Source organism: Stenella coeruleoalba, assembly GCF_951394435.1.
Source record: "Stenella coeruleoalba genome assembly, contig: scaffold_75, whole genome shotgun sequence".
NCBI classification, from domain to species: Eukaryota; Metazoa; Chordata; class Mammalia; order Artiodactyla; family Delphinidae; genus Stenella; species Stenella coeruleoalba.
Window position 1 is genome coordinate 493,337 of NW_027646298.1, and position 72,089 is coordinate 565,425.

General features: G+C 42.0%; 1 protein-coding gene and 1 long non-coding RNA gene across 3 annotated transcripts; both read right to left on the bottom strand.

Annotated features, from left to right (window-relative positions):
* Nucleotides 1-10,326: 10,326 nt before the first annotated feature.
* Nucleotides 10,327-37,692, bottom strand: LOC307181187. 2 transcript variants are annotated; one of them, XR_013826087.1, is made up of 3 exons: nucleotides 37,529-37,692; nucleotides 17,337-17,473; nucleotides 10,327-11,193 (listed from the first exon to the last, which is right to left on the bottom strand). It is a non-coding gene; the product is annotated as an uncharacterized lncRNA (long non-coding RNA). The 2 variants fall into 2 exon arrangements; XR_013826088.1 differs by lacking the exon at nucleotides 10,327-11,193 and adding an exon at nucleotides 15,792-16,681.
* Nucleotides 14,240-15,223, bottom strand: LOC307181195 (NOP protein chaperone 1-like; the record flags this gene model as incomplete). Its single annotated transcript, XM_079946609.1, has 2 exons — nucleotides 14,240-14,986; nucleotides 15,218-15,223. 2 exons carry the CDS (start codon nucleotides 15,221-15,223, stop codon nucleotides 14,408-14,410), a joined length of 585 nt encoding a protein of 194 aa, XP_079802735.1. The 3' UTR covers nucleotides 14,240-14,407.
* Nucleotides 37,693-72,089: the final 34,397 nt, after the last annotated feature.

The window sequence follows — 72,089 nt, forward strand, 5'->3', positions numbered from 1 at the left end:
TTCAGACCTAAGACTCATGAACCCATAAATCTTTACCTGGCAGTGAACAACCACCTCACCTACAAATGTGAACTGGCCTATGAGAAAAGAGGAGTAATCTTGTTTCCCACGGTCAAACTAAGAAGGCTTTGGCTACTGCTTCTCATAAGGGAAATATTAGTTCCCCAAATTTATTTATTAGGAAATAAAAATCAAAGAGTTTTTAAAGGTAATTAACCCATGATATTCCAAGTTATTAGTCAGTTTCCTCCCTCGCCCCACATGCTAGGAGAACCTCCAGTGCACTGACCCCACTCTCCTAACATGTGTGCCAACTGTCTTCATTTTTATTCCAAATTAATCAAATCAAGTAATTTCAACATATAGTTATGAAGACCAACAATTTCCATATTCCTCTTTCCATATTCCTTCCAAATTCATCACATTTGCTGGTCAAGATTCCAATCTTGGAGGGCTCCAAGTACCTGCTTCTTCCATGACTGAATCTAACTAGGATATTAAACCTGGTAGGGTTCACAAATCTCCCAACATCTTTCAAATATCGCTGGCCATTGTACTATATCTAGATGATTAAGTCTTATTCTATGCCTCACAAATATTTCAGACATTCTCCATATCTTTTGACTTTTAATCGTTCTCAGTACTTTCGCCACTTTCCACAAAAGGGACCACCTTCTACTAGACACATTAATCAGATAATTTGAGGAAATTCTTCAGCTCACTGTCACAAAATCTACAAATATTCCTCACGGTTTATTCCCAAGCCCATAGTAAAAATTGAAGAATCATCTCTTCCTTGGTCAAGCTCAATTTCTCCAATTGTATTTTTTTCTCTCCTGCCTCCCTGGAAACTTCATGTAATTGATTATAATTTAATTATTATTTACCTTGGTATTAAAATACAAATGCTATAAAACCCTAAAAATATCTTCCTTGAATGTTTGATATCATCAAACAACACCAGTCCTTATATAAAGCCACACAAAACCCACAGCCTGATGGGCTGTTTGTAGGTTAAACATATTTATATAAAGACTAATCCTCCAGCTGCAATTCTCTTCCCAGAACTGGCCACAATTCACAAAACAGTGAGACCTCCGGCCAAGGCATCAAGACTGCTTTTGGAGGTTTTTAGAATATTAGCAAATTAAAGGAATCTCTTATACTTTCCTTACATGTATCTAAGTGGTTAACGTGTCGAGAAGGAAAAGTTTGTGTTAGGGAAGTTGTTCCTTGATTAGATTTATCCTGATTGGCGTCCAGATTAAAGAGTTCTTTATGATTATAAAATATATGAGGTTATCAGATCTATTAACAGGAGCCCACAGACAATTCCCTGCCTGATTCTATAGAAAGAGACTAAAACTTTGAACTCAGGAGTGTGGTTGTTGCATACTTAAGTAAAGACACAAACACAGTTTTCCCACACATTTTGTTTCTGGTGATTACTAAATAAAATTTTCTCCAGGAGGAATCAAAGTCATTTATTATTCAAAGAATTATTAATTTAAAGATAGTTATTTAATTTGATTAAAGAACATTGGTCACAGGCCATCTGAGAGTAGATTAGGTTACTGTGTACATGGAATTTCTGTGCATTTACAATCCTTATGTAATAGTCAAGAGAAACTTGCTTTATGACTCTACGGTTTACTTTTCTGCAATTGGTGCAGAGAGGAAAACAGGAAAAAAAGAAAAGAAAAAATAAAGATGAGTAGAGATATCGCGAAATATTACGTGTGTTCCCTGTAGGTTCTATTCAAGACAACAGAGAGAGGAGAGTTACTTAGCTAGTAATTTAAAGAAGGAATCTCTGAGGCACTGACATTTAACCTGAAAGTGAAGCAGTATAAGTGTAGCTGGAACTATATATGTGTATATCAGGGAGGAGATGAACAGAGACAAGAGCGCTCATTGTAGAGATAAAATCGATGCTTGGTTCTCTTTGTGTGGTTCTGAGACGTTGTGTCAATGACTGAGCCCCAAATAATTAGTGGAGCCGCTATCTGAAACTGCAGAAGAGAGGAGTAATAGTTTCTATTTAGGGAGGAAGTTCCTGGCTTCTGTGTGATATACATTTCATTGTAGGTGTCTGCTTCCCATGCAATTATGGATGAGACCTCATAAATGAAATCTAGCATTCGTTTTTACGCATTATTATCATAGTGGTAACAGCCATAGACTGAAAAATTATAACAGTTTTCGAAGATGGTGTATATAGTAAAAAGAGAGAAGAGGGCTACAATGGAGTCTTGAGATGTTGAAATAGTATTGTTTGAGGAGAACCGTGCACAGTACACTGGCAGGAACTGACTAGTTTAAAGGCAGTGGGGAGTTTGTGATGTCAGAGGACCTTGGAAATATAAATTTCCTGACGGAGGTCATAGTCCAATTCTGCTTGGGTTCAAGTAAAATACTGAGAAACATTCATTGGATTTAATCACGGAGAGATAACTATAATGTTATAAAGGTTTATGTATACGCAAGTCAACAGTAACAGGGAGATCAACCCTAGTAAATCAAACTGTGGGAGGGGCGCCCAGAGATTGTCACTAATCCTGCACTGCTCTTTCAGTTTACTTTGGAAAGAGGAAATTCATTGGGTAGGAAGTAGAGATAAATTGGTTCAGAGATTTTATTTCAAGAATGAAGAAACTGAGGGGCTTCCCTGGTGGCTCAGTGGTTGAGAGTCCGCCTGCTGATGCAGGGGACACATGTTCGTGCCCCGGTCCGGGAAGATCCCACATGCCGCGGAGCGGCTGGACCCGTGAGCCATGGCCGCTGAGCCTGCGCATCCGGAGCCTGTGCTCCGCAACGGGAGAGGCCACAGCAGTTAGAGGCCCGCGTACCGCAAAAAAAAAAAAAAAAAAAAAGAATGAAGAAACTGAAAAAGATGAAAGGGAATGGACTGGGAAGAGATGGGTGTTAGCTGGTAGAAGAGCTTCAGTTTACAATTAATAATAAAATGTCCTCCAGAGAGCAGGAGGGAAGGGGATACATTTGAGAAAAATGGGCTTATCCAGGAGTAGAAATGACTTTCAGTTTAAACAGGAGCGGCATCGCCAATGGGTGAAGATTCAGGAATAGGTGTTGACTTCATGACAGTGAGCTGACACATTTCTTCGATATTCTACTTCATCTGCATGGTAGGAGGTGAGCACACTGTTGAAAGTGAGGGAAGGTGAGAATTTCAGGGATTCAAAAAAACAAGGGGAACATTCGAAGTGCGTGCAAAGCATGGGAGAATGGTTTATGATCACGTCCTGGTAGGATGCAGATATTTATAAAACTCATTGGGAGATACGTCTGATAGATGCAGCCATAGGAAGCGGAGTCTTTTTGTCATCTCTGATTGGGGTCTTGATCATCAGCTGTGCTGAGAGGTCAGAGGGACCTGAGAATTGTTCCATAAAACTCAGGAGACATGGGAATGATCGGGAGGCTGGGTCAATGCACTGGAGGATTCCTGTGTTGGGAGAACCTAAGCACGGTAGTCATTGTGTGAACAGACTGGAGGGGAAGTGTTATGATAACAGGGAGGATTCCAACCACTGATTTGATAGGTGACATATCCAGGTGAAACTTGAATCTGGGATCCACACCTCAACACCAGCATATTTAGGAATTTGAGATTCAGAAACAGCCTGAGCTACGTTTGAATTCTAGCTCTGTCATCTTCTAGCTGCATGATCTTCTCACATAAGCAAAATTTCAGAACCTAGCTTATGTTACTTGTTAAAAGGTAACTAATCTATAAGTAACAGGGTTGTACTAAAGATAAATGAGCAAACGTAGGTAAATCTCAATCACAGGGTCTCAAAAGGAATGTTTTCTCTTTTCAGGGTCTCAGGATCAAAGGGCTGTGATCCACCCCTCTTCCTGACACATTATCAGTATTTGTCTATGCAGTAGTTAATGATTAACATTGACTTAGGTAGCACTTGACAGTTGACACATACTTTCCTATAGAAATATTATGAAGTGAAGAATGTTTCTCCCCATGACATTTAGTAGGACAGAACTCCACCTACTCTTTCACTAATGTATCTGAAGGTGTCGACTAAATTTCACCCCAAATTAAACTTCACTCTATATTTGATGAGCGTGTCTGCTCTGTGTGGATTGTGGTACCCAACAGTGGGCTTCTGATGTGCGTACTCCTGCTGCTTTCCTGTGCAAGGGGTTTTTAGTCCTGATTTGTGTGACAAGACCTTCCAACAAGACATGAGTCCCTGGATTGTTTTCCCCACCATGAAGTAGATCCAAAGTGGCCTGGCCACATGGTCCAAGGCCATGTAGGGCAGCAATAGTGTTGAGGCTCTCATGTTGCCTGATTCCCACATGGGGAGGAACCAAGGTGACTAAGGGCAAGGGCATCCGGGATGTGGGGAGAGGGCACAGCAGGGAGGGTGGGGCCTCTGAAGCACTGGGGCGGGTGTTGGAGAAAAAATCCTGGTGCGTTTGATCAAGAATTATTTCATGAAACATTTGAGAGTGGTGTTCTTTCTGTGGAGTCAACATTCCCCAACTGATCATTTTGCGGGTTTCCTGCAGTTTGGTGTAACTCCTAGGAAATGAACATTAATGAAATAACTTTGAAAAAGTAGCTCTAATAAAAGTACAACACCCAAGAATTTTCATGTTTTATGTGTAAATGAAAATATTACTGTCTTGATTATGTGCAGTAGCCTACACTGCCTTATTGTTGACCCTGGAGAGAGGGAGGTTCACCATATCTACACATGCCTGGGGGTTAGGTGGTAGAGCTCATTCCCAGGTGAGTGGCTGGGGATTCATGCTTGGAATGCCTAACAATGCTTTAAATGCCTGGATTCTCTTGGTTGCTTTCCCTTTCCTCATCTTTACCTGCTCAGTTTTTCATCTGACTCTGCATAAGTATGCAGAGGCGGACAAGTGTTGGCTGAGTTCCTTACAATGAAACAACAGGTGAGAAGAGACTTATTTTTATTCTTGAATTGGTCCGTCTTTTGCCAAATGGTCAGGTTTCTCCTTTTGGCCTGGATCTTCTAAGTACACCCATGAAATACTAATGCCAGTTATGTTCACCACCCTGTTAGGGAGACTGATGTGGAAATAATCTCCTTCCGTCATTCACACCCACTTGTTCCAGACTCCATTAATGCTGTGACTTCACAGAACACATGGGAGAGATTTTCACTAAAAACAATAAATACAGCCCTTAGCCTCAGTAAAGAAAAATTCCCTAATTACCATGTGAATGACAACAGTCTTAGGTGTGTGGTGAACACAGGTGATAGTAATGAGAGAAACAAGTTTGCAGACCTGGGGTGGGGGTGGGGGAGTGGGGGGTGGAGCAGATATGAAAGGTGCTGGGGTGGAGGTGGATGCTGGACAATAAAGAGTAATGAGGAATTGTTTACTATTTCTAATTTTTTAAATATTAAGCTTTTTATAGACTATATTTGAACATTTTTAAGTCTACGAAAGAAGATAAATAAAATTTCCTTCCTTCACAATAACTCAATTATCCTATGTGTACTTTTCTTTTTAAAAAGTTTCCTATTTATTTATTTTTTATTTTTGGCTGTGTTGGGTCTTTGTTGCTGAGCACGGGCTTTCTCTACTTGCAGTGAGTGGGGGCTACTCTTCTTTGAGGGGCACAGATTCCTCATTGCCGTGTCTTCTCTTATTGCTGAACACGGGCTCCAGGCGCGCATGCTCAGTAGTTGTGGCTCACGGGCTTGGCCGTTCCGCGGCACGTGGGATCCTCCCAGACCAGAGATCAAACCCATGTTTCCTGCATTGGCAGGTGGACTCTCAACCACTGTGCCACCAGGGAGGTCACTCCCTATGTGTTCTTCACCTTTGCTCAAACTTGAAAATTGAATGTAACATATGCAGATTATTTTCTTAATTGTAAGTGTGTATTGAGGAGAAAGTGTATGATAGACAGAATGAAATGTAGGTCACTGGACAGCAAATGACAGATTAGGGAGCTCGAAGCCCTCACTCCCCGCCAGTAACATCAATACAGCCACCAGGGTTTGTCAGCACAGGGGACCCAAGAAGTGGCAACAATGATTTCTTTTCTGCTCCCACCACTCTCTGACCTGGCAGGAGTACAGATTACCTGCTGATATGTGTGTGTGCGTGTGCGTTTCTTTTTTCTTGGTGCCACAGCTGGACTTGCTGATTGAGCCTGCGTGTTTTTAGAAAGCAATGGCCATGTTGCGCTAACAATACAGTGGACCCTCCGTCGCTCTTGTGTCTTTGGGAGTTGAGTGCACACAAAATTTGTATGATGGATCCAGGCGCGAACTTCCAGTTGTCCTCTTGGCTCATACCTGCTATGTCAGGGGAATGTCCTTCCCTTGGGAAATCAGCTCAAAGCTTTTGGAGAGAAAGGCTGCACAGGTGTAGGTTGGGACCAGCAACCCTTGGCATGGACGACTGGGCAAACCAAGTGAATTACTAAGATTCCTGATATGAGGAAAGAGACTGAGGACATAGGGAGGCCAGGCCTGCAGAGTGAAAGTTCTTCTTGCCTGTAGGTAGCTCTGGGTGTGGGTGGAGGAGAGACATTGAGGGGCTGAGATGCCAGCTGCCTGTCCCAGGACTGCAGAAGGAGGGGGCAGAAAAGCAGGAAGTGTGGCTCATGTTTGTTTCTGACACACTCATCCTTCTGGTTCTTGACTCCAGGCTGTAAGGAGGAATTTACTCTTGTTTTGCAAAGTTGCTTTACCTATTCCAATCCTCTACTTTTCCATTTACTCTTTTCAAAAGATATATATAAACTCGCTATTTTCATTAAACAGCTTGTCATCAACATTTTTTCCAAGTCAATACCTATACAACTAGCTCATTTTAAAAAAAAATCAATAAACCAAAGCACAAAGTGATATTACTGTATTGTCTGAATATACTTGAAATTTACTTACCTGGTCCCGCTCATTGGCTGTTTTCTAAATGTTCTGTTCTTAAGTAATACTGATATCAATATTCTTAGTACACATGTATTTGCACAAATGTTCTCACCTACCCACTTCTTGTCATTTGACTGTGCTTGTGGAATATGTAAAGATCAATTAGGTGGTCAAGTTATCAATCGTTTCCTTTATGGTTTCTGGGCCCTGGTTTTTATGTTTTAGTAACATCTCCACTCTGCAATTACAGAATAAAATGTCCGTGTTTTCTATTGGTACGTTCATGGTTTCAGCTTACAGTTCACGCAGTCCATCCCCCTGCAGAATTTTCCTTGTTTACAGCGGCCGGCGGCCCAGGAATAGCGTGAGGAGCGCGTCTCCTTCGCGGCAGCCTCCCGGCACCATCCTCCCAGCTCCTCGTCTCCCGTCTGCTGCCGGGGTCGCGCCGTGTCGTGCCGACCCGGGCACTAGCTCCGAGGCGGACTCCCGGAGACGAGCTCGGGCGTTTGGGCGGCCGGCACTGCACCCTCGCCGTTCGGCGATCGGGATCCGGCCCGGGGACGTTCGAGCCGGTGGTCGGGCGCCACCTGGCGGCCGCTTTTATATCGTCCCTTGTCTCCGGAGCTTCGGCGATCTTCGCGAGGGCTGACATTCGGACGCCGGGCGCGAGGCAGCGTTCCGGGAGCCCGGCTATGCGTGTGGCGACTGTCCCGGTGGTCCCGGGGCATGGGCTCCTCCTGCGTTCGCTGGAGATTGGGTGTGTAGGTATGCGAGGGTGTGATCGTTTTCTCGCTCCCTAGTGAGCTGTGAGGGTTGCCTAGCTTGGTCGACCAGCAACCGCCCGTGCCCCTCCAGCCACGGGAACTGAGCGGACTCGACTCTACCTGTGCCGCCCGCCGCGTTGTGTAGGGAGAGGTCTTGCGAGCCCTCCGTAGCGCCTGAGTCTTGATGGTCCGTCCTTCTCAGTCACTTTAGGGGCGTTCATTTTCTACCACTTCGGTCCACGAGCGTCCCACTACGGACGTGGTGAACGCACCGGGCACGGGCGCTGAGGCTGCTGGAGGGCCCGAGGAGCATGTTGGATGGAGCGCTTGGGTCCCGGTCTCCGGCGCATGGGCGCTTGCTGCTCTCGCGGGATTTGGACGGGCAGACATTCGTAGTGTGAGGACGGCGCTGTGCTCCCTAGAAGTTCTTGAGTGGTGGGTCTGGGCGGTTCGACCGGCACTCCCTTGTGTCCCTTGCGCGTGAAACGCCCACATTGAAGCACGTGGTCAAGAGGGGGTATCCATCCCCGGAGTCGTCCGTGTGGCCCGGTGGTCGTACTTCCGCTTTCAAAGTGTCGCCTGAGAGTGGTTCTAAGTCTCCTACGGACGTGGACGCCGCCAAGTTTCCCCCGGCCTTCTCTCTTGATCCCGTTCGCCCTTTTTCCCAAATATGTTTTTCTCCGCAGTGTGTAGGGCCCGAGTGGCGTAAGGAGGAGGCACTGGAAGTGCGACCTCGGCCTTCACGTCCTCCTTCACACGGGACCGCCACGCCCCGTCCAATAGGACGCCCGGTGCTGCTTCTTGGCCGCCTTGCGAAAACGGTGCGTCCCGGTGCCGTCGCCGTGGTGGAGCTCCTCCCCTGCGGCCACTTTCTCCGAAAACCGCAAGAAGCGGTCATGCGGCTCCGCAGACGGTATTACCCTGCAAGCCGAACTGCGTCTACGGGGGAGCGCCCGGCGTCCCCACTTCTGTTGGCCTCGTCGGCGAAGCGCTTGTGTGCATCAGGTGCTCTCACCACAGGTGAAAGCAAGGACAGTCGCGGCGAGAGGGGAGGGCGCTCCAGGCGCAGCCACGGTTCCGCCTGTGGCTTCGTGGTTGGAGAAGCCTAACAAATGGGGAAATGGGAAGGTGCCTGGGGCGTCTGGTGATGGTCGTGAGGAGGCATGAGGCGATGCGCGGTCCTGCGTGGGCGCGGTTGTCAGAGGCTCCTCGTGAGAATCTCGTACCGGAATTGCCTCTGAATGCGCGTGTGGACAAGGAGACAACCCGGGGAGAGAAATGGGACCTGTGGTGGGCCAGAGGGGATGAGTTCGGACGGGTGGAGGCGCATCTTCTCTTCCGTGCCATCCAGATCTATCCCGGTGGTTTTTCCTCCATTTGGTTGTTACCTGGCGTCTGCTGCTGCAAGGACGACTAGATGACCATACAGCGTTGTCGTGGCAAGAAACAATTTCAGTGACTTGAGAATTTGTTTTGAGATCCACTAGTGTAGACACTGGTGAAGTGAAATTCCGAGATCTACAGAACTGAAAATTACTATTGTTACTCAACAGCATTGTAATTACCATTGTTTGTAATTAGTGATAAAACAGTTGAGTCACACAGAAGCTGTCTAATTGGGGATGATCAAAGAGGGGTTTTCAGTATTTCTAAATCCTGCTAAATGGGCAGAGAGCAAGGTGGAGACAGCAGGTATGTGCCAGGTAAGGTTGTAACGTGTGTGAGAATAAAAAGAGGTGCTGAGCAGATTATGGAGGGTTTCTGAATGGTACAAGAGGCTGGAAAGCATTCTTAAAGATATGTGGGGGGATCTGATAAGTTGCAGTTTACAGAAAGAGAAAGGCTCATTGCTAGTCTCCACAGAAGGATTCAGCAACAGAGTATCTTATCAAATGCTCTGTTAAAAACACTGCAGTTTATAAATCCTTTAGAAACATACCTTACACATTTGCTAGCAGCAGAGTTATGCATTGCTGCATTGTTTGTAATATAAACAGATTATTGAATATCAGCGTGCATCCCAACGTGGATTGGCAAAGTGCATTATAGTACGTCATCCATTCAGTGCACTGTCGTGCAGGAAACGATGTCTTGATAGAGGACAATTTGCAAGATACTGTCAAATGAATAAAAGCAAGCCATAACAGCACCGTGCCTAGCGTTCTACTATTTGTCTTTTTAATTAGGGTGCCAAGGAGAAATGTATATTCATATTTGCTTGTATGCACATAAAGACACTCTGGAAGTTTGCAGTGGGAAACCAGATGCATGGCTACCTGTGGAGGGCAGGGGCTCCTGGGCAAAGAGGGGGAGGCGGTGCAGGGCACAATGTAATGCAATTTTCAGGACCTTCAACCATGTACATGGATTACAACCTCTCTAGAAAGCCAAGAAATTGAATTTTTTAAACCTCCAAGGATTAAAATGCATTTACTATTTCTACCAACTGAGTACATGTCAAGTTTGTTTCACCATGGAGCTATGCCTTCTCTAAAGTGTCTAGTCAAGCCTTCCATGGTGATTTTGACTATTTTCCCTTACTTTGGAAGCAGACAAAGAAAACCAGGGGAATTAACGGATGTGTAGTTCATCAGCCCGTGCAGTGGCTCCCCTGCGTTTTTCTTTCAAATAGTTTATACACTGTGTTTTTTGGTGCTATTTTCATAAGTTTTATTTGCAAGATAGAGGAGAAATAAAGCTGTATTAGGGTTTTGCTAGGGTTGCCAGAACAAGATAGTGCAGACTGGGAGGCTTAATTTTCTCACAGCTCTGGAGGCTTTGAGTTCAAGATCAAGGTGTCTACAGGTTCAGTTTCTTCTGAGGCCTCTCTCCCTTGCTCGCAGGTGGCTGCATTCTTGCTGCATCCTCAGATGGACTTAACTCTATGAGCTGAGTGTGCATGGCTGTGTCTTAATCTTCTCATAGGGGCACAGCTCTGGGTTAGGGCTCACCCTTGTGACCCATTTTAACTTCATCTCTCCTAAGGCCCTATTCCCAAATGCAGTCACATTCTGAGATACAAGAGTCTGGACTTCAATATGTGAACTTATAGGGTTTCAGTTCAGACCTTAAGGGAAGCTGCTCACCGTTGGTTGAAGCAGAAATCTCAGAGGAGAGAGGAGTCTTCCCACATGGCCTAGAACTTCTTGACACAGCCAAGTCATGACCCATAAGCCTGATTCCGTGGTTTTGCATGTCTCTGTGACAGAGAGTGGAGGTCAGGGAATGAATAAGGAATTATGTCCTCAGTACATTGTCACTAAATATTTCTGCCTTTTGGAGGCCAGATGTTCACAAAAGTAAAGAAGTTATGTTCTGCTCAGCAAATTTCGGCCTTGGAAGTACACAACACACTGAGGAATCAGCCTAAGTGTCTCCCATATCCTGATCAGGCCACGGACACAGGAGCAGGAGACAGCCATTAGAGGCCACAGCCTTGCTGGGAAGCAGGTGCATCACCAGTTTAGCTCAATCAGATCTGTGTTCTAGGTGCTGAGCTTGAGGAAGGTGTCAGTCCTGGGACACTGGGGACACGATGCAGAAAAATTACCTTAAACCCTGAGTCATACTTAAATAGAAAAACTGTGAGATATTAATTCTTATTGCCTCCACTGAGCTATAAACTTGGTGAAGGTGGTTATGTTTTACGTTTCACCTCTTAGTCTCCAGAAAATTCCACATGCTGGAATCCTGGAGACTCTCAATAAATATTTGTTACTTTAATGAGTGGTGTGTGAGAGAGCTACCTGCTTTTTCTTGAAGACTCTTGTCCTATGATAATTTATAAAATCCAGAACACTTGGGAGATATGTTCTCCCTTAAGTATCTGATGGATACTGTGGACCCTCCACCTAGTAATGCACATGCACAGACACAAACACATTGCTGCAGTCGGCCTCAAGTGTTCTATTTTCCTCTTTTCAAGCTCATAGGCCAAACCTTTAGCATTCTATATATATGGGCTTTATACTCGTTTTGTGTGTGTGGGTGTGTGCGTACATCAAGAAAGAAAAAGTTAATGGATTTGAAGGGAGAGAACACATCATGTAACTCCTGCCCTCTCTCAAGCCAATCCGACAGCAGATAAACTTAGGACATAGGCATTCTCCATGGGGACCATCTCTTTTCCCCAGGTCTTTATTTTTATTTTTAACATCTTTATTGGAGTATTATTGCTTTACACTGGTGTGTTAATTTCTGCTTTTATAACAAAGTGAATCAGCTCTATAGCCTGTTCCTTATTGATCAGCACGATTCTCATTGGAGGAAGAATGGAACTCGGGAGGGGGCCAAGTCCCTCTGACTTCCCTGGCTCAGGGTGCAGAGGGTGGGAGGGGTGCCCCAGCCCCTTCCCCTGCTCCCTGCCTCTGGTTACTCCCTGAAATGTAGGGGCCACATCCTCAGCTGCAGAAGCAGAAAAGCCACTCCTCTTTTTGCTTAGTGTTCTCATGCAATATCTCTTCCAATATTTTCACTTTCAGCATATGAATGTCCTTACTTCTGAGTGAGGCTCTTGTAGACAACATATAGTTGGACCCTTTATATGTCTATCTTGTCCATCTTTGTTTTTTTAATGTTATTAAATATTCACCTATATTTTAGTATGAAACTTATAATTTTATTTCTTTATATTTAAATCTTTAAGACCTACATAACTTATCTTAGTATCCAAATTGGTTTAAAAACAGCCACCCCTGACTCTGTATATTAAATAATTCAACCATTTTACACTTAAAACGACATCCCTATCACATATTAAATTTTTGTTTTTCCTTTTCCTCCTATGTCATAAGAATGTCCAGAGGAACTGAATTTAGTTGACTTCTTTAACTGTATAGACTACCTAGGCGTATTATATGAGAAGGCCATAGCAGGAGAGAAATATAATTCTACACACTAGTATGTATTCTAGACTGACTAGTCTCTTTCACTGACCATCAGACTATTTCTACTTGGCTTTGTATTTCCAGTGAAGTGACACTTTCATATCTGCATGGATACCATGGCTTAAAATGCCCTGTACATCCTCAATATACCTGTAAATTCATTTATCGACATTATTCAGTGCCTACTGTGTACCATGCACCAAGCTAAGGAGTGAACCAGACAAATACAACTCTTCCCACAATGGGGCATGAATATTATCTGGTAGAAGACAATCCTTAAATATTCACACCAGTAATCCATCACAGCTGTGTTTGGTGCTACAAAGTATACCCTTTGCAGCTGAGAAGTCTCGTTTCCAGATCTGTTCACTTCTGCATACTTTGAGTGCACAGCCGATTTCCAATTCCCAATGAAAAATACCAGAAGGAACTTGGAGAATTATCTTCAGCGTATTTACAAGATGTTATAAGCTAATGAGAGGAGTAGGAAAAAATAATTAAAACAAACCCCTAAAATATTAGGCAACAAAGTCTCATGAGCTCAATGCACTTGGAGACAGTCCTTTAAATTCTCAGGTCTATATCCTGAGCAAAGCCAGGCCCATGGCAGATGAGGTCCCAAACAAGTTAAATAAGATCAAGAATGTGGCAGAAAGGCAACTCCAATGCAGGATCATTTTTCCTTTTGAAAGGGAAAACCTGTTACTACCTCTTTATGTACTGTGCCCTATTTTCCTGGGGTGTTCCTATTCTCTACAATTAATAGGTTTCAAAACTGTGGGCAACTGGAAGGAATAATTTTATTAGTTGAAACAAACAAAAAATTCCTTTATGAGAAAAAGAAAAAAACCCAAAAAAACCACAAAATTTTCCAACCAGCAAATTTTACATGCATTGAGAGGCTACAGAGTCACTGACAGTGATTAAACCACAGAGCACCAGTTTTCCAGCTCAAACTGGAAAGGATTTGTTTTTTTTAATTAAAGTAGATATGTCTGAGGGCATCTAAATATAATTCTTTTCTTTGTAAAAAAGTTTTTCCTCGGGTTGGGATAGGGAGGGTGGAAGGGAGACGCAAGAGGGAGGGGACATGGGCACACATGTATACATATAGCTGATTCACTCTGTTACAGACCAGAAACCAACACAACATTGTGAAGAAACTATACTCCAATAAAGATGTTTAAAAAAAAAAAAAAGTTCTCCCTCAATGAACCCATTTTGATGGTAAAAAATAAATATGACTTTATAATAACCTAAAAAGAAACCCAACCTAAGTTTTTGTTTTGTTTTGTTTTTTCATTACGCGGACCTCTCACTGCTGTGGCCTCTCCCGTTGCGGAGCACAGGCTCCGGATGCGCAGGCTCAGCGGCCATGGCTCACGGGCTGAGCCGCTCCGTGCATATGGGATCCTCCTGGACCGGAGCATGAACCCATCTCCCCTGCATTGGCAGGCGGACTCTCAACCACTGCACCACCAGGGAAGCCCCAAGAGGCCAATTTAAAACAAAAACAAATGGGTAACTTGTATTTTTACTTTAAAATAAGTTTGAGATTTCTGAAGTCTATGCTGATGAAAGAGGATGCCAACAAATTCACTCATCACCATACATAAAGTTAAGCTTTCTAAACTAAACCTCTTTAGCATGAGATCAAAAACAGTCTGCTCTTCGAAGAGTCCCCAAATGCTATCTCTTCCAATTCTTTAAAAGCTAGCTTCTGTTTCTCCAAGAAGCAAAATACATTCATTTTTGCAAACAAACACCATAGGTATCCGAAATGCAAAATAACCAGCAAGCCACATTCTTTTCCACAGAATTAGCGGGAACTATCACCTGTTTCTCAGATTGTTTATGTCCCTGTTTTCTTTTTTTCACTGGCAGGACGGTCCAGAACCTCTATTTTGCCTTTTCCATCTTCTGAATGAGGAAGCTTAATTGTATCGATGGTGATTTCACCTTCAGAAGAGGTGCTATCATCTTCATCCTCAAATTCTGAACTGTCCTCTGAACTGTCTTGTGAATTCTCTTGTGAACTGTCATCTTCTTTTGAATCAGACTGATTCATCTCAAACAAGATCATATCCATTTGCATAACTTTTCCGAGAGTGTCAATATTTTCAATATTGAAATGACCAGGTGGTGCAGTTGATATTCCTTTCCTTAGCTTTTTGTTTGCCTGAGCCATCTGTGGGAGAAAGCTCTGTACCTGGTCCAATAGGGGACTCCTCTCTATCCGAACTGTTTGAAGAGTGGAATTCTTTCTGGAATTACGCTTGGAGTTGATGAGCAACCTGTCCCATATACCTCTGCGGCCGCCCCTGCCCTCCATCAGCAGCTCTCTAGACACCAAGACCCTGGAGCTGTCCCGGGAAAATGACGAACAGCTCACATCGGGTTGAGATTTGCCGTGGGCCTCCCTGCTGCTCGCCTGTCTTCAGAGCAGCCCCTCCAGGCCCAGATGCCAGAAAAAGGCTGGGGACATCTTTGTTTTTTAACTGATGAGTTTAAGACATATATATATATATATATATATATATATATATATATATATATATATATATATATATATATATAAATTACTGATATGGAATGACATTTAATTGCCAATTTGTTTTCTGTAATGTCATATAGCTTTTCTGTCCCACATTTTCTCACATACTGACATCCTTTATTCTTACTTTTTGTACTCATTTTCAAAATTAATTTCTTTGGCTGTGCCACGTCTTAGTTGTGGCATGGGGGGACCTTTGATCTTCTTTGCAGCATGCAAACTCTTAGTTGTGGCATGTGGGATCTAGTTCCCTGACCAGGGATTGAGCCCAGGCCCTCTGCATTGACAGGGCGGAGTCTTCGCCACTGGACCACCAGGGAAGTCCACTGACTTGACTTACTTTTAATTTCCTTCTGTGTATATTCTATAGAGAATCAATTTGTGGATACCATGGAGGTTACATATAAAATCCTATCAAACTAGCTTAAACTGATATCAACATAATTTTAATCACACGCAAAATCTCTATTACATCTCCAATTACATTACACATTAATTACATGTTATTAATGTCACAAGTCACATATGTATACATTGTTTTCTGTTAATGTAGATGTACGAATTCGTTATTTGGGGATGCTATAACAAAATGCCACAGATTGGATAGCTTATAAACAGAAGTTTATTTCTCACGGTTCTGGAGGCTGAAGTGTGAGATCAAGGTGGTTAGGTAAAGGTCTTTTTCTGAGTCATAGACTTTTCATTATATCATCACCTGGAGGAAGGGGCTAGAGAGCTCTCTGGAGTCTCTTTTAAAAGCACACAAGAGACTTCCCTGATAGGCCAGTGGTTAAGAATCCATCTTCCAATGCAGGGGACATGAGTTCGAACTTTGGTCAGAGAACTAAGATCACACATGCCAAAGGGCAACTAAGCCCATGCACCACAACTATTGAGCCTGTATGCTGGCTCTACAGCCTGTCTGCCACAACTAGAGAGCCTGTGTGTTGCAACTACCGAGCCCCCATATCACAGCTAGATATGAAGCCTGTGCGTCACAACAAAGATCCCACATGCTGCAACTAAGAGCGAATGTAGCCAAATAAGTAAATACATACATATTTTAAAATAAAAGCACACACATTATATTCATGGTGGCTCTGCCCTCATAACCTAAGCACCCCCCAAAGGCCCTACATCCTAATACCACCACATTTGGAGGTTGTATTTTTAACATATGAATTTTGGGTGAAACAATCATGCAATAGCAATAAATTTATAATTATTTTAATATTTTGGTTTAAAAAATATCCTAGAATAATAAAAAGTATAGCCAAAAGTCAAAATTATAGTGTTTTCTCTATTTGTCCATTTATTTACCTTTATCACAGACATATATATTTTCATATGGCCTCAAGTTACTGGTGTCCTTTCATTTGAACTTGAAGTACTCACTTTAGCATTTCTTGAAAGATCGGTATTATGGTACTGAACTCCTTCAGCTTTTGTCTGAGACTGTCTCTCATTTTCCTCATTTTTGAAGAATAATATTGTAAGATATAGAATTGTTGGTAGGTAGTTTCTGCCATGCTTTAAGCATATCATTTCACTCTCTTCTGGCCTGCAAAATTTCTGATGAGAAAGCAACTGATAATCTTACTGACAATCACAATTAAGTGGATCATAATAATTGTCACATATAACTTTGTTTATATATATTTCTTAATGCTAACCTATTTACAAAAGTACTTATTGTTACAAAATTTTGTATTTATCATTCTACGATTACTTAACAAATCTATATTTTTATTCTACTTATTTATAAAATAAGAGGTTATTAGCCAAAATTATGAATTTATAGCTGAAATGTGTGGTAAAACATTCTTGATAAGCATTTTTCCATGTCTGAGAATTTTGATATGAACTCAGGTTTTCAGTTTGATTTTAGCATTGATAGATCCAGTGTGAGAATTCAATGTTGACTAAGGAATTAAAAATCCCTCAGGGCTCTCCTTCATTCATTACAGTAAAAGTGTGTTCTATGCTGTGAAAACTCATGTGTATGTAAGTCTATTCAATGATAGTCTCCAGTTAAAATGATCTCCATGTCAGTTACATACACATAGTATGTAAATCTTCTGCATGGACATCCCCCCTTTGTAGCATTTCTACTAGCTATCATCAAAATTCAGTCTAATTTAGTCCATAAAGTGAACACTTTATGCTGGTCTGGTGTTTACACTGCACTGTAACTGAGTTCTATGAGTCTGCTGAATTCCTAACTTACCTCATTCCCAGGTTTCACATGTGGATGACCAGGGTTCACACCTGAAGAAATTTACTATTTTCTTACAGCTACATTGTTCCACCAGGAAAATAACTTGCCTGGATATCATTTCTTGCTTTTCATGGTCACAGTTTTTGCTTGAAATAAGACAAAAATAATAATTAAATTAAATAAATTAATAAGAAACGACACATGTGACATTTGGGGATTAAATTGTTGAAAAGTACATTACATGGGGAAAGAACATGAATTTGAGGAATACACCAGTGAATAGAAACATGGTTTAGAAAAATGTTAATAGACGTTCAGTGTTTAGGTAAAAGAAAAATAAAATAAATTCAGATGCTACAGGGAATATGAGAGGAAACATTATTAAAGAGACCGTGGCAAAGACAAAAACATGAAATTTTAACTCCCACGTGGACAGGAATTTTGCTTCTCTGAGGTGAAAAGTACAGGGGGAAACGTGAAGAGAAATTGATGTGTGATGCATAATGACAGAATCTGGATAATTTGACTCAATGGCTTCACATACATTTCTAAAAATATCCTTTAGTCGAGCCAACCTCCAGTTGACATTCCAAGTGTCCTGCTCCCTCCCCACACAGAGCACATGTGTCTGGAGCTGACTTGGACCCCAGCCTGGGGAAACCCTCCTCTTCCCTCCACACCTACTCTTCTTGCTCCAACTGGGAAATTACATCTGGTTTGCAGAGCGGATGCCCTGGTACGTGTGGGAAATGCTAGATGGATTTAAAGTTCTGTGCTGAGAACAGTGCATGCAATGCAAGCGCAGGACAACATGCCAAGGCTCAAGTGTGAGGGCATCAATGGCAGCCCAGGTTCGAGCACCCTGAAGGGGGGAAACACTGAAGGTTGTCACCCGACACTTCACTCAAAGACAGTAAAAGTCTCTGGCTGCTGCTGTTCTTGCCCAAGAGGGAAAACAGTCTGCAGGCTGCCTAGACGTCTCAGCCAAGAAGGAAGCAACGTTTTCATAATATGGTTAACACTGCTTTCTAACAGAATCCAATAAACATAAAACCCATGAGATTATTACTTGGAGTTCATGTAGAAAGGGGGATACAAGCTGTTATGTGTTTTTTGCTGTGTTCAAACCTCATAGTAGTTCCCCGAGCAGAAGAATTACTTAGCAACATAAAGTCACTTGTCTGTTAGATAAAATAGCCCATATCTGTGTCCAGCATTATTCTGCGTGTTGGTGGCAGACTAGTAAGGAGTACGTGCGATTGTGGTAATGGAGACTGTATCTCCATGCAGGGACAAATGTGCTGTGATAAGTAAAGGAACACATTCGTTCCAGGTTGCTCTAAGTGCTACAGAAGCATGAGTCAGGGCCAAGAGTGCAGCAGTATATGTGGAAGCTGCAGCGCCTATCTCAATAAGACATGCATAAAGAAGTAAATAAATATTGAGAGACGCACCCAGAAGATGAGACAACGGGCGTCCTCCAGCATCACATCTGTGTACATCTTTCTCTGCAATATGTCCAGCAGGTCCTACTCTTTATGAGTGAGTTCTACAAACACGTCCTCAAACGTCACTGATCTCTAAAGCCCCGTCAATGGCTTCTCTGGGCTGATATGACATGTGCCTTTCATACATATTCAGAAATATATATACTGTGAACAAATGTTACTAAAGGAAACGTATGAGGTGTTGTGTAAAATAACCTATCAATTTCCCAAGATAGTGGTAATCCAACTTCCAGATATGTTATTATAAAAATTTTATGTGCAAATTCATAAGTAATATTCTCCTCCCAATTCCAAGTAAGTCTGTAGGTTCATCAAAAGGCAATCAATAGCCCTGATCTGCCACTTTGTCAACTGACAGGCAGTGGGAGTAGAGATAGAGCTGAAGCTCCATGTAAATTTTACCTGTTTTTTTCACGTATTGAACGTGTACCTGGAGTCCTGCTTTTCTTTCCCGGGTTAGAGCTGCAGACACCAGTCGTCAGAACTCATGAGATTTGCTGGCTCCATGTGTCAGGAAAGCCCAGGATCATCTTTTCTCTTCTACATAGTTCTCTCCTCTGGGCTTGGAATATGAGACTTAAGTCAGCCCACGCCCTCCCATGGATTTCTTTTACCTGCTGCTGTTTAGTTTTGCTCTATTTATACCTTCGCTATGCAAACCTACAACTTTGGCTGCTAACCTAGGACTCTGACTCCAAAATACCCCAGGAAACTTGTCATTCAATTAGGGAAGTCTATAATCCTTCAGCCCTTAAGTTTATTAGTATTATGATTGGTAGTAGTACAACTAATATCTTTATGATTGTAATCACTATTGATATTATTATTTATCACTATTGTTGTTATTGCATTTCTTAAGTTTCTCTGCTCATGAATGTATCCAATTTACTGAAGAGTATTGTGGAGGGTTTTCAACAGACTTACATACACATGGTGCTTCTTGGTTCCTGCTGTACTTATGGGTACTTGTGGGTCAGAGAGCCTCCTGACATATTCAGACATACCCAGTGGAGGAAGAGACAGCTGTTACTGGTAAGTGAACCCCAGGGAGGACACTCTTGACTTTATTGAGCCTCTAGAACAATGTTTAAGTCCTCTTAAGTGACCAGAAAGTGGTGCCAGTGCAAGAGCCCTGGAAAACACCCTTGTCCTGCCAGACTCAGCACAGAATTTTCCACCTCAACTCTGTGCCAGGAACGACTATCATGTCTCCTGGGAAGGCTGGAGAGGGTGTCGCTCCTGGAGTCCAGTCCTCCAAATTAGAAAAGTCAGCAAAGGGGCTGACATTGTAACAAGTGAGGAGTAAGTGGAGTATCCTTGGCATGCCTGAACCTGGGGACATGTTCTAAATTCACTCAGGGGTCCAGGAAAAGCTGGTGCAGCACTGGCAGACATAGAGATGGTGACGTGCCTGCTCAAGTAACCATTTCTTTTTCTAAGTCCCCCAGGGAGCCCCTGCACTGTTTGTGCCAATATATCATCCTCCCTGCTGACCCAGGATCACCTGCTTGTTTTCTCCTCTCAGAACAAATTTCTTTGTGCAAACCTAGCATTCTGACTCTACAATATCCCAGAGGACATCTGATATAGGTACCCTGAAATTTACTTAGAGGAGTCTGTACGCAAATCTGCAATCTTTCTATGTTTACTTTTCTCTTTAACAGTAGTAATGGTAATATCATCATAATTCTCACTATTATTGTTTTTAGTCCATTTTATTACCTTTATTAATATGCATTATCTTGTGGTTGTTTCTACATAACATTGAGTAGACCTGCTCTATGCTAAAGATTGTCTGATTTACTGTAGATCACTATGGAGGGTTTCCCAACATACAAAATACATACACCTAGTTACTCCTGAGCTCCCAGAGCACTTAGCTGGGTGCCCTCGACACAAGGTCTCTATGAAGCTGAGGCTGAGGTCTCAGCTGTCGCTCTACAGGGGAGGATTTGCTCCAGACTCACTGAGATGGGTACTGGCAGGATGCAGTCTGAGCTGAGAGCCTAGTGCCTCTGCCTGGAGGCCTGGGACTTCCCTGTGTTCTCTCCTATGTGGGTCTCTCCATATGGCAGATAGTAACACCCATGCAGGCTTCCCCAGGTCCAGGGATAAGAGAGAGAGACAGACAGAAACAGAGAGAGAACACAGGATGCAGCAAGTGAGATGTAAGTGACAGAGGTTCTGTCAATGAATCTTAACACTGACCTCCCCTGATTTGCTATATTCTGTTGGTCAGAAGCCAGTCACTAGCTACTTAGTACTTGCACAAAGAGTGGAGTTTCCTCGCTGCATGTGGATCACAGTCTGTGGCTGGGAACACCCAGGAAGGCATGTTCAGTGGTCTCCCCCAGAACTGGGAAAAGTGGCTGCATTCTGGAAATAACTGAAAGTGATGAAAGTCCAGCCTCACTCATCAGAAGATAAGTGAAAAGAAGCCAATGGGTTACGTGTCATTTCTCATCCACTAAAGCAGCAAAACAAAAGCTCCCCAAACTCCTGAAGCTTGAACACTTGGTGTGAATGAGACACAGAACCACTCATTCCTCACTGGTAGGAGGGGCACCGACTCTTCCTGGAGGATGATGGCTGCCTCATCCCCAGATGCCACCCACTTGATTAAGGAGGTTACTTCTAGAAAGCAAAGGTGCAGTGGTCAGTGGTGTGTATGAAGAGTCCACGTAGGTGGTGTTGTCTGTCTTGTTTCTAAGAGCCCTGCATGGACACCTGCTTCCAGAGGGGAGCTGGTTCCACTGACAGTGAGAACAGGCTGCAGCTGTTTAAAATGACAGTGTCCATACTACCCAAAGCAGTCTACAGGTTTAATGTGATCACTATCAAATTACACATGACATTTTTTCACAGAACTAGAACAAATAAACCTAAAATGTATATGGAACCATAAAAGACCCAGAATTGCCAAAGCAATCCTGAGGAAAAAGCACAAAGCAGGAGGCATAACCTTCCCAGACTTCAGACAATGCTACAATGCTAATCAAAACAGCCTGGTATTGGAACAAAAACAGACATATGGGTCAATGGAACAGAATAGAGAGCCCAGAAATAAACCCACAGACCCGTGGTCAATTCATCTCTGATGAAGAATAGACAATGGGGGAAAAGACAGTCTCTTCAGCAAGAGGTGTTGGAAAAGTTGGTTCATGCAAATCAATAAAGTTAGAACACTCTCCCACCATACACAAAAATAAACTCAAAATGGCTTAAAGGCTTAAATATAACACATAACACCATAAAACTCCTAAAAGGGAACATAGGCAAAACATTCTCTGACATAAGTTGTACCAGTGCTTTCTTAGGTCACTCTCCCAAGGCAATAGAAATAAAAGCAAAAATGAACAAATGGGACCCACTCAAACTTATAAGTTTTCTTACAGCAAAAGAAACCATAAACAAAATGAAAAGACAACATACCAACTAGGAGAAAATATTTCCAAATGATGCGACCAACAAGGGCTTAATTTCCAAAATATACAAACAGCTCATACAACTCAATAACAAAAAACCGAACAAACCAATCAAAAAATGGGCAGAAGACTGAAACAGACATTTCTCCCAAGAAGGCATACAGATGGCCAATAGGCACACGAAAGGTTGCCCATCATCACTAAATATTAGAGAAACGCAAATTAAAACTACAATGAAGTACCACCTCACACCAGTCAGAATGGCTATCATCAAAACTGCAAATAACAAACGCAGGAGGGAGTGTGGAGAAAAGGGAACCCTCCTACACTGTTGGTGGGAATATAAAATGACACAGCCACTATGGAGAACAGTATGGAGGTTCCTAAAAATAGAGTTGCCATATGATCCTGCAATCCCACTCCTGGGCATATATCCAGAGAGAACCATAATTCGAAAAGATACATGCACCCCAATGTTCATAGAAACACTGTTTCTAATAGCTAAGACATGGAAGCAACTTAAATGTCCATCAACAGATGAATGGATACAGAAGATGTGGTACATATATACAATGGAATATTACTCAGCCATAAAAGAATGAAATAATGCCATTTGCAGCAACATGGATGCAACTAGAGATTAGCATACTAAGTGAAGTAAGCCATAAAGAGAAAGACAAATGCTATATGGTATTACTTATATGTGAAATCTAAAATATGACACAAATGAACTTATCTAAGAAACAAAACAAGACTCACAGACATAGAGAACAGACTTGTGGTTACCAAGTGGGAGGGGGCTGGGGAAGGATGCACTGAGAGTTTGGGGATAGTAGCTGCAAACTATTGCATATAGAATGGATAAAAATCAATGTCCTACTGTATAGCACAGGGAACAGGATATTCAATATCCTGAGATCAACCATAATGGAAAAGAATATAAAACAGATGTATATATGTGTATAACTGAGACACTTTGCTACACAGCAAAAATTAATACAACATTGTAACTCAACTATATTTCAATTAAACAAAAAAAATCAATTGATGTGAACAACACTAAAGGCCAATTATAAGAGTCATATACAGAGCATTCTATCCAACATAGGCTGAATACACAGTCTTCTCAAGTGCAGAAAAAATATTTTCTAGAAAAGATCACATGATCGACCACATATCAAATCTTAGTAAACTCAGGAAGACTTAAATTATACCAAGTATGTTGTCTGAGCATATTATTAAACTAGAAATCAATAACAGAATGAAAACTGGAACACTAATGAATACAAAAAAATTGATCAACACTCTCCTGACCAACTAATTTATCAAAGAATAAATTTAAGAAGAAATAAGACAGTATTTTGAGACAAACTGAAATAGAAACACAGTATACTAAAAGCTATGGGATGCAGGTAAAGGAGCGTTAAGAGAGAGGTTTATTGCAACAAATGCCTACCTTACGAATTAAGAAATATCTCGAATCAAAAACCTAACTCTTCTGTTCAAGGACCTGGACAAAGAACAAACTGAGCCCAAAATTAGCGAAGCAAGAAAATTATAAAGATTACAGCAGAAATCAATGTCATAGAGAAGAGGAAAACAACAGAAAAGATAAGTGATACTAAGAGTTGGTTCATTAAAAGATAAAATTTTGAACCTTTTGCTAGACTAACCAAGGAAAAGAAGAGAAGACCCAAATCAACAAAATTTTAAATAAAAGAGAAGACATTACAACTCTACTACAGCGATAAGAAGGATAACATGTTACTTTGAACAACTACATGCTAACAAACTGGGAAACCTAGATAAATGGGAAAAAATCTTAAAAACATACAACCTACCAAAAGTGAATTAGGAAGAAAGAGAAAATCTAAATGAAGCAATTAGTAGTATGGAAATTAAATCAGTAATCAAAACTCTTCAAATGAAGAAAAACTCAAGATCAAATGGCTTCACTGGTAAATTTTACCAAATATTTAATGCATTAATGCCAATCCTAAAAGTCTTCAAAAAAGAAAGAAAAAAAATGGATGAGGAGGGAAATCTCCCAAACGCATTTTACGAGGCCAACATTACTTTGATATAATAATCTGAAATGGACACTGCCAATTACAGGTCAATAACACTGATGAATATAGGTTTAAAAATTCTGAATAAATACTAGCAAATCAAATAAATGGGATGCATCATATTAATAGAACAAAGGGAAAATATAATATCAATAGGCACAGAAAAAGCATTTGTTAAGATAGGTATACAATGAATGTAACTCAACATAATAAAGGCTAAATATCGGGACTTCCCTGGTGGTGCAGTGGTTAAGAATCTGCCAGGAAATGCAGGGGACATGGGTTCAATCCCTGGTCCGGGAAGATCCCACATGCCTAGGAGCAACTAAGCCCATGCACCACAACTACTAAGCCTGTGCTCTAGAGCCCGTGAGCCACAACTACTGAGGCTGTTTGCCACAACTACTGAAGCCCATATGCCTAGAGCGCATGCTCTGCAACAAGAGAAGCCACTGCAATGAGAAACCCACGCACCACAACGAAGAGTAGCCACCACCTACTGCAACTAGAGAAAGCCTGCATGCAGCAACAAAGACCCAATGCAGCCAAAAGTAAATAATTTTTTTAAAAGGCCAAATATGACAAGGTCACAGTTCAAAGCACACTCAAGAGTGAAAGTGTGAAACTTTTTCTCTAATATCAGAAACGAGACAAGGGAGTCCACTCTCACCACTCATTCAGCATAGAAATGGAAGTCCTAGCCAGGGCAATCAGTCAAGGAAGAGAAATAAAAGGCATCAAAATTGGAAATTAAGAGGTAAAAATGTGTTTATATTAAGATAACATGATTTTATATATAGAAACTCTGAAAAACTTCACCAAAATCCTGTTAAAACTAATCAACATAATGAGTAAAGTTGCAGAATAAAAACTTAAAATGCAAAAATCAGTCATATTTCTATATACTAACAATGATCTGAAAAAAGAAAACCATTCTATTTATAAGAGCATCCAAACTAATAAAACAATAAGGAATAAATTTATCTAAGGAGATGAAAGATATGTACAATACAAGCTACAATACACTGATGAAAAAATTTGGAAAAGACAGAAATAAACGTAAAGTTATCCCTTGTTCATGATTGGAAGAATTAATATTTTTAAAATGTCCACACCACCCAAAGCCATCTATGGATATAATGCAATTCCTATCAAAATCCAATGGCATTTTTTAAAGTAGAATAAAACAACAGAGAAATGTATGAGGAATCACAAAAGAACTTGCATATGCAATGTGACCATGAAAAAGAACAGCAAACCTGGAGGTATCACATTGCATGATATCAAACTGTATTATAAAGCTATAGTAATGTAAATAGTATGGTACTGTCATGTAGAAAGGCATACAAAACAATGGAATAGAACTGAGAATCCAGATATAAACCCATGCATATAAGGTCAACTAATATTTGATAAGACAGTCAGCAACACTCGGTGGAGAGACAGTCTCTTCATTAAACAGTGCTTGGAAAACTGCACAGTTATATGCAAAAGAATAAAACTAGACTCCTGTCTAACACCACTCATGACAATTAAATAGAAATAAGATAAGGTAAAGACAACTGTAAGATGGGAGGCTTTTCTTCCTGGAGAAAAATCTTTTTAACACAGGTCTCTAATATTATTTTTGATGATACCTTAAGCACAAGCAACAATTTAAAAAACTAACACGTGGAACAATATCAAATTAAAAATCTGCTACAAAACAAGATAAAATAAATAAATAACGAAAAGAGCCTATGTAATCAAAAATAATATTTGCAAACCTTACACCAAATAAGGGGTTGATATCCAAAATACATCATAGAACTCAGTAGCACAAAATAAATTAAGCCAATTAAAACCTGTTGCAAAGACCCCAACGGACATTTTTTCAAAGAAGATATGTGAATGTACAACAAATACATGAAAATGTGTTCAACGTCATTACACATCAGGGAAATTAAATCTAAACCACAATGAGATATCACCTCAGGATTGTTAGAATGGAATTCATCAAAGAGACAAGATATCCGCTAGCAAATGCTAGCAAAGATGTGGAGAAAATGGATGATTTGTGTGCTTTTGGTTGTCTTATAAATTGGTTCAGCCTCTATGGAAAACACTAGAGGAGGCCCTCAAAATTTAATATGACTACCATATGGTCCAGCATTTTCATCTATAGGAATATATTGAAAGAATTAAAAACACTATGTTGAAGAGATATCTGCACTTCCATGTTCATAGCAACAGTGTTTACAATAGCCAAGACATTGGAAAAACGTGTGTCTATCAACAAATGAGTGGATATAAAACCTTGTGGTATATTTAGAAAATGGAGTAACATTCAGCCATAAGAAAGAAGGAAATCTTGCCATTGGTGACAATATGGATGGACCTTGAGGGCGTTACACTAAGTGAGAGAAGTCAGACCAAGCTTATATGTGAAACACACACACACACACACACACACAAAACTCATAGAAAAAGGTCAGATTTTTGGTTACCAGAGGAGGGAGGTGAGAAGAGGCAGAATTTGATGAAGTCCAAAAGTACCAACTTGCAGCTATAGGATAAATAAGTATTGAGAATATTATATACAACATGATGAATAGAGTTAACACTGCCATATGGTATATTTGAAAGCTGTTAAGCAAGTAGATCTTAACAGTTCTCATCACAGGAAAATATATTTTCCTTATTTTTCTTTTTTTGCATCTATATAAGATGATGTATGTTAACTAATCTTACTGCAATAACAATTTCACAATATATGGAAGTGAAATCATTATAATGTGCATTTTCAACTTAAATAGTACTGTGTTCAATTATATCTCAATAAAACTGGAGGGAAAATTACAACAGCTTTACGATAATGTCTTTGAAATTTAAAAACAATCTTAAAAGGAAATTGAAACACAACTTGCTAAAACCTATGGGCTGCAAGAAAAACAGTAATAAGAGAGTTTATTGAAACAAATGCCTACAATAAGAAAAAGAAAGATCACAAGTAAACAACCTTACTTCTCATGGGACTAGCAAACAAAGGAAAAACCACTAAGCTCACAAGTAGCAGAGCAATGAAATAATATGAGAACAGAAATAAAACAGAGACCATGCAAACAATAGAAAACATCAATGCAAGAGGTGGTTTTTGAAATGAAAACAAAATTAACCTTTTAGCTATACTAATGAAGAATAAAAGAGAATACTCAAATAAAATCAGAAATGAAAAGGAGACATTACAACTGATGCAACAAAAATACCACAGCTCATGAGAGGTGACCATCAACACATATATACCGTCAAGTTTGATACCTTAGAAGAAATGAATTCCTAGCAACATAAAAAATACCAAAACTGAATCATGAGGAAATAGACAAACCAAACAGACCAATGATGAGTGAAAAGATTGTATCAGTAATAAAAGATTTACAAAAGACAAACAAACAAACAAACAAAAAACAGGCTAGGACCAGATGGAAATTTTCCAATTTCCATTGGGAAATTCAACCAAACATTTAACTCGAATTAAAACAACTCCATGTCAAAGTTTTCTAAAAAAACTTTGAGGTACATTCCCAAACTCGTTTGATGAGTCCAGCATTATCCTGATACCAAAGCTAGATAAGAACATTACAAGAAAAAAAAACTGTCAAGTATTACTAATATAGATGCAAAAATTCTCAGTGAAATACTAGCAAACAAAATTCAACAGTATATTGAAAGGATCATACATCATAATCAAGTGGAATTTATCCCTAGAATGCAAGGGTAATTCAACCTATGTAATTCAAACATGTGATGCACCACATTGAGAATGAAATATGAAAATCATATGGTTATCTCAATAGATACAGAAAGAGAATGTGAAATAATTAAAGAACCTTCCATGATAAAAAATACTCAACAAATTGCTATACGTAGAATGTACCTCAACACAATAAAAGTCATATTGAACAAATTCACAGCAGACATTAAAATCAATGGTGAAAGCTTGAAAGGTTTTCTGCTAAAAATATAAACAAAATAAGTTTTGTGCACTCTCACTACTCCTTTTCAGCATAATACTGGAAGTCATAGCCAGAGCGGTTAGGCAAGAAAACTAAATAAAAGAAATACAAATTGAAAAGGATGAAGTAAAGCTATTTCTGTTTGCATTTAATATAATCTTATATAGAGAAAAATCCCAAAGATTCCAAAAAAATGTATTACTAATTATAGACAAATTCAGTCAAGTTGCAAGATACAAAATCAACATGTGAAGAGCAATTGTACTTCTATATACTAACAACAATTTGAAAAAGAAATGTAAAAAGCAATCATATTTAAAATGGCTTCAGAAATAAATAAAACATTTAGGAATAAATTAAACCAAGTAAGTAAAATATCCATACACTGAAAATGACAAAACACTGATGAAAAAACTGAAGATACAAATAAATGAAGAACATTTCCATGGTTATGAAACAGAAGAATATTGTAAAAATATCTATACTACCCAAAGCTGTCTATACATTCAGTGCAATCTCTATCAATATTCCAATGATATTTTCACAGAAAGAGAAAACAACCCTAAAATTTGTATGGAACCACAAAACACCACTAATAGCCAAATCAACCTGGTCAAAGAAGAACAAATCTAATGGCATCACAATTCCTAACTTCAAACTTTATTACAAAGCTATAGTAAGCAAAACAATAGATTCTGGCAAAAAATAGAGACTTAATCCAATGAAACAGAATCAAGAGCACTGAAATAAAACCAGTCATTTACTGTTAACAAATATTTGACAAGGGAGCCAAGGAGATGCAGTAGGGGAAATACAGTCTCTTCGATAAATGGTGTTGGAAATAAACTGGATAACAACCTACAGAAGAATACAATTGTACCCCTTTCTTGTACCACTCACAAAAATTAACTCAAATTGGACTGAAGGCTTAAATATAAGATCTAAAGCTGTAAAACTACTTGAAGAAAGCATAAAGAACAAGTTCCTCAATATAGTTTTGGCAAATATTTTTCGGATATAATACCAAATATGGGAGCCACAAAAGCAAAAAAAAAAAAAAAAAAAAAAGTGGAACAGCAAACAAACAAACGAAAAACTTTGCATAGCAAAATGAACAATCAGCAAACTAAAAAGCATCTATAGAACTGGAGAACATATGTGCAAACCATTTTTTTGATAAGGGGCTAATATTCAAAATATATAAGAAGTAACATAAAATAATAGCAGCCAAAAATTAAATAAAAAATGGACTAAAGGACTTGAAAAGACATTTCCCCCTAAAAAAGACATACAGATGGCCAACAGGTACATGAACAGATGCTCAACATCAATAATCATCAAAACCACAATGATACATCAGCTCACACCTGTTAGAATGGCTATTCTAAAAATGAGAAGAAAAAACAAATGTTTGTGAGAATGTGAAGAAAAGGCAACTGGTGTGTATATTTGGTGGAAATGTAAACTGGTACAGTCTAATGAATGTAAAAGAATTCAATTGGACCCCTATCTCACACTACTCACAAAAATTAACTCAAAAGAGATTAAAGACAAACATGTATGACTTGAAACCATAAAACACCTAAAAAAATCCTGGGGGAAAATCTCCTTGACCTTAGTCTTGGGAATAGTGATTTTTTGGTTATGACCCCAAAGGACAGGCAACAAAGCAAAAGCAAAAATAGACTGGGACTAAGAAAACCTAAAAAACCTTCTGCACAGAAAAAAATAAAACCACACACAAAAGCAAAACAAAACAAAAAACAACTGGTTAAAAATGGAGAAAGGATCTGAATAGATATATTTTCCAAAGAAGACATACAAATGTCCAACAGATATATGAAAAAGTGTTCAATGTCTTTAATCATCAGGGAAATGAAAATCAAAATCACGAGATCATCTCACTCTTGTTAGAATGGCTACAGCCAAAACACAACAGATTACAAGTGTTTGAAAGAACATGGAGGAAAGAAAATCCTTGTGCATTGTTGGTAGAGATGTAAATTAATACAGCCACTATGAAAAACAGTATGGAGGTTCCCCCCAAAATTATAAGTAGTATCCAGTTTTCCCAGTACCATTTGTTGAAGAGACTATCCTGCCCAGTGGGTGTGCTTTATTCTCATCTCAAATATTAGTAACTTATACACTGGGGTTTACTTCTGGGCTCTCTATTCTGTTCCTTTAGTCTATGTGTGTATTTTAGTGCCAATATCATAGTGTCGTGTAACTACAGGATTTTAATATTGTTTCTTTTTGTTTAAAATAAATTTACTTATTTATTCACTTATTTTTGGTTGTGCTGGGTCTTTGCTGTTGCGCGCGGGCTTTCTCTAGTTTCAGCGAGTGGGGACTACTCTTCAGTGTGGTGTATGGGCTTCTCATTGTGGTGACTTCTCTTGTTGCAGAGCATGGGGTCTAGGCACGCGGGCTTCAGTAGTTGTGGCACGTGGGTTAAGTAGTTGTGGTTCATGGTGTCTAGAGCACAGTCTCAGTAATTGTGGTGCACTGGCTTAGTTGCTCCGTGGTATGTGGGATCCTCCCAGACCAGGGCTTGAAATTGTGTCCCCTGTATTGGCAGGCGGATTCCTAACCACTGCAGCACCAGGGAAGCCCCTGTAATATAATTTTAAATCAGGAAGTGTGATGACTCCCAATTTTTTCTTTCTCAGGATTGCTCTGGTTATTTGCGGTCTCCTGTGGTCACGTACAAAATTTTAAAATTGATTTCTCTATATCTGTAAACGATGCTGTTGGAATTCTGATAGAGATTGCATTGAACCTATAGATGTCTTTGGGTAGTATGGACATTTTAACAACAATAATTCTTCTGATCACAGAACACAGTACTGTATATCTTCCCACTTGTTTTGTCTTCTTCAATTTTTTTTGATCAAAATCTTGTAGTTTTCAAAGGACAAATTTTTCATTTCCTTCGTTAAGTTTATTTCTAAATATTTATTCGTTTTAATGCAATTTTGAATGGGGAAAGGATAGTGTCTTCACCAAATTCTGTTGGGAAAACTGGAAAACCACATACAGAAAAATGAAACTGGACACCTATCTTATACCACTCACAAATATTAATTTGAAGACTGAAACATAAGACCAGATACTATAAAACTCCAAAAGAAAACATAAAGAAGAATCTACTTAACACTGGTTTGGGCATATGATCCCAAAAGCATAAGCCAGAAAAGTAAAAACCAACAGATGGGATTATATCAAACTAAAAAGCTTTATATATATATATATATATATATATATATATATATATATATATATATATATATATATAGTCTACATACAGATTAGGAGAGAATATCTGCAAATCATACGTTGCATCAAAGAGTATAAACTTCCACTTTTAAGGTGAGTAAGTTCTGGGAACTTTAACATACATTATGGTGGCCATAGCTAACAACGCTGTATTATATATTTGAAAGTTGCTAAGGGAGTAGATCTCAAAAATTTTACCACACAAAAAAGTTAATGATGTGAGTTTATGGAAGAATCCTTATTGCGGTAATCATTTCACATTATATATATGTATCAAATCACCACAATGTACATCTTAAACTTACACAGTGCTGTATATCAATTATGTCTCAATAAGTCTAGAGGAGAAAAAAAAATAAGAATTTCAAGATGGACACAAGAGCATGAAACAAAGCACGGGCGTTTCTGAGTGAAGAACCTTGCGTCATATCCATGTGGCTGGCCCCAGTTGTACCTGCAAAACCACAACGAATATCTGACAACTGGTCTCCATCACCAGGGCTAACAACGTGCCTGAGCTCCCACCTTGGTTACTACAGCAGTCTCCTAATTGGCGTCCCAATTCTGCTTTTGCCCCTTCAGTCAGTTGGTAGGACAGCAGCCAGAGGAAGTCAGATGATAGACCTCCTCTGGTTACAACCATTCACTGGTCCTTTATTTCACACAGAGTAAAAGCCAATGTCCTTTAAATGGCCGACAATCTGTTGACAACACCAAGGGCTCTATCCCTTGCTCACTTAACTTCAACCACCCAGCATTCCCAACTTTCCTCAAACAAGCCAGCCATGTTCCTTCTTTACAGCATTTTACCTTGCTCTCCCCTCTGCCTGGAATCTGCTTTTGCCACCTATGCACACTATGTATGCCCTCCCTCATATCTTTTAAGTCTTATTCACAGGTATTTACTGAGCAAGACTATGTGCTGGACAGTATTCAAGGCACAGATGTTTGGACCCAGCATCTCTCTGATCCTTCTGAGATGGAGCATCATTTCATAAACTTACTGGCTATTATTTCTGGAAAAAACAGATACATAAATATGGGAGTGTAGGAATCGCTCAGGCAAAATCCCAAATAATAGAGATAGATGTTTAACTATCAGAAAGGTGGAGCATAACTTCCCAACTCCCTAATTGTGTCCTGCACGCAGTGACATCCTTCCAAATGGTACACACTGAATGGAAGGGAGAAAAGTTTGATGTTACAGTGAGGAACTTGACAAACTCCACCTCAGCCAGGTGATCAAGGGCAACATCAACAGTAGTAAGTCATCTGCAGAGCATGTGCCCTTGATATGAAGTGAAACACATAACCCCAGTCTAATCACGAGGGAAACAACAGGTAAATCCCAATTCGAGACTGTCAAGGTCATCAAAAACAAGAAATGTCTCAGAAACTATAACAACTAACAGTGTCCTAAAGAGAAATGGCAGCTAAATGGAATGAGGGTGAGATATCCTGAATGCAATCCTAGAAGAGAAAAAGGTAAGTCTACGAAAATTTGAAAAAAGTGTGGGTTATAGTTAATAATCAGGTGTCAACACTAGTTCATTAACTGTAAAAATGTACCCTAATGACATGAAACTGTAATAAGAGAGGAAACTGAGTCTGGGCTAGTTGTGAAATCCTGCACTATTCTTGCAAATTTTCTATAAATCTGAAACAATTTTAAAATGAAAATGTATTAAACAAATTTTTATTTTTTTCTAACACATATTATTTTTAAACTGTCCTACCAGTAATTACTATTAATTTCCCCTGTCACCTAGTTGTACTGTTTCATCTTGTTAAATAGAATTTATAACAGAGAGAAGTAAATTACCCATGATAGTAGAAAATTTCCAATAACACCAATTTTACATATTTTATGTTAAATTAAGAATGCACATGTGTATAATCATTTATTATATATTATGTTATTTGGGAGTTTTTGTTTTTTTTCTTTTGGCTGCAGTCATTTTACTGGTATGGCTGTATCCTGAGTCACTTTCTAAGATGTCACTCACCAGAGATGTCTGTCAGGACTCAGAAGTGAGTCTACATGTCATTTCATGGCTGAACATATTCAAACAGCCCATTTATAAAATAAAAATAAAATAACTAATAATTCATTGTGACTGGTTCATTTATTCCAAGAATGCTTTTAAAAAATTTTGTTTCCATGCTTACATTTCATACTAATGGAACAAAATCAAATTATGTGCCAACTCAAATATTACATTAGAATAATGAGAACTGAGTTGTGACCACAAAAATTCAATGTTTCATCCTGATATTTTCTAATCAGAAGTGTTTTCTAAAATATTCAGGGCTTCCCTTGTGGCGCAGTGATTGGGAGTCTGCCTGCCGGTGCAGGGGACACGTGTTCGTGCCCCGGTCCGCGAGGATCCTACATGCCACGGAGCGGCTGGACCCGAGAGCCATGGCCGCTGAGCATGCTCTTCCGGAGGCTGTGCTCCGCAACGGGAGAGGCCACAGCAGTGGGAGGCCCGCGTACCGCAAAAAGAAAAAAAAAAATTCAAACTCCGTTCCTAGGGGATAGCTGAAAGTGACAATATCAGAAAGCCCAAATGGCACACAAACTTGCAAGTGATTGTAGATGTTGCCATATAATGTGCCAGAAATAAATTGCCTCTTAGAAGATTACATAACATTACTTGAAGCTCAAACCCTGGAATGCTTCCCAATTTTGTCAGACTTACATGTTATTGTAATATCTATATCCATTTAGCTCATGAGGTAGGTAAAGATAAAAAGTGATCTGTTCTTATGTGTTTAATACAGTTTAAAAAAGTACCTAATGCTCCTAAGAAATCAGGTTAGATCTAGAATACAGATGAAAATATGAAATGAAAGTACTTTGCTTTGTACAAGAGCAGTAGCCCACCATGTACAAATATGTCAGATGACAATGTACCTTCATGTTAAAAAAGAAAAAATGCCATCACTGCAAAAGAAAGCTTTATTGATTGTACTGAAGTAAAAGGAAAAACTAGATATGATATACCTCAGCTAATTACGAGTATATTGGGAAAAGATAATGTTGACATAAAAATGCTCATGCTCACAGATATTATACAGGTGTAACTGTGGCACATGTACGAAGACGTAGAAGCCATGTTCCTCCACTGAGCGTGACGATGCCAAAATTGTGACCTGCTCATTTCTTAACCTTAATGGACAAAATTTCTGCTCCCACAATTTAACATATGACCTTTAAAATGCTGTATAACGAGACGATGTGATATTTTAATGTCTGTTCTAAGTAGTACTTTAAACACACATAAGTCTATCCAACTGTCAGTCAGAAAGATCAGATACAATCAGCTATCATTCTATGCAAATGAATGGCATGTAGCAAATATTCATATATGTGTGTACCTATATAAAACATGTTAGCATATATGAATAAAATCAACTATGTTATATTAATATTTAATGTAAAATCATATTAACAAATGCACTGTGGTGAAATAAGAAGCATCTAGGTATAAACAGATTACAAATTTTTATGCAGTTTTCACAATGGGATAATATTGTGAGCAAAGTGGAAATTGTAAAGAAAGTCGTCCAAGAAAAACATCTTGACTATAGGAAAAATCGCATGCTTATTATAAGGCCTCTCCTCTTGTTTACAACCAATGTCAGAAAGTAACCTTGAACTAGGTTAGGAGAATAAAAACTTTAACAAGACATAGGAATACTCTTTCTGTTGTAGAAAATAAACCAAAATAAAAAGTAAATGAATAAGCTATGAAGATTCTACAGATAGAAATATCAATTCTTATGGGAAAGAGGCTGAAAATAAATAATAAGGAGATTATAGATATCCTAATTTCACCTTTTGAATGGAGCTATACAACATTAAGCTAAAAACCTTCATATTCTCTATTAGCAGAAAATTTATTTGCTATGAATGTATTTAATTTACAAAAAGCAGCCCCTGTCTTAGCTTTTAAGTATTCTGTTGAAGTTTTAAGGTTTAATATATTTCATCTTAAATGGTCTCATGAAGTATGCAATGGTTGGTATTTTAAAAATCGTCACTGTGCCTGGAACTTCTAAAAGTGATTCACAATTTTTTAAATTACATTCCTATAAAAATTTGGTATTGACATGAATATTATGATTTTTAATAATACGAGTCACATTGGAATATTGCAGAAGAGTTTTCAATGAGCTTATGTGTATAAATATTTAAGACTGTCACTGTATTATGAGAAAATTTCAAACACAGCAATATTTTGACTTGAAAATGAGAAAAAAGCTAGAACTACATCTTAAATATTGCTCATTGTGGGGCTTTCCTGGTGGTGCAGTGGTTAAGAATCCACCCCCCAATGCAGAGGACACGGGTTTGAGCCCGGGTCCGGGTAGATCCCACATACAGGGGAACAACTATGCCCGTGAGCCACAACTACTGAGCCTGCGCTCTAGAGCCTGCGAGCCACAACTACTGAAGCCCACGCACCTAGAGTCCGTGTCCGTGCTCTGCAACAAGAGAAGCCACCACAATGAGAAGCCGCACGCCACAACAAAGAGTAGCCCCTGCTCGCTACAATTAGAGAAAGCCCATGCAACAACGAAGACCCAATGCAGTCAAAAATAAAATAAATTAAATAAATTTTAAAAAGAATGATGTGTAAAAAAAAAAATAATAAATATTGATGACGTAGAGAAAATAGCACAACATGAAAGTTATGAGTTAAGTTTTATTTGGGGCCAAATAAAGACTATATCCTGGGAGACAGAATCTCAGATGGCTCCAAGAAACTGTTCCAAAGAGGCAGGGGGAAGGTCAGTGTATATGTAATTTTGGTGAAGGGGGAGTACACGCAATCGAGCACATATAATTTTTGCAGAAGGTTTCTGCTCATCTCATGCAGGCTCCGGCTAGTGACGTCACCATGAAGGATTTCAATGCTTCTCTAGACACGAGGAGATACAAGAACTGGGCTCATAAAATCAGCTCCTGAAAGTATCTAACTCTCTGAAGAGCTGTCCTGCCAGCTTCCCCCGAGCACAGAGCACGTTATTTCCGCTCTCCACCCTGAACTCCTTTCAGGGGGTGTTGAAGGTCAGCGGCTGCAGCAGCTGCACCAGCACCTGATTTAATCCTTGTCGAGGTAGACGGCAAGTGACGATCCATAGCGACAATACGCTCCAAATAATTTTATTCCTTTAAGACGGAAAAGTAAAATACAATAAATTCTGATTCTGACATGTTTAAACTATAAAACTTAACATAGTGTGTTTTACTACACTGTTTTTTTAACTCTTTTTTTAATTTTATTTATTTTTTTTGTGGTACGCCGGCCTCTCACTGTTGTGGCCTCTCCCGTTGCGGAGCACAGGTTCCGGACGCGCAGGCTCAGGGCCATGGCTCACGGGCCCAGCCGCTCTGCGGCATGTGGGATCTTCCCGGACCGGGACACGAACCCGTGTCCCCTGTATCGGTAGGTGGACTCTCAACCACTGCGACACCAGGGAAGCCCTGTTTTTTTACTCTTTCAATACGTTTTCAACTAGATCCACGTTACCTGCACATCATCCGTGTATAGTCTGTTAGTTAAGGTCTTTGAACAAAGGAATAAGTGGATAATTCCGTGCGGCTGAGGACAAGGGGCGGAAACATTTCTCTTGGCAACTAAAAAAAGGGACATTTTTACAACCTTCCGGGGGCGTCTGAGGAAACTCAGCAGAGTCTGTCCGCGACGGTGAACTCTCCTGGTCGACCGCGCCCCAGCTCCTTCCCCGCGGCCCGAGGGTCCGGGGCTCAGCCGCGCCGCCCGCGAGGACACGCCTTGGGCGGAGCTCCTCCCGCCAACCGCCCCGCGTCCGGAACAGACGCCCCGCCGGGAACAGCCTCCACGCCGCCGGCCCCTCGGAGACCGGATCCGAGGGACAACAAGCGACATCGAACGTTACCTGAGAAGGTGGGGATACACCGCGCGGGGCGGCCGGAAGGGAAGACGCGGAGCGTCGAGGAACGGGCACAGCCCCTTTGCACCGGCCGGGGCGCGGGCGGGGAACGTCTTCTTCCCGCAGACCAGCCAGCCCCACGCGCGGGCCCGCAACCGCCATGGCGCCTCCACTCCGTCCTCAGGGAAGACCGCCCATCAAGTGCGTGTGCAGTTGCGCATGCGCCCCATCGCCTGTGACATAGTGGCTTTGTGCCCCCCCTGCAGGCCCTTGGGGGAAGTGTAGGATGCTCGAAATAATTGGAGAACATGGGGCCCCTCCCAGCCAGGATGCTAAGTTACTCAAAATCTCAGTGCCCCAGCCTCTCTGCTGATGGCACTGGTGATGCTCTGATCCAGCCATGCCCGCTCTCTTGCCTGGGATGTGCCCCACTCTTTGGAGCCATGTCATCTGGTTTTTAGGTCATCTCCCCCAAAATGATAATAACCTCTATTCTATGCTACAATGACAGTATTCATTTCAGGTCCCTAGAAAAGAGCCACCAATTTCCACCATCAGATTCTCCACTGGATCTTCAACCTGTTAGACACAGAGGACAGCTGCTCTGCTTGGAATAAAATTCTCTATAGTACTATACAGAGTTGATCACAAACACAAATAACTGAAACAGAAGATGAGAGCAGAAAATCTATGGACTTTTCCTCATTTGAGAATAGGAGTCCACAGTTAATTCCAAGAAACCGTTAGCTATCTGAAGCAGTGGAATACAGCTTACATACCTTGGAGCTTGTCAGGGAGGGAATCAAACTGTGTTTTCCGTCATTTAGCAAATCCTCTCAAAAAATAAGGAAACAAGAAAAAACATTCTGCTTATGACCACCTTTATTCAATTATATTTTTATGCACAAGAAAGTAATGTAAAATACGTTAAATATAAAATATCAGAAAACAAAATGATAATGTATTTAAGATACACATTTCTAACATCCAAAATTATTTACAAAATTCAAAATCAGTTTCTTAATTAAACAAACTCATGAATTACATTTTGAAACTTATCCTTTCAGAACCTCATGTGGGATTTGCTGTTTTCAGACTTTGGAATGTAATTTTTCTTGAAAAAATGTCTTCAGAACATACTTTTGTTACAGACTTTAAAGTTAGCTGCTTAACAGATATACATGAAAATATCAGTTGTTTGAACCTTTCATAAACTTACACTCACATCATATAACAGCTCAACAAAGGCTTTGAAATAACAAATGATTCTGCTTGTTGATTTTCTTCCAATAAGAGATTCAGGGACCCAGCAACCTTCGATTTGTGGATTGTCCAACAACAACATGTGCTTTCAACTACGGGTATGTTCCTTGGGTTTATTCCACTCAGTTGTAAAGGGAAAATGTATGGCAAATCAGGGAGCGTGTTTCCAGGGCCTGAGCCTCTACAAAGAAAATATCACTTCCATCCCCAATTTACTTGCTGGGAACCACTCCACTGTGAATGATCTTCGTCCTTAGGGCTCCAGAGAATGTGGACCTTTTAGACACAGCAAGTGGGGGCAACAGACAGAGCTCACCTTTGAGGAGAGCCCTTCTTCCAGTGTTCATGCTGGTGCAGGGAGGTGGGGTACAGGCGCCCTGTCTCTTGCTTGTGCTAGGACATAGACAGGTATCTTGGTCACTCCTGCTACATGTCCGCCTACATCTGCCCATGTTAGGAGGCCTGTGTACCTGTGCGTGCCTGAGCTCACTCACGTCAACACCCCATCTACTGTTGCTGGAGCCTGAGAACCTGTCTGGCTGTGCACGTGCCTATGCAACTCTGCATCGAAACCCTCTTTATATAATTTGAAAACTGAAGCCCAGAAAGAGGCAGGGACTTGTCTAGGACACCATATGTGAGCAGAGGCCGGAATAAAAATGAGGAATCCAGCTCCCTAAGCCAGTACTCAGTCCCTCCCATCATGTTTGGTTTTGAAATAAGAGCCCTTAAGATCCTGGTGAATTCCTGCCAACTCGGCTCAGTTTGGGCCATTACTCTCTCCGCATCTCCATGCAGACACATGTATGTACAAATAGAAATAGGGTTAACAGCTGGGGATGATGCGAGGGTGGTTAGGGAAGAGAAAACAATATGTAAGTGTTGAGGAGAGCAAGAAGATGTTGGAGACAGCTCTGCCATGGAGCAAGGTCGTCCACCCCTCTGGCAGTGTGTCCAGAGGTCGAAAGAATGAGGGGGATTCTCCAAGTTCCCATAGTCCTGCCTGGGCGTGGGCCATCTCCCTCGTGTTCTCCAGCGGACAGGGCCTGGGGTCTTACAGTCCACCATTCTGATCTTCTAGAAACCGGCTGAGCACACACCCCATTCCCCAGTGTAGACAGTGCTGCAGGGGAGAAGGGCTTTCTTTCTCTACAAATTGTGTGCTTGCCGTGGCGGATTGCAAGTGTTCTGCATGCTTGGAAAGACTGCTGAGAAACTTGGTTCTCCACCACTGACCACTGTGTTCTGAGAGTTTGGCAAAATGCTTTCCACTTCACGGAGGTCCTGCAGAGGAGGGATTAGCTGGGGAAACGAGGCCTTGTGAGCACAAGGGGGCAGAGCCTCAGACCCAGAGCCAGGGTTCTAAGAAGAAGACCAGTCTTAGTTGGTGCCTCGTGGTCCTCATTTGGGTGTGGGGATATCATTGTTTTGGCTGAAGTCATCCCTGACGAGCAAAGAGACACCACAGTGATGGACAAAACGGTGGGGAAAAGGAAGCTTCTGGGGCCACTTTCACTGCACTGCCCTGGAGCCTGTATGTTCTACTCTATGCCCCTGTGACTCTGAAGAGCTTCTGTGTTGAGGACACCCAAATAAAGGTACCAGTTTTTGAGGGGTGTGCAGGCCCAGGACCACAGTTGTAGTGCTGGTCACCTAGGAGCAGACAGGCTTTTGCATCACTGATGCCCACTGAGAGCCACATAGAGGGCTTTGTGGTCCCCCCTGTTACACATACAACTTTAAACTCTTGTCAGTAGCATTCACCTCCACAGTCAAGCTGGTTAAAAATGAGGAGGGCGCCAAGATAGTCACACATATTCCTTCAGCAACTATGTACCTTGCACTCCTTCTCTGCCAGATGCCCTTGTGTGGGGCACAAAATGACCAAGAGTTCCCTAGTTTCCAGGAGCTCACAGCCTGGAGCAGAGATGGCCAAAAGTGCAGGAGCAAGACATATGAAAGAAAAGAGCAAGTGTGAGACTGGAAATAATGACTGTGCTCTGAGGGAGGTTTGGGGAGTCCCTGGGTAAGAGGGTCTCAGAGGCCTCACTGGAGTGACAGTTACGGGGACCAGAATGACAACAGCGAACCAACCCTCACACATCTGGGAGCAGCATGTCAGGGAGACGTCACCACTGCTGCAGGCACCTGTGTGCAGAGGTGAGTGGACCAGAGATGCTAGAAAGTGATGAGTAGAACTGGAGAAAAAACTGCGGGGGTTAGGGGGAGTCAGGAAGTCAGGGCCATATCCTGGGGTCTGCTAGACGTTAGGTATCTGTTTCTCTCTAACATTTACCCCAAACCTTGCATCTTAAAATTACAAGCATTTAACAGCTCGCAATTTTTGTGGGTAAGAAATAGGGGCACAGCATAATGGACTCCTCTGCATCAACGTGTCTCACAGGCTGGGGCTGCAGCCTCAACTGAGACTCAAGTGACAGAGGATTTGGTCCCAACTTTATTCACAGTGTTCAGGATGCAGGTTGGATTTGGAGTTTGAGTTTCTTTCTGTGTGTTGACTTGGGCAATGCCTCGATTCTCTCCTTTGTGAGGCTCTTTATATGACTGCTCAAAATATCTGTGCTTGATTCCTCAATTCAGGGATAAGAGAGAGAGAAGTGGAAAATTAGAGAGGGAATAAAAGGAAGGTGAGCGATTTTTGAAATTAAAGCATACACATGACATTCCATCACTTTGACTAAAATCTACTGATTGAGGTATTTGCTAACCACTTAGTAGTTACACAGGGGTATGTATAGGAAAGGTGGGGTCACTGGGTGCCATGTGGAGCCTGCCCACCACACAGGCCAATTTGAGTCACTTGACTCTCATTCAAATTATAACAGGAAACAACTGAACAGTTTTACTCCAAAGGGTGACAACGTGTGAATTTCCATTAATTTCAACCCCCTCATGCTGCTGACCTAAAAATGAGGCCAAAAGGGCAAGTGACAGTTCCAATATCACCTTCCTGAGACTCAGACGTCTTTTGAGTTATTTTATGCTGTGTCCCACCCCTTCTTGTAATTTTCCAGTCTCTCCTTTGTGCCTTAGACACACGTGACACTAGCCACAGCTGTTATAGATATTATCTCAATGCACATGGTGATGTTCCTAGAAAGGACATTCTAGCCCGATCTCCACTGTGCAGGTTGGAAGACTGAGGAACAGCTGAGAGGAGCAGGGTGTTTTCCAGGACACAGAACTGGTGAGAAAAGGGACTGATTTCAGTTCTATCTCCTGAAATTTAGGACCCTAGTTACATTTCCAGACAGCTGTGGCCAGGGCTGTGTCACCTCATCGTGTACAAAAAAAGAGGATGACATTGTGTGGGAGGGGCAGTTAACAGCCTAGAAGCGGATTTGGGTAGATTTGATGGAAGGGAGGATCCCAGGTAATAAAATCTTGAATAAGTGACCTCACTTCCTTGGTGAGAGGCCCCAACAGAACTTAAACACTGGTAACGAGACACCCACATTATAGGAAGAGCCCCCCAAGAGCTCACTCGACTGGAGACTCTCAAGAGAACAATCTATTCTGTTGTTCCCCACTTTTCAGAGGCTCTGGGCTGAGGGACTTTTCTGTTGCTGTGGACATTGCTCAGCCCTCATCACCAATACCTCTGGCCATTTGGCAAGAGGCACTGAAAGGTAAAAGAGAGAAGCCCAGCATTGTTTGTGTGTGAAGGGGGTGGCGGGGCCAGGGAAGGAGGGGTATGGCCTTCCAGGGCAGGAGATGTTGTCAAGTGTCGGCAGCCTGGTGGGGGTCTGTCATGCCCAAACCCCAGTTCGTGGCTGGCAGGATGAGAGGTGAGGGCTCGAGACCAAGATCATCTGCACACATGTTAAACCTGATACCTAGAGCTTTCATCTGCTCTCCCCCCTGGCTGGGGGGCTGGGGGACTTGACAGATGCCTCTCTGTTCCTGAACTGCGGAACAGAAATTCTCATGGGGACTCTCCCTGTGGCAATGTTCAGGTAGGCTCCTGATCACTCCTGGCCCAGCTACAAGACAGTGTCTTTGCAGAGTTCCACCCAGAGATCTTTGAGGAGCTGGTCAATGGGTTCAACTCTTCCACGTTTCTAAGAAAGGGGCAGGCCACCAACAACATCAAATTCTGGTCTTCAGTGAGAACAGGTGCAGAGGAGTCTCAAACCCCAAGACTTACAGGTGATCAGGGCTGGCCTAGAACCCAAACATGAATCTGGCAAGTGCCTGGGGTCCTCTGAGGAATGTGGTTTTCCAGGGCCTTCTGCTCCACATGAATAGCAGACCAAGCCTCAGGCAGCTTAGAGAGAATGTCATGCAGCCCGTGCTTTGGGCAGTTCCCTGTTTGTTGACCTGCATGATCTTGAGTACTTGTTTGTAATTCCCAACCCTCTATTTTCTCATGTCTACAGTGGTGTTTGCTGATGACTAACTGGGATGATGCACTTAAAACCGGGAGGTGCTGGTGTTCCTCAGAGAAGAGAATGTCTTGAAGGCGTCAACGGTCTATTACCCACTTCCACTTAAATTATACTTTTAAACATAGAACCTTTTTCAGGGTGGGCGCTCAGGTCCTCCTCTTGCACCAGTTCCTGCTATGCTACTGGTTTCTGGTCTGAACTCCACATCCTGATCCTACTGGTGATTTATGGTGTTGCCATTGTGTATATGTCCTTCCTTGTCTACATGGTGTGAAAAGAGACAACCCTGTCCCCAGATGATGCCTGAATAATGCTGCCCCACAAAACAGGCACAAGAAGAATCACGGAGAGTCCCTGGTACCAGCTTTCCCAGGTAGAAACATCACCTAATCAGGCCTTCACTACTGCCCAGCAGGTCCTACATGATCAGTTTCATAGGTGAGGGCTGCCCTAGCCACAGCATGGCGGGGAGTGCCCCACCTTTATCTGTGTGTCTTTGGAATGTCACCGCACCTCTCTGAGCTTCACTTTGGTCTTCTCACAAGTAGGTGGATAAAAGTATGAACCTCCTAGTGTTACTGTAGCAAGTCACGGTAGATGCTTGCCTGGTGGCTGGCTCTGCAGAGAAGGCTGCTGGCCATGCTGTGTGTCTTCACATATATATTTCTCTCTCCCCAGTGAAGAAACTCTCTGCCTCATCCAGCACTGGCCTGTGGTCTTTGTGAGTTTGGAAAAGAACATGACAATCACCCTGATTTCCTATTTGCAAAGAAGCTTTGTGTTTGCATCCATCTTGTTCTGGACCTAGTCCTTGGTATGGACAGATTAGGAATTTCTGGGAGCAGGCAGAGGAGCTCAAGGTCCACCCAGATACCTGGGATGGTTCTGGTTGGCATTCACTCATTCAGCAATATAAAGTACCCAGTACGTGCAGGCATTTTCCTAGACACTAAATTTAAAGACTAAAACAGACACAATCCCTGGGGCTAAATTATAAACTGAGTTTCAGATCATCTCTCTAGACATCTTAAGTAGTCATGTCCAGACTGCATTAGAAGTGATGCCCTCATGGCTGCCTCTGGATATGGGTGCTCCTCCCATATTACAACACAAATATGAACCACAGGACCAACTAAAACTCTGAGTGGTCTTGGGCTCACAGGCTCCTCTGTCGACCCAAATACCACTGTGCTAGGCCTCAGCACAGAGTGGGAGTCTGGAGGCTGTGCTGGGCAAGGACAGGCAGAACACTGGAGCTCACACACCTTTCAGTTCCCATAGGAATGCTTATGTCTGGGGGCTTCCCCTGAAGAAGCAAATGAGTCAGAAAGCTGTGGATAGGGTCCCAGCCTCCCTGGAATCAGAGGGGTTGGGTTAGTCCCTGAGAGACTCATCCCCTCCATAGCCCCATCTCACTCCACCTGCCCTCCCTACATCAACCTTCTCTGGCACCCATAACTGGGGACCAGAAGAGGAGGTGAGGTGAGCAACATGTTCACAAAGCTGTCTCAAGCTCAGTTCTCATGCTCATGTGCATGGAGGATGGAGTATGCTGTGCCCATGACCTTGGAGAGAAGAGTGTCAGTAAGAAGACCAGACTCACACAATCTCTGTCGGGCTCAGGCCTTCCAGTACAAGGATAACCACAGTGGGGTTGGAAGTGGGCTGAGGCCATCATCTGGGTCCAAGAGCCAAAGGAGGGTGCTTCGGGTGCACAGCATTGAGTGAGGCCAGGCATCCGGCTCTGCTCCACACGTGACTCTCCCCACGCTCTGTCTCTCATCCTAGGCACCTGGTTGTGTTAGTACCTGCAGCTTACCTGGCAGCCCCTGCTCTGTCCCTTTTTTAGGCTAAAGTTGGCCTACATGCAGATCAGTTTGCCTGCCTCAGACATGAAACACCATGCCCCATTTTCCTGATCCAGAAGGAGATTTTAGAGTCCACTGAGGCAAAGCCAGAGGGGAAGAGGGACTGTGGGCAGGGAAGATTCTCTGCGTTAGGGTTTAGGGGCTGGGTATTCCTTTTAAAGACAGTAGATGTTTCTGTTTGGGGGAAGGCACAGGGAAAGTCAGTTACGTGGGTGAACCTTTCTCTTTATCCTGCTCTAGTGCCAGCTCCAAGGTTCTTGCTGAAGGGTCAGAAGAAGGGTCAACGCAGTGCTAGAGACAGCTGCACCAAGACCATTGGCTCCGATGGGCATGTGGAGTAGGTGGGCGCTCATGGTGGGCCTGGGGTCCCACACCTTCCTTTCCATGGCCTGGACTCCTATGATCAGGGTGCAGATCCCCAGCTCCACCACTTATCAACCACGTAACCTGGGCAAGTTCACTGTCCACCTGAGATCAGTAGAGATGGACAATGAGAGGACTTCCCACACAGTGGCTGTGCAGATTAAAAGAGGTAGAACAGAGGGAACATCAGGCAGAGCCTGGTCCATTGCCTGGGGGAGGAGAGCTCACTGTGTGCAGCCAGGTACCCGGGTCACCCCACAATCTGCCCAGAGACTCAGCAGCCTCAGCACCTATTACACATCTGAAGTGCCCTTAACCTCAAGGGACAGAAACAGACAAAGGCCCTGGTTGTAGCTGCACAGAGCAATGTGCATTTGAACAAGGAATTAGAGCAGAAGGGTGACCGGGGTGGGTGGAAGATGCTCCCTTGGGTTGAGCAGAATTAAGCTGCCTTGTGGAGCTGGCAGTTAGTGAAGATGGGCAGGCTTGGCTATATTCTCCACTTCTGAGCTCCCACTGTCAGTGATGTCCCTGCCGGGCATGCAAAGACGGGGTGTGGCAGACCCATGTGACGTTCCCCCTGCTCCCCAGGCCGTGTTCAAGAAGGTGGTTCCCACTCAGTGCCTGGGCTCCATCTGGTCCCAGAAAACACATTTGGAAATGAGCACATGGCACAAACCATCCATGCCACTGTCACCCAGTTCAACAGTGTGGCCAAGTGCGTCATCACCACCTGCCTCAGAGACCTGGGCATGATTACCCAGGAGAGGGCCTGGGTGGTGAAGCACTGTATGAAAGTGGCCAGGGTCTGCCATTGGAGTTCCAGCAGAGCACCTCTCCAGAGTCCTGGAACTGCCACTTCCAATGTAAGAGATTTCAGGATTGAAGTCTGTGGTCTAAACCCCTGCACCATCCCTATGAGGCAGGAGATAGCTGGGTCCCAGGGTGAACAGCTGGAGTTTCTCCCCTGTGGACAGATACTCCAAAATATCAGGAGTGAGAGAGGAGGCTGGGCCCTGCCCAGATAAGAGATAAAAGAGCACATATTCCTCATTCTCGAAGTCAAGGAGACCTTCCCAAATACATGCAGAAAGGCTCATTGAAGGTCAAAAAGGGAGGGTGAGGGTTAGGGTTAGGGTTAGGGTTGGTGATGTCTGCATACATCCGTGTTGCTCCCAACCTCCAGGCGAGTTGGAAAATATGAGAATGTACGACCAACGGGACACACGGAGGAGGACGCCAGGCACGGACACACTCTCCTGGTTACACAAAACAGCCCCGTGGTCCCCGTTACCCGAGGGGAACCACGGCGTGCTGGTCGACCCATCCAGTATAACCAAACCTTCCCAGAGCTCAGGGCCAGCCTCAGAAGCTATAGACCTGCTCGGCCAATCTCCGGCGACAGCATGAACCACCCACGTCCCGGCGCCACCGGAACAGTCGCCGCCAGCGTTGCCGGTCTCCCGGAACTCTGCCTCGGGCACGGCGGCTGAGTCTCAGCCCTCGCAATGGGCACTGAAGCTCCGGATGGAAGGGACGGTCTCAAAGCGGCCGCCACTTGGCGCCCGACAAGCGGTGGGAAACCCCGAGGGACGGATCCCGATTGCCGGCCGGCGAGGGTACAGCGCGGGCCGCCCAAACGCCCGAGTTCGTCCCGGGGCGTCCGTCTCGGCGCTAGCTCCTGTATCAGTACCGCGGGAAGCGACCCCGGCTACAGAAGAAGAGGGCGGGGGACTGGGAAGAGGTCGCCTGGAGGCTGCCGCGGAGAAGCGCTCCCCACGCGATTCCCGGCCGGGCGGGCGTACTAGCGGCCCACAGCGCTAGCGCGGGTCCCTGCTCCTGGGAGCACTTAGGGATTTTGCGGGGACTTGGGTTCCGTGGACTGTAAAACTGAAACCATAAAAGTACACGTAGAAAACTTGTATGAATGGTTTTTATTCTGTGGTTTCAAAATGGAGTGCTTGTAAAGCATTTTTTTTGCATGTTTTTTAAAAGTCCAAAGATCATCCAAGAAATGAATGATAAACTTGACCACAAATTCATCTTTACATATTCCACAAGCAAAGTCCAATGATAAGAAAGCGGTGTGTGAGCAACATTTGTGCAAATACATGTGTAATAAGATTACTGATATCAGAAATATTTAATATAAAAACGGAACATTCAGTAAACACAGCCATTAAGAGGGATCAGGTAAGGAAATTCTAGTATGTCTACACAATGCAATATTATTAATTTGTATTTAGTTTTTGATATTTTTACATGAAGTAAATCTATAGGTGTAAAGATGTTGACTTGGAAAGATGTTGATGATGGACTGTTCAATGGAAATAGCAAGTTGTAGGATTTTCACTGGTGCTAAAAATAAAAATTAAAGCATACACACACAAACACACAGGAGAGACTATAGCATCCATCTGATCCTACGGGAAAATATGACTCTGGAATCAACCACATAAATGTGTCATTCAGGAGAAAGATCATCTAAATCACCTTATTCATTCCTTAATCAAATTTTCATTTATTAACAACTATTTTCTGAGACCCTCCAATATTTCAGAATTTGAACTGTTATGAGGATTGAAAGGTAAATAATACTATGGCCTTACTTTCATAGACTTCTTCTTCTTAATACAGTAAATTAAATTACCCTGCAAAATAAAACTACTGATATTAAAAATTAAATGTAAATAAGGGTTTACCCATTGTATAATTCCAAAATTTTGCTACTAGTTTACAAAGAAAAGTTGGCACTTCACAAAGTAAAGTTGACATTTAAAACATTGTCAGTTCTGGATCCTTGATTAGGCTGTATATTTTCAGAAAGGCTGGGTTATTAAAAATACTGTCTAAAATTCTGAACTTCTGTAAAGTTGCACTGCAAGATTTAGAAAGAGTAAAGCTAGATTTCTTTTCCTAAGAGCCAGGTTCCCTGTTTACTGGATCATGAAATAAGTATTTTTTAAAATTAATTGTTTGGATTCAAAAATAAAGTTTTGAAAATCAATAATGGCTTTTATTAGAATAGAAAATCTGCTGCACATGTGCCTTAAAATTCATTTATCTGCCATTTTATTTGAACATCCATGGGGCACCATTTTCAAGAATACTGTACAAGAGGATCTCTATTTAAATCATTATTTTGGGCTCCTAATTTTCTCTTAGCTTAATTATAGAGAATCCAAAACACCCCAAATAACAGTATTGTCATATAGACATTTCCTGAAATGTGCTCTAAGCTATATACATTATTGATAAAATTGAAATGAAATGTATTGATAAATACATAATAAAAAAACAAAATGTATTGTGTTTCTGTTACTATTATGCAAGAATGCACTTTTAAGAAAGAAATGTTATACGACATGCAAGAATCTCTGGAAGTTGCATGAAAATGCTTTTGTATTTAATAACCGAAAATTATGTAGTTCTAGACTTTGGTTATTTTTCTTAAGTTTTCAGTAGCATATTAAATTATGTATTCATTACTTCATCAATGTGATCATTTTTAGAGTTTGCTTTACTCCCAAGTGTAAATTAGAACTCATTAACTCCTGATAGTTTTCTATCAATAAATTATTCTTTTCTAAAAAATATAAATAAAATAAATAAATTTATTTATTAAAAAAAGGGATCCTATAATGAAAGAAATTTGTCTTCTAAAAAGCAGTGATGTACAGGGTTAAAAGTTCTTGTGCAATGTGCAGATAAAATAAAAATGAAGTTGGTTGCTATTGTCATCCTTAGTGCAATTTCACCACTCTGGTTTTTTTCAGTATACCTGGAAAATTAAATCTGTGATCACTCTTAAAGTCATATATTTTTTTAAAAAATACATCTTTATTAGAGTATACTTACTTCACAATACTGTGCTAGTTTCTGTTGCACAAAAAAGCGAGTCAGCCATATGCATACACATATCGCCATTTCCCCTCCCTCTTGAGGCTCCCTCCCATCCTCCCTATCCCACCCCTCTAGGTCATCACAAAGCATCTAGCCGATCTCCGTGTGCTATGCTGCTGCATCCCACCAGCTAACAGTTTTACATTCGGTAGTGTAAATACGTCGATGCTACGTTCACTTTGCCCCCCACCCTGTGTCATCAAGTCCATTCTCTATATCTACCTATTTATTCATGCCCTGCAACTATGTTCATCAGTACCTTTTTTGTTTTTTTAGATTCCATATATATGCGTTAGCATACGGTATTTTTTTTCCTCTCTCTGACTTACTTCAGTCTATATGACAGACTATGTGCATCCACCTCACTACAAATAACTCAATTTCGTTTCTTTTTATGGCTGAGTAATATTCCATTGTATATATGTGCCACATCTTCCTTATCCATTCATCTGTCGATGGACATTTAGATTGCTTCCATGTCCTGGCTATTGTAAATATCATTGCAATTAACATTGTGGTGCATGTCTCTTTTTGAATTATGGTTTTCTCAGGGTATATGTCCAGTAGTGGGATTGCTGGGTCATATGGTAGTTCTCCTTTTATTTTTTTAAGGAACCTCCATACTGTTTTCCATAGTGGTTGTATCAATTTACATTCCCACCAACAGTGTGGGAGGGTTCCCTTTTCACCACACCCTTTCCAGAATTTATTGTTTCTAGCTTTTTTGATAATGGCCATTCTGATTCGCATGAGGTGATACCTCATTGTAGTTTTGATTTGCATTTCTCTAATAATTCGTGATGCTGAACATCTTTTCATTTGCCTCTTGGCCATCTGTATGTCTTCCTTGGTGAAATGTCTATTTAGGTCTTCTGCCCATTTTTTAATTGCATTGTTTGCTTTTTTTGATATTGAGCTCCATGAGCTGTTTGTATATTTTGGAGACTAACCCTTTGTCTGTTGCTTCATTTGCAAATATTTTCACCCATTCTGCGGATTGTCCTTTTGTCTTGTTTATGGTTTCATTTGCTGTGCAAAAGTTTTAAGTTTAATTAAATCCGATTTGTTTATTTTTGTTTTTATTTCTGTTACTCTAGTAGGTGGGTCAAAAAAGATGTTGCTGTGGTTTATGTCAAAGAGTGTTTTTCCTACATTTTCCTCTAAGTGTTTTATAGTGTCTGGTCTTACATTTTTAAGTCTTTAAACCATTTGGAGTTTATTTTTGTGTATGTTGTTAGGGAGTATTCTAATTTCATTCTTTTACATTTGCCTATCTAGTTTCTCCAGCACCAATTATTGAAGAGGCAGTCTTTTCCCCATTGTATGTTCTTGCCTTCTTTGTCATAAATTAGGTGCCCATATGTTTGTGGGTATCTGTACCATCCTGTACCATGGATCTATATTTCTGTTTTTGTGCAAATACCATACTGTCTTGATTATTGTAGCTTTGTGGTATAGTTTGAGGTCAGGGAGCATGATTCCTCCAGCTCTGTTTTTCTTTCTCAAGATTGCTTTGGCTATTCGGGGTCTTTTTTCTTTCTATACGAATTGCAATTTTTTTTTGTTCTAATTCTGTGAAGAATGCCATTGGTACTTTGATAGGGATTGCATTGAATCTGTACATTGCTTTGGGTAGTATAGTCATTTTCACAGTATTGATTCTTCCAATCCAAGAATATGGTATATTTCTCCATCTGTTTATGTCACCTTTGATTTCTTTCATCAGTGTTTTATAGTTTTCTGAGTACAAGTCTTTCACCTTCTTAGGCAGGTTTATTCCTAGGTATTTTATTCTTTTTGTTGCAATGGTAAATGGGAGTGTTTCCTGAATTTTTACTTCTGATTTTTTGTTGTTGGTGTATAGGATTGCCAGAGATTTCTGTGCATTAATTTTGTATCCTGCAACCATACCAAATACAATGATTAGTTCTAGTAGTTTTCTGGTGACATCTTTAGGATTTTCTATGTGTAGTATCATGTTATAGGCAAATAGTGAAAATTTTACTTCTTCTTTTCCAATTTGGATTCATTTTATTTCTTTTTCTTCTCTCATTGCCGTAGTTAGGACTCCCAAAACTATGTTGAATAAGAATGGTGAGGGTGGACATCCTTGTCTTGTTCCTGATCCTGGTAGAAATGCTTTCAGTATTTCACCATTGAGTATGAGGCTTGTGGTGTGTTTGTCATATATGGCCTTTATTATGGTGAGGTAGCTTCCCTCTATGCTCATTTCCTGGAGAGTATTTATCATAAATCAGTGTTGAATTTTTTCAAAAGCTTTTTCTGCATCGATTGAGATGATTGTATGGTTTTTATTCCTTAATTTCTTAATGTGGTGTATCAGATTGTTTTATTTGCATATATTGAAGAATCCCTGGGACAAATCCCACTTGATCATGGTGTCTGATCCTTTTAACGTGCTGTTGGATTCTGTATGCTAGTATTTTGTTGAGGATTTTTGCATCTATGTTCATCAGTGATATTGCCCTGTATTTTCTTTCTTTGTGATATCTTTTCTGGTTTTATTTAGTATCAGGGTGATGGTGGCTTCATAGAGTGAATTTGGGAGTGTTTCTCCCTCTGCAATTTTTTGGAAGAGTTTGAGAAAGATCGGTGTTAGCTCTCCTCTAAATAGTATTCGACAGAATTCAATAGAATAGAATAGAATAGAATTTGATAGAATTCCCCTGTGAAGCCAGCTGGTCCTTGACTTTTGCTTGTTGGAAGATTTTTTTAATATAAATTTATTTATTCATTCATTTATTTAATTTTTGGCTGCATTGGGTCTTCACTGCTGCACGCGGGCTTTCTCTAGTTGTGGTGAGCGGGGTCTACTCTTTGTTGTGGTGCGCAGGCTCCTCATTGTGGTGGCTTCTCTTGTTGCAGAGCACAGGCTCTAGGCATGCGGGCTTCAGCAGTTGTGGCACACGGGCTTCAGTAGTTGTGGCTCGCGGGCTGTAGAGCACAGGCTCAGTAGTTGTGACGCACGGACATAGTTGCTCCACAGTATGTGGGATCCTCCCAGACCAGGGCTCAAACCCGTGTCCCCTGCATTGACAGGCGGATTCTTAAGCACTGCACCACCAGGGAAGCCCTGCTTGTTGGAAGATTTTTAATTACCATTTCAATTTCATTACTTGTGATACATCTCTTTATATTTTCTAATTCTTCCTGGAAAATTGGAAGAATTAGAAAATTGGAATTTTCTAATTCTTCTTGGAAAATTGTACCTTTCCTGGAATTTGTCCATTTCTTCATGGCTATCCATGTTATTGGCATATAGTTGTTTGTAGTAATCTCTTATAATCCTTTGTATTTCTTCAGTGTCAGTTGTGATTTCTACTTTTCTTTTCTAATTTTATTGATTTGTGTCCTCTCCCTTGTTTTTTTGATGAGTCTGCCTAAGGGTGTATCAATTTTGTTTATCTTCTCAAAGAACCAGCTCTTAGTTTTGTTGATCTTTGCTTTGTTTTCTTCATTTCTATTTCATTTATTTCTGCTCTGATATTTATGATTTTTTTCCTTGTACTGACTTTGGGTTTTCTTAATTCTTTTTCTCTAGTTGTTTTATGTGTACGGTTAGCTTGTTTATTGGAGATTTTTCTTGTGTCTTGAGGTGAGCTTGAATGGGTATAAATTTCCCTCTTAGCACTGGTTTTGCTACGTCCCATAGGTTTTGGGTCAGCGTGATTTCATTGTCATTTTTTCTATGTTTTTTAATTTCTTGTTTGATTTCTTCAGTGATACCTTGGTTATTTAGTAGTGCACTGTTTAGCCTCCATGTATGTGTGTTTCTTACAGTTTTATTCTTGTAATTGAATTCCAATCTCATAGCGTTGTGGTCAGAAAAGATGCTTGATATGATTTCAGTTTTTTAAATTTTCCGAGGTTTGATTTGTGACCCAAGATATGATGAATCCTGGAGAATGTTCTGTGTGCACTTGAGAAGAAAGTGTATTCTGCCATTTTGGGGTGGCATGTTCTACAAATATCAATTAGGTCTATCTGCTCTATTGAGTCATTTAAAGCTTGTGTTTCCTTATTTATTTTCTGTTTGGATGATCTGTCCTTTGGTGTAAGTGGGGTGTCACTGTCCCTACTATTATTGTGTTACTGTTGATTTCTACTTTCATGGTTGTTAGCATTTGCTTTATGTATGGAGGTGCTCCTATGTTGGGTGCATAAACATTTATAATTGTTATATCTTCTTCTTGGATTGATCCTTTGTTCATTATATGGTGTCCCTTCTTATCTCTTGTAATAGTCTTTATTTTAAAGTCTACTTTATCTGACACAAGTATTGCCACTCCAGGTTTCTTTTGATTTCTATTTGCATGGAACACCTTATTCCATCCCTTCACTTTCACTCTGTATGTGTCCCTAGGTCTGAAGTGGATCTCTTGTAAACAGCATATATATAGGTCTTGTTTTTGTAACCATTCAGCCAGTCTATGTCTTTTACTTGGGGCATTTAATCCATTTACATTCAAGGTTATTATTGATATGCATGTTCCTATTACCATTTTCTTAATTGTTTTGGGTTTGTTTTTGTGGGTCTTTTTCTTCTGTTGTGTTTCCCCCGCTTAGAGAAGTTTCTTTAGCATTTGTTATAAAGCTGGTATTGTGGTGCTGAATTCTGTTAGCTTTTATTTGTCTGATAAGTTTTTGACTTCTCCATCGAATCTGAATGAGATCCTTGCTGGGTAGAGTAATCTTGATTGTACGTTGTTCTCTTTCATCACTTTAAGTATAACCTGCCACTCCCTTCTGGACTGCCATGTTTCCACTGAAAAATCAGCTGATAACTTTATGGGGATTACTTTATATGTTACTTTTGTTTTTCCCTTGCTGCTTTTAATATTTTTCTTTGAATTTAATTTTTGTTAGTTTGATTAATATGTGTCTTGGTGTGTTTTTCCTTCGGTTTATCCTATGTGAAACTGTCTGTGCTTCCTGCACTTGGGTGATTATTTCCTTTGCCATGTTAGGGAAGTTTTCCATGGTAATCTCTTCAAATATTTTCTCATACACTTTCTTTTTCTCTTCTTGTTTTGGGACCTCTATTAATTGAATGTTTGTTCATTAGTGATGGCCCAGAGATCTCCCAGATTGTCTTCAAGTCTTTTCACACTTTTTTCTTTATTCTGCTCTTCAGCAGTTATTTCCAACATTTTTTCTTCCACCTCACTTATTCTTTCTTCTGCCTCTGTTATTGATTCTTTCTAGTGTATTTTTCATTTCAGTTATTGTGTTGCTCATCTCTGTTTGTTTGTTCTTTAGTTCTTGTAGATCTTTCTTAAACATTTTTTGTATTTTCTCAATCCGTGCTTCCATTCTGTTTCCAAGATTCTGGATCGTCTTTACTATCATTACTCTAAATTATTTTTCAGGTAAGTTGCCCATTTCCTCTTCATTTATTTGGTCTTGTAGATTTTTACTGTCCTCCTTAAACTGTGACATAGTTTTTTGCTGTGTCTTTTTTTTTCTTTTTTATGATTGGGATTGTGTTCCTGTTATACTGGTTGTTTGGCCTGAGCCTTCCAACCCTGGAGTCTGTAACCTCTTGGCTAGAGCTGGGTCTTGCTGCTGAGATGAGGAACTCTATGAAACCTCACTCTGATGAATACTCTCTGGGCCCTGAGGTTCTCTGTTAGTCCAGCTGTTCGGACTTGGTTCTCCCACTGCAGGAGTTTCTGCCCAACCCCAGGCTAGAGAATAAGATCCTGCAAGCCATGTAGGGCAGCCAAAAAGAAAAAAAAAATGAGAAAAGTACTATAATAAAGTAAAAAATAAAATTAGACTAGGAAAATAACAGGTATGTTAGAAAGAATATAAAAATAAATATATAGATGAATCAACAACTCAAAGGTACAACAGTACCACAATAGTAAAAAAGAGGAGTGAGAAAAAGAAAAAGAAAAGGGCAGAGTGGAGGGGGAGGACTTGGCTGTGGAGAGCGAGACATAAGCAATGGTGAGGTTGAAGGTGGGTGGGGCGAATGCTCAGGACCCACAGGGCTGGAAAGGGCTCTGGGGGCTCTGGGGGCTGGGGCTTACACTGAAGGAATGGAAGGGACCCACGCGTGCTTCCCATCCCTACTCTCAGAGGTCAGGGGACCTCACCTGGGGGTCCATCAGGCTTCCAGTGCTCGATTGGGTAGGGCAAATGCCCTCCTCACCTCGCCTTTCCTCCTCCGTTCTTGGAGGGCACCTATGGCCTACCTCTCCTGATACCCCTGGCCTCCCTCCTATGCCTCCAGGACCCATACGGCCTGGATGGGGCTTTGGAAGGGGGGGAACAGGCTTAGGAGCTCAGCAAGCTCTCTTGCCCAAGTGGGTCAGGTGATCGCCCTCCACTCCTCTCCTGCTCTTCCCAGAGAGTCCCTCCCACCTGCCTCTCCTGATCTCCCCATCCTCAGGGGCACCGATCTTATCTGGCTTACACTTCTCCTCCCCCTTAACTTCCTGTATGTCCTACCAGTTCACTCTGGGGTTCCGCCCGTCTCCTTGGGGGTCTGAGCTCGCCACCAGTGGCTGGAAGCCATCCTAGTTGTGGGGAGACGCTAACTCTGCATCTTCCCACACTGTCATCTTGAATCCTCCCCCTTATTCTTTTAAAATATGTACATATTCAATGAACTCTGGCAAACACTGCCACAGTCCAAAGAGATGTCTCCAAACTAAAGTTCAAACTAAATAGATATGTGGGTTTTGACGCCCTGTTTTTGATACACAGAAAATACCTGGTAGTTTTTATAGTTGAAGCTCATCCAGATGGGAGCTCTATTTCAGTAAAAAGGGTTTGTGATTTTTTTTCTTAGATCAGGGAAAGCAGCAAGTGGATTCCCTCCACAGAGCAGTAAAAATTGTACCTTTTGTGTCTTAGTGTTTATTCTAACCAAGATTACTGAGAGTAATATAACCAGTTTTATATTTACCAAAAAAAAGGTTTATTTCACATGGCAAAATTTCCTAAGTTTATGGGCTCTTTAGGGAAAACTCCAACATGTAGTGTTAAAAAATACTACTTTCCTAACCCAGGTCTGGCACAGTGTTCTAAAGGGCAGATAGTAAATCTTTTAGGCTTTGTCACATGACCTGTGTTGCATCTACTCAATTCTGTTATTGCAGGAGGAAAGCAGTCACAGATATAAGGTAAATGAGTGAGCATGGCTGTGCTCCAATAAAACTTTATTTATTTATAGAAACTGAAATTTGACGGTCATATAATTCTCATGTCTCACAATTTTTTGTTTTAATATCTTAACATTTAACTTATAAAAACCTTTCTTAACTTGCAGGCCCTATCAGCACTGGCTTGGGCAGAATTTGGCGAACGGGATACAGGATGCCATGACCTGATCTATAGAGCCACAGGGGAACTGACACTTTTTAGAGGTCAGCATTCCAAAATAAACTGATTGCATTTGACACAGGCCAAAAAATATTAAAACAAAACAAATACCAAATTACCAAAGGCTCCCCATCAAGTCCTCCCTCAAGATGCCCCAGCCCCCCATGCACGGCCTCCTCATCTCGGCATACCCAGCCACCGGCAGTGAGTGAAACTCTACTGTCCCTGTGCCCCATGGCCTGCCGCGTGCAGAGTCCCCAATAGTTCCGAGCAGCAGCTACTTGCTGGGTACAGTTCCTCATCCGTCAAGTCACCAGTACTTACAGTGTCTCCCAGAGGGACATAAAGCTGCCTTTCCAGCCCCACCCCTGGACGTGGAGTCCGACCACTGTGTCCTGCTTCTCTGACGGCTAATGGCCAGTGGAGCGTGGCAGCTGTTTTGTGCTCTCTGCACCCAAATGTGGCTGAGGCTGTGACCAGCTCTTGAGACTCACAGCCAAAGCTTAAGGATGACTGGTATTTCGATTCATGAACTGCCTTGTTTTGGCAGGGGACCGAACGCCTTCTACAAAATAATTTTATAGAACCGTTATTACCAGGATGGAAACCTGGGCCCGTTCACACCAGAGACAAAGGTCAGAGAAGGGACACGCGGGATGCGGCGTGGACTTGGTGTCCCAGCAGCGGCCCCGCGCGCAGCACACAGACAGCGGAGGGGCCGGAGCGTCCCATCCTCCTGCTCCCTGGGCGACAGGTCCTCAGGCAGGTGGAGCGGGAAGTGGTAGCGTCCCTGCGTCCCCAGACTTAGACGGGAGGCCAGGATCAAAGGCTTATGCTGTCGCTGGGCCGGCAGGTCATGGAAGGAGCGCGGGAAGGGCTCGGGAAGCAGCTCTTCCTGACCCGGCTGAGGCCGCGCCTTCCCGGGACGGGGACCTACCTTGGGTTCGGGGCCTCAGATGTGATTCGCTGGCCTCGCTGTCTTCCGCGCAGGGGACCCGGGGAGGCAGCTCCAGGGCGCCCGGTGTCAGGTGTCCGCGGAGTCTCCAAAGGGCAGGTCCCAGGACTTCCAGACTCGCGGCTGCGCCCCAGGGTCCCCAGACGCCCCGGTGCCTGGACATGGGGGAACAGCGCAGCCTGGCACCGACCCCTCTGGGTCGGAGCTGCTGGGGCGTTGACGGGACCCCGCGCGACACCGACTGTTTCTCCGCCCGAGGAAGCAGTCAAACTGCCCGCCCCGTGGCCCCAGAGCGTGGAGCCCTCCTTCTCGTCCTTCCTTCCTTCCCCAAACTTGGGGGGCACGGACTCCCGTTCCAGGTACCCCACCCGACCCCGTGCTCGGGTCCTGAGATGCTTTTGGAAGGAGGACCCCGCGCTCTCCGCCACCCGCTGGGGCAGAGACGTGAGCTCCGGAGGGTCTGGGTGAGTTCTGGTCTGAGAAGTGGAGGCCACCTGGGGACACATGCTCCAGGCCATGGGCACCTGCCAGGAGCGCGTCCCTGCTCTCTGCCCTTGTTCCACCCTGTGTGCCCTCAAATCAAAGTGGGGTTCACCGTTCTTCACTCAAGGCCTTTGTTTTTCCTGTACTTCTCCTTGAGCTCAATGGTCGGGAAGTCACTCTGTGGTCCAAACACTCTGCTGCGTTGTGTTTTGTGTTGAATGGACTCTACATTGGGACACCAGGGTGAGACTAGGTTTTAAAGAGGGCGGGTTACTTGCGCAAATAACTGAAGTGAGCAGCGTCAGCATCTCAGGGGCACCCACACCCACAGCTGCACACTGCCCAACCAGCCGCCACCCCAATGTCTTGGGCTCCTCCTGCCTAAACTCCCCAGTAGGCCTAGCTGTGCATTGGATTCTGTACCTGTGTTTCCCGGGGTCCATTCCTGGCTCATCCCTGGCTTTGCACACCCCACCTGGCCTCCACCACCTCGTCCTCCACGAAGATGCCCTGACAGGCTGTAACCCATATAGTGTGCACGCCTTGCTTCTTGCTGGTGATAAACTAACAAAGCATTATTCTGTTACCATCTATTATGACCTACGCTGATTACCCCCATTGTTTGATTATCTGTAACTCATATTTTAATACTTAGTTGTATTCTAAAGTGTTGTGAAGAAAATTTTCAATTATGTAAAATAATGTCCTTTCAAGTGACGAAGAAGGGTAGTGTGGCCAACAGTAACATGACCTCTCAAGTTGTCCAGGCCCTAATCCCCATTATGAAGATGTAAAGTCAACTGGCAAAAGGGACTTGTGTAGGGTGGTTAAGTTAAGCATCTTGAGCTGTGGAGACACTGCTGGGTTATTTGTGTGGGTGCACTGTGATCACATAGGTCCCCGGAAGTGAAAGAGAGAGTTAAGAGGGTCACAGGCGGAGGAGATGGGAGGACGTGACCGAGGCGGGAGTGAAGTGGGTGCTGGGGCCACAAGCATGTAGTGTGGCAGTTTCTAGAAGCTGGTGAAGGAACAGACCTTCCCCCAGATCCTCCAGAAGGAACACAGCACCGTTCACACCTGATGTCCACACAGTGACACCCATTTTGGACCTCTGATTCCAGGACTGTAAGAGAAGGTACTTGTGTAATTTGTTATATCAGCAATAAGAAACAAATACAGGTAGGGAAGTGTATCTTTTTTTTTTTTAAACAGGTTTATTATAACACTGGTTAGTGAAATTTCCTTGTATTGCCGGTTTGAATGAGGAGGGGTGACACCGATAATGTGTCCTCAAGAAAATCATTTCAGAAGCCCCTCTCCTGCAAGGAAAGAGCGGATCATGTCCAGGGGAGCCTCAGGGCACCAAGGGGAGCAGCTGTGTGCCCAGCACCTAACTGAGGAGGTCTGAGGGCCTCTGAGTGGGAGAGGGAGATGCGGAGAGGCTTTCCTGAGGTCTCTGCATCTGCACCTAACCAGCAGCTGAGCACCGGGCGTCCAGATGGAAGCAGGGACGATGCCTTACTGTCCTTACTTCTAAAGCAGTGCTGACAATACTATCACGTCATATAGCTGTGTGGAGAATTACATGAAGTAATGTGTGTATTAGCACATATCTCAGGGCTTGTAGCAATCCCCGATAAGCCCTATGAATGATTTGAGATAAATATGTTACTTGTCTAAATGGGTCACAGGGTGGTCAGTCTTAGCGTTGGATTCTGGCACTGCTTTGGACCCATCTCCTCGCTCCTGACTTGTTTCTACTTCTCCATCCCCCTTGATCCACAGGGACCTAATGACTTCCAGCTGAAACTCCACTTTCCCTTGTATGTGGTTGGAGGGTGGGCAGGAAGCACCCTTATTCTGTGCCTACGTGAACCCTTAATTTCATGATCTTATTTAATCCCCGTAACAAATCACTGAGGCAACACAAATATTCTCCTGATTTTCGAGAACACAGAACTGAAATTTGGTGCTTTACTAACATGGCCAGGATCACAGAGTGAATGAGTGAGTGACCAAGATTTAACTCCAGGCAAGTGTGATTCCTGGGCCCTCACACCACAGGAAATTCACCTCCTGTGCTACTCAGAGCTCAGTGAATTTACTGGTGTTTCTTCTGAAGTAGTCTTCAAATTCTGGTAACAGATTTCTCTTATTACCAAAATACTTTATATTTATTGTAGCAACCTTTAAAAATATTGAGAATCACGAAACGAGATATTTAAATTCACCTGTAACTCACAACCCAAAAAATCTACCTGTAAGAGAGGATCTCTCTTTTTCCATTTCCTTTCCATTTTAAATATTTGCCTGATATAGAAGTTACTAGACTTGCTTCACGAAAATTCTTATTGTTCAGCATTTAAGATTATTTCTCATTTTAGAGTAAGCCTTCTGATAGTTAAAATATTATACCTAATTATGTGTTTGTTATAATTTCCCAGAAATGACAACAGAAATTTCTATGTCAAACAAAACCATTTTAAAGGCTTTTGATTTGCATATACTGCAAAAGGGCCAAGAAGAAAAAAATCGAAGAGACGCAGATCATAATGGATGAAAGCTAGAATCTTTGTTAGTGGGTAAGATATTATATAAAAAGATTCTTTTCTCTTCAGAGAAAGGAAAATATTTCAGTCTAAATTTATACAGATGGGCTGTTTTCCTTTCCTGTTTTCTAGTAACCTTTTGTATTTCTTCATTTGAATTTTCCCACTTATGTATCTTGCCAATTTTTCTCCTACAATGTTTATACTATTATATATTTGTAGGAATTATTTATCAGGACTATCAGACATCCATGAACCATGTTATAAATAACAATTTGACTTTGTAGTTCTCCTCTTATTTCTTGACCTATAAGACTTGAACAATTTTGTGTAGTAAAACCCTTTAAGGTGTTTCTATGTAGTTTGGCAATCAGGATAATGCTTATGTATCATTTTCTTGCAGCTGCCATATCAGATACCACAGCCTGCTGGGGGTGGGGGCCCTTAAACAACAGAAATATATTTCCTCAAAGTTCTGGAGACTGGATGTCCAAGGTCAAAATGTCATGCATTGTGGTTTCTCCTGAGTCCTCTCCCCTGGCTTTGCAGATGGCGGCCTCCGCAGTGTGTCCTCACATTGTTTTCCTGTAGTTCACACAGCCCTGTGTCCTTTGTTGGGACGAATTTCCTCTTCTTACAGGGACCAGGGATGGAGACAGATTGGATTAGGGTCACCCTAACAGCCTTATTTTAATTGGTTCACCTCTTTAAAGGCCCATCTGCAAGTCCATCCACATTCTGACATACTGGGGGTTAGAGCTTCAACCTATGAATTTGGGGGACACAATTCAGTTCATAACAGTTTATAAATGTCTTCCTTGCCTCAAGATCATAGAAATATTTTTATTTTCTTCTTGAAGTTTACTATATCAAATTTTGTATATAAATGCCACTTGTAATTTATTTTGTCATGTGATATATTATTTATTGAGACATATGTAAAGAAACTGCATAGGTAATATAAATGTATAGTAAAAAGTACTCATATTCTCCCCACCCACTTATAAAAAATAAAACATTCTAATTCTTCTGTGCCTCTCAACTCTCTGACATTCTCTGGCTTTCATTAGAGAGTCTCACATGCATATGAATTCCTAAACAACTCTTTGGCTTTTCCTCTTTTAGTCCTTTATATAAGTAAAATCACATAGTGATTATCTGTTTGGGAAGTAATTTTTATTTTGTTTCCAGTATTGTTTTCTGAGATTTATCCGTGTTGCTGCATGCACGTGATTTATTTCTCTTATTTAATAGTCTATACTTTAAATATACCAAAATCTATCTAATCTATTTGGAATGAATATTTGAATATTTCCTAACATTACTATTATGGAACTGGTTCACATGTGTCTGCTGTGTGTCTTGGGTAACAATTGATAAGACTTCAGAAATGTACTCAACTAGCTGTACAATATAATCACAGCTGATATTCCTATTAAACTAGAATGACATTTCCTGTTATGCCACATGTGAGACAATGTTGTTATTGCCATTTATAAACCTTTGCCCAACTGTGGAATGTGGAAAAGTGTTTAACTGTGATTTTAATATGCATTTAATTTATTACCAATGAGAGTGACCATCTCTGAAAATCTTCACTGGACATCCATATTTTACCTTCTCTGAAATTCCTGTCAATGTCTTTTTGACATCATTTATTGTTGATTTCTGAAAGTTGTTTATAATGATTGCACCTATCACTTAATTCATGTCTTCCTTCTTTTTATGTTGCATTTTGATGATCAGTTCTTAATCATAACATGATAGTATTTATCAATCTTCTTCTTTAATGTCTTCCCCTTTGCGTGAATTTTTAAGAAGTTCTTCATTTCCCTGATATCATAAGAACATTCCTTATGTAAGTGCCTAAAGATTTTGGTTTTTGTCTTTCACTTTGAATTTCAATTTACCTGGAGTTGATATGTCTGCATTGTTTCTGAAGGAAAGTAGCTCATCCTGCAGCGAAGCCGGTGGGGAGAAGATGCCACCCTGCCCTCTCTTCCCATCTACCTTCACCCACAGCCCACACTTGGGATTAAGATCCCATCTCTGGAGGCTGTAGGAGCTACAAGAAAAGGTAGAACAGGACAAGGGGACAGAGAGACTGGGACTGATATTTCCCATGTGTGGTGTGGAATCTTTCTCTAAGGAGGGGACATTTGAGTAAAGGCTCTGAAGACAGAGAAGGAAAGAGCCATTTATTGCTGGAGTAGTAGCAAGTTTCATCAAGCCACAGAAGAAAATGGAAAATTCTCTGCGACAGAGGGTGCTCAGAGGTTTCTAAGATGGTGCGGCAGCCGGTGTGGTCAGAGCATGTGCATGTGCATGAGGAGGAGAGGATGCCAGAATCCTGGTTCATTTTCACAAGCTCTGCCCTTCAGGTTACCCCATCCCCTACCTGATGGGGAAACTTCCTGTTTTTCAGGAAAAAACTGGAATGTCCTTGTGACTCCTACACAAAGCAAGGACCTCCACTGCATTGTGATGGTCCTTTACTTTCTATCACACCATGAAAGGATGAGTTTGTTACAGAGAAAATTTGGGATGGAGGGGTGTTTGTTTGTTGGTTGGTTTGGTTTGGTTTGGTATTCTTAGTGATAAGAATGGTCAGTCCTCAGTAAATATTGAATAATGAACAAATGAGTGCAAAGTGGTGATGGAATCAATTACTTCTGACCTCATCTTGGCCTGGTAGGAAGCTGTTGTAATAGGTTTAGAGCTGCGGCTAAACAAAGTCTAGTAATGGCTACTTCTGCTTTTCACCATGACGAAGGATCTGGGAAATGAATCTCAGGTCACAGCCTCCTGCTGTGTTCCCTTAGTGAGAATTGGTTCCCTAGAGGCCCAGGATGCCAAGAGAAGACCAGACCCTAGGAGAAGAACAGCCTTCAGCGCAGATGGAAAGAAAATTTGAAAACTGGGTCTCGAGTGGGGACCAAAGGCAGCGATGGCACCGCAAGAGGAAAGCAAGTGAAGAAAGAGAAGCAACAGGCAGAAGGGGCGGAGTACAGACCACCTGGGGGTGGGGTGGTTGAAGGAGTCACAGTAGAAGGGGCGAGAAGTGGAGAGGACGGGAGAGGGGCCCTCGGACAGCAGAGGTCAGGCCAGGGTCCCGCAGGGGACGCTGCAGCCTCAGCCCGCCTGCCGCCCGCCAGTCACGAAGGGGAAAGCACTTGTGCGGCAGGACAGCATATAACTTAGTAATACTACAGCCCTGGTGAATGAAATCCTCAACTAATGCCATTGCTTCAAAAATCTCACATAAATACTTACTTTTACTTTGGTTTTTGACTTTTTTTGTATAAAGACCTAAGTTTTGACTGAACTCGTGCTCCACCTGATAACTCATCTTAGAATTACAGACAGACCTGGGGTGTCTCTCAGCTCTGTCTCATGAGAGCTGTGACTCAGGGCATGTCCCTCACACACACACACACCCACGCCTCAGTGCCCTTATGTGTAAAATGGACATGATAATATCGTCTTGATGATTAAATAAGAAATTGTCTGTAAAAGTCCACAGTGTCTGGGTCATGGTAGGCTTACAGTGTCATCTTATTATGGATTTTATATTTTCAGTGTGAAATTAGAGACACTTTACAAAGGGCATCCTGATGACTAGACTGGGTACAGAGATGGATTTTCTTTACCTCACGGGAAGAATACCTACAACAGTTAGCTTCACTGGGTCTTCATTTTTCTCCATCTTGGCCTGCACTCTTGGCCCTGCCTACTTCCCCTCTCCTTCCCTCTTTCAGACGTTGTCAATGTTGTTCTCTCTCCAGTGTTGAGTTTTGTCTCCAGTTGTGGCCAGAGTGAAATGGCAGTCATCCACCAGGGGAACACCTGATGAAGATGAACACAGATGCATTCTAGCTGTCTTGTAAACAGGGAGGTTTCAGAGCTTACTTGTGGTTGATGACATGCCTAAGACCATTTAAAAATCAGAATAGAGTAACTATGCTTCAGGCATCCATATAGAGTTGAGTGGCCATTGTCGATGTGGCTTTACATACATCCCTGCATCACTGAGAACTTGAATTTTTGGAGGTGTATCAAACTCAAGGCCACCACTATCCATTTTCCAAACAATGTCTGCCAGCAGCTGCCAGTTGCAACCCTGGAATTTCAAAATCACCCTCCTTCAAAACTATATATTTATTTTGAAACCAAACCAATCCTTGCTTAACAAGACTCTTAATTCTTGGCAACTTCAGTCCTACTTCTTGACAAAGCATTTATGTAACCTTGCAGCATTTTGGATTTATACACTTTCCCCATTCTATAGTCTGTGGGGACACAGTTCAAGTGCTCCTTGGATGTGTGTCTTCTGGGCTGCAGTCCTAGAAAACCCCAAATAAAAGCCTCTTTGTTTCAAGCAGGACTCTGTTCTGGGCGTTTGCGGTCAACACAGGGTTGCTTTTCTCTCTGCTTCCTGTGTCTTTGTCATCATTCCCCACGAGGCCAAATTTCACACTCCGTTTCTTCCCAGGACCTCTGCTGACCCTTCATTGATGAAAACGTGTTTCAGCGGATCAATTTACCCTTAACATGTAGCTATTTTACAGATCTTTTCTTACACATATTTATACTTATGTAATTTGATGCTCTATATCTTGACAAATCAGTTGACAATTTTTCAAAGGGTTAAAAAACAAAATACAACTGAGCAAATGTTAAACATCCTATTGGCTTTATTCAGTGATTCTTGAATCTGGCACCATCCGGTCTAGCAGACATAAGGGAGTTCCAAGAGCTAAAGAAGACAAGAGGTTTTACAGGTGGAAGTGAGCAGAGACAAGAAAATTACACTAGGCAGCTAGGTGGTTCCTAATTGCAAGGTTCCTTTTCTGTAGTGGATGGTAGAGGCCTTGTGAGCAGATGACCTAACTAGTGCTGATCAGGAGATTCCTAATTGGATGGTTCAAGCTTCCATTTCTGGGAGATAAAAAATCTCTTCCTGGTTGACCTATGTCACATAATTGATACACATATTCTCTCTCTCTCTCTTCTCATTGCAGTGAAGTGTCCCTGCTTCCATCCATAAGCTCTCTGAAATTGGTGATCTCTACCCATTTAGCAGAGTGAGTGACATGCCTATGTTGAGCCCACCTCTTGCACAACAGCCAGACATTTGCAGGAGGAATCCATATTCTCACCGGACAGATCAGAATAAAAAGCTCATCCACTTACTGATGGTGAATGCTTCATCTCAAACAAAGCCATCCTTAGCTAAATCTGCTTACTATTGTTGATCTTGCACATTTGTGCTTCCTGGTTTAAAATGTTTTCTTCTGTGATGAATTGATTATTAAGTGTTCCATATACTTCATCATGTGCAGGATTTTCACTTTGGTCTTATCCTAATGATCAAGAGATGAGAAGATTAAACAAGCCTGCCTGATTTATTAAAGATTGATTCTATACAAGTTTTCTCATTATATCTCAGCCACATAACTGAAAACAAACACAGCAAAATAAAACCACAGCTCTGGCTTCACTATTCTTGTAGTTCTATACTTAAAAATAAATCTTGTCACCAGAGCTTTCTTTCATCTATAGTTGCCGTATTTGGAATGTTTATTACCATGGTGATGGGCTGCTTTGGCTGTTTATACCAGAAGGGTCATGGCTGGAGGCTAGTCTTTTTGATCACAGTCTCAAAAGACACCCATGTTATCCTGCAAAATTGTATCCCATCTGTACCTGTAAATATCTGATTTCCCTTGGTGACTAGGTTTATACACAAGTTGTATGGGTTTGGTTTAAGATCAACCTTCTAACAATAAATAAATCCATTTTTGTGTGATGTCAAATTAGGTTGCTCTAAGTTGTGAAACTAATTAATCCCTTGATCAATTCCCAAAGTAATGCTTTCCACTCTGTAAGTGCTCTCGGGACATGACCTGATCCATTGTTGGTTGAGGGTGTTTTTACATAACATGGAAGATAACGCACAATTGAAGGGATGACCTTTGTATTTGCTTACATCCCTCAGATATTACAGCCATGAGACGCCAAACTCATAGAAATAGAGAAAAGAATGGTGGTTTCCAGGTTAGGGTAAAGAGGGAGGGAGTGGTAAAAGGGAACAAGCATTCAACCATAAGATGGTTAAGGTCTGAGGATCTAATGTAAACCACGGTGACTATGGTCAATAACACTGTTTTTGGAAGTGAAATTTCAAGAGGTTGAAACCTAAATGTTCTCTGACACACACACACAAATAAATATGTGAGGAGACGGATGTGTTAATTCACTAGGCGGGGGGGGGGGGACATCTTTTCACATTTATACATATTTTAGATAAATACAGTTTATCTAAAGTACAGTTTGAATATCTTACAGTTTGAATATCTTGCAGTTTGAATATCTTACAATTTTATGTCAATTCTACCTCAATAAATCTGAATTTTATTTTATTTATTTATTTATTTTTCTGCGGTACACGGGTCTCTCACTGCTGTGGCCTCTCCCGTTGCGGAGTACAGGCTCCGGACGCGCAGGCTCAGCGGCCATGGCTCACGGGCCCAGCCGCTCCGCGGCATGTGGGATCTTCCCGGACCAGAGCAGGAGTCCGCGTCCCCTGCATCGCCAGGCGGACTCTCAACCATTGCGCCACAAGGGAAGCCCTAAATCTGAAATTTTAAAACAGGTATTGTTGCCGAACCAGGTTCACTTGCCTGATGCACAGCAAGCCAAACACTGAGACGCCAAGTTTGCAGCAGGGAAGGGTTTATTCATGAAGCAGCCAAGTGAGGAGATAGAACAAATCTCAGATCCACCTCCCCGAAGGTGAGGGCTCAGGATATTTACAGGATAAAGAAGCAGGGCGACTTTATGCATGAGGAAAGGTGATTGGCGGTGGGGAAAACGTGAGGTCATCAGTGTTCTCCCCAGGTATATCTGGATCACAGGCTTCTATGAGATGCATGTTCATAAACGGAGGCAGTCAGCATAATCTGAGATTGGAAGTTTAGGCCCTCTGACATCAAATGGTCACTCATCAGACCCCTGGGCAGACCCAGTTGTAGGGCTGGTGGGTCCCAACCAATCTATTTTGGATTGCACTGAACAGGAACCAACTCGAAATTCCTGGAAAACAACTTAAACCTCCCAGTTACTATAATGACCCATAGTTGGAGGTGTTATCTACAGAGGTGGTTAAAGTGTTTTGTTGTATATTATCTAGGTTACGTGAAGCTTGGAGTGTATGGAATTAAAGAGAGACAGGGAAGATATAACTAAAGTGAGTTCAATAAGCTGAGGCAGTTCTTCAACACACTATTCCCTTATCTGTTGCTCTGTAACACAAGCTCAAGGATTTCTCTTAGTCACTATTTTCTGTTAACCCAGAAAGGGACATGCTTTCCGTATTACATCCAGGAAAAATGGAAGGTTGATAGTGTCTAGCTCCATAGCATTTAGGATTATAGGAACTCAGTCAAACATCACACGATACAAAAAGTCTGCCTTGCTGACAGTATCTGAGCAAGCTTTAGTTATTACTCATTTCTGAATTACCATGTTTACCTGCATTGTTGGCTTAATGCATGAGTTACAAAGAGCTGCACACTGGAAACTTCCTAGAGCGTTTGATCCTATTCTCCCAAAGTAAAATGCTGCATTTGTAGATTACCTTTTGTGGGGACTCCTTTGATTTTTTGTATATTGGATTTTAAACAGACATAGAGAGATATCATGAAATAATTTTCTCTATTTTTCCTTTTATTATTTCCTTCAATATAACCCTCTCTTTAGTTAGTAAGAGGTACCTATGTTGCCTCAAAAACGATTAGGTTTTTATCACAAGAATGCAAAGAGAAAGAATGGTCCGATGTTCTGCTTTTATATTTTCAAAGCAGCACAGTGATAACCTGCCCAGCAATAGGAGGAAAGAGGAAGAGAATGACATAGAGCACCCTGTCTCAGGAGAGGAGACAAGATTCATACTGGCTGAGAGAGGAAAATAGGGTGGACAGAGGGCTGCTCTTGGAGGGTTTGTGGCTTCAGGGATGAGGGGACCTGGCTGGTTTACTGATGGGGGATGAGAATCGTCGTGGAGAGAAATCATCCCTCATCAGCAGGGTGTGGGCATCAGGAAACCCCACTGAGACCCGTAGACTCTCTGCTGCCAATGAGTGAGCACCGGCCGCCATTGCTCAGGGGCACATTGGCTGTCCTGGTCTTTGAGGTTTCCGGTGGTGCTGGGTAACTTCTGTGCTCGTGTCTCCTGGACCATACAACAGAAGCCCTGACCATCCCTTCCCTGATCCTCTTTGAACCCTAACTGAAAATTCTCCCTTTTCAGTGACCTGGAGTGTTATAAACATTCCAATGGTTTGCAAAGTCAGACACAAGATGGAAGAAGAAGGAAAAAACTGGAATAAAATATCATTAACAATTTTTTTGAACTCAAATTGTTTTAAAGAACAGAATCTATTTTCTGAGGGGACGGGAAGTCCACTGTGGCAGGTGAGGTTCAATGGCGGCTGGGCACTCAGCAGAAGGACTCTCTGAAGGAGGGCATGGGATCCTATGAAGGCTGGAAAGAGAGCCCATGACTGACGGTGGGAAGTGAAAGAGAGAAGTGAGAGCTGCTGGGACAGGATAGGGCTCTGCTCCCCTCTGGGCACCTCTTCCCTTCCAGGCAGCTACTGTGCACAGACGTTGGGCTTCAGGATAAAGACTGTTGGGGGAGCGAGGCTTGGCAGTAGGTGTAGCCAGGGAGGGGTTCCACGGGTTTCTCCCAGCATTAGTGGTGGCTGCTCATGTCCTAATCCTGTCAGGTCGCCTGTGGTGCTTCTGCTGGAGGGACATTCTTCCTGAACTGATGGCTGAGGCCTGAGCCCTCTTATGGAGACTGGGGAGAGGGCTGGTCTGTGCTGGGAAGAAGCAGACCCTTCTGGGAAACTAAGAAAACTGGAGATAGGCGGGGATTGAAGAAATGATTCTATTCCACACCCTTTGGGACGGGGAGAGGGTCACCTAAGGGACAGAATGCATCTGGATATGAGTCACTTGGGGTCCAGGTTTGTGCTTGAGTTGCTGCTGAGCCTGTGGAGATCACCCTGTGTGGACAATATATTATTAACCCGGCACAACACATGCAATGTGCCTGCAAACATGCGGGGGGGACACTTGACACTCAGGAGGCATCAGGTTAATGAAGGAAGAGCCCCCAGTGCCTGTCTTTGGCTGAGAGAGGACAGTGGTAACACTCATCCAACTGCAAATACGTACATCCTGTGATACAGTACTTTGGTGTCGCTTCTCTGTACTGTACTCTATCTTAACTTCTTTCTTTAGATTTTATTTTTTGTTAAACAGAAATATGGAGATTAAGGAAAAACAGGGATAAGTGGGGTAGATACAGTTGGCCCATGCTCCACTTTCTGAAAAAAGAAATCAAACTAGGTCGGTGCCTGAGATGACATTTGGAATAACTGTTATAACCACCATTAAATATCTAGCTTCCATGATCTGAAAGTGACCTCCATCCCACATGTGCATGTCATGGCTGGTGGTCTGGCTTGTGTGGGACCCAGGTAATGGCAACAGGAAGAGCAGGAATGGAATCATGAGAGTGGATGACCACGTGGGACTTTTTATTCCAACACCATGAACCTCCGAGGACTTTTGATTGCCATTGCTGGCCTGAGAGATAGTGTGAACTGTAGTTTACGGATGGGTGAGTGGACATGTGAAAGACAAGTTCAAGGGCAACTCTAACAGAAGTATCATTTATGTACAGATCCAGGAAAGAAACCAGATATTTCAGACTCTTTCAGAAGCCTGTATTAGCCACTTGGATGCCTGATATATTAGGGCTGCTCCCCTGACTTTAAACCCAGCTTCACCCACCCTCATATCTTGGCATTTATAAGTGAGGAGGTGGTAAGAGGCATGTGGGTGGTGACTTTAATTGTTATTTAGAGAGCGGCCTCTATGGCTGCCATGGTTAGGTGCAGCTACGCAGTACAGATCATTTTTCTTCCTAATATGTCTTCTGATTCCTTTTTACTATACTGGTTTCCACAAGCCTAATATTTTGCAGCATACGGTGTTTTACCACAAGCCTCCAAAGATCACCTCCTTCAGAGGGACCTCCTGCTTCTGCACCATTGCTGCTGCTCTGAGACTGTCCCCTGCCTCATGGCCCTTTCCAAGTGCTTTCCTTTTGGTGCTTTCACAGCTCATGCTCAGACCTGCAAATGTCATTTTTTCTCACTCTCTCATGGTTAATTCTCTGACCATCACATAAGACATCTCTTCTCACTATTTCCCACTCATAGCAGCCTACAGCTGCTGAGTGGGAAGCCCTCTGATGGAGTGTGTCAATAACCACCACCAGCACCCAGCACACTGGCTTCCTTTCCTTCCGGTCTCTACCTGACACTCAGATCTGCTGGGGGCTCCGGATGTCGAGCAGGGAAGTGCACTGTTTGTGCATAGACACTGGGAGGGTACATGCTTCCCTTTTGGATTAAAAAAAATGTAATATGGAGTGATTCTAATTCAACTAGCCACTATACATCTTCATATACAGAATTTCAGACTTCTTCAATGTAAATCTACACCAGTGGTACAGCCTAATCCAAAAGGGAAGTTAAAAGGTACCCCTCTCCAATCCACTCCCAGATTAAAGATGTTTTGATCAAAATCAAGACAAGAACACTCTCGTTCCTTTACCAAACAAAGTTTGTGCGTCTGATGTACAGCAAAGCAAAGCCTGAGACACTGATGTTTGCAGCAATGAAAGGCTTTGTTCACAAGCCAGCCAAGAGAGGCAACGAGAGAACAAGTCTCAGATCCCCCTCCTTGAAGGCCAGGGACTTGAGATATTTGCAGGATAAAGGAGCTGGGTGGCCTTAGGCCTGGAGAAAGGCGACTGGAAGTAGGGAAAGGTGAGGTAATTACTGTTCTGCAGAGACATATCTGAGCAACGTGCTTCCTTGTGGGAGGTACGTTCAAATGTGGAGGCACTTAGCATGGTCTGAGGGTGTAATTTCTGGTCCTCTGACCTGAAATGGTCATTCATGGGACACCTGCACACGCCCAGGTTTGGGGGCAGTGGTCCCAACAAGTCTTATCCAGCTCAAACTTGAGTTAGACAAAGCTGACTCCAAGTTCCTGAAAATAACTGGGGCCACATCTTTCATCTCGGTGTGCATCTTGGAGGGTATGCAAATTGCCACAAAATAGTTAAAGTGAGCTTGCTCAGTGAAGGCAGGCTACAAGCAGAGGGGTGTTTAACAAGCTTTGCCACAAGATCAAGAAATCTACTGGGCGCCAGTTTCTGTTAACCACGCAGGGTTCAGTTTCAATCCTTTTCTAGCAAGTGAAGACAAACTGTAATAAGCTCATCATGGTGTGATTCCCCTCACTTAGATTGCTTCCCTTTCAGTCTTTTGTTTTCCC